Genomic DNA, 72,089 nt, shown 5'->3' with positions numbered 1-72,089 from the left:
GGCCTTTATCCATCTGCGCACCAGTGCTGTCACATTTTTTTCTTCAGTGCCCTTACTACGCTCATATGAGACCTGTTGTCGAAGGCACTTTCGATGTCTAGGAAGACGTAAAAAATTACCTCCTCACTTTCCTGCGAACTCTGTATCTCCAAGGTTAGCTGGTACAGAGCAGTATTGGTTGACCGGCCTGCTATATAACAGAGGCGGATGCAGGGAGAAATGAGAGAAATTCCAATTCATATTGAAGTCACTGTTGAAGAAATTGTCAAAAGATTCTCAAAACTTAGCCCACATTGTTTTGTTTTGTGAAATTTTTCTATTCAATACACGAAATGACTACAGTATTATACAACAGTAATAAAGTATGTCACCCGCACGTCTACGATTTATAATGTGTTTGTTTTCAATTTAGTAGAATTTGAAATTTTCCACGATGATGTCACTCTATATAAATACTACTATATTTAATATATTAATCTTCATGTTTCAAGTAAATGGTTATATCATTTTGCTTCTGATAGTATAAGTTCCTAGGTCGCTGGTCCTCTTCCACTGCCTTCTTGAAAATGGTGCTTCGGAAGACTCACCCAATTGCCGCTATTTTGTATAGAAATATCAATTTTAACATTTTGTATACTGTCAAATACATCTAAGCGTGAAAGAAAAAAGTTCGGATATATTTACACCTTACACCTTAAAATGAATGAACTTAACCCCTTATAATCGAGTTTAGTTCCATTTACGTGTCTAGTAATGATACATAGTTATAAGAAATCCTTGTCCAGTTGGAATTTGTTTGTCGTATAAAAATCCGAGAATGTTTCAGTTGTGTAAACCATATAAAATATTTGAGACTCGAGTACTAAAGAAAGCATTAGAATCTTAAACTCACTTGAAGTAACAACAATAATAATAACAAGTAAGGAAGGTCTAAGTTCGGGTGTCACCGAACATTTTATACTCTCGCATGATAAAGTGATAATCGAGATTTCATTATCCGTCATTTGCATATTTTTTTATTTTGCTATAAATTTAATTAGATTAGATCAATTTGTGTACTTTGAGTATTGAATTGTATTTTCATTTCCTAATGTATATATTATACAGAGAAGGCATCAGATGGAACTCAAAAGAGCATTGTATTGAAAGAAGGCGTGGTTGTGAACCGATTTCACCCATATTTCGTACATGTCATCAGGGTGTTAAGAAAATATTATATACCGAGTTTCATTCAAATCGGTCTAGTAGTCCCTGAGATATAGTTTTTGGTCCATAAGTGGGCGACGCCACGCCCATTTTCAATTTTTAAAAAAAGCCTGGGTGCAGCTTCCTTCTGCCATTTCTTCCGTAAAATTTAGTGTTTCTGACGTTTTTTGTTAGTCGGTTAACGCACTTTTAGTGATTTTCAACATAATCTTTGTATGGGGGGTGGGCGTGATTATTATCCGATTTCTTCCATTTTTGAACTGTATATGGAAATGCCTGATGGAAACGACTCTATAGAGTTTGGTTGACATAGCTATAGTAGTTTCCGAGATATATACAAAATACTTAGTAGGAGGCGGGGCCACGCCCACTTTTCCAAAAAAATTACGTCCAAATATGACCCTCCCTAATGCGATCCAAATTTCACTTTAATATCTTTATTAATGGCTTAGTTATGACACTTTATAGGTTTTCGGTTTTCGCCATTTTGTGGGCGTGGCAGTTGGCCGATTTTTCCCATCTTCGAACTTAACCTTCTTATGGTGCCAAGAAATACGTGTACCAAGTTTCATCATGATATCTCAATTTTTACTCAAGTTACAGCTTGCACGGACAGACGGACGGACGGACAGACGGACAGACAGACATCCGGATTTCAACTCTACTCGTCACCCTGATCACTTTGGTATATATAACCATACATATATCTGACCCTTTAAGTTTTAGGACTTATAAACAACCGTTATGTGAACAAAACTATTATACTCTCCTTAGCAACATTGTTGCGAGAGTATAAAAACTCGAAACCTATAAAATCAGCAAGGCAAAAAACATAACATCAATTGCCAAACAAGTGGCGCTACGCACTAACGCGCTCATATAGTAACCGCATGCTTGCATAGATACAAACATATGTACATACATACATATGTACAAACAAATGTACGCACTTAACCACATACATACATAACATTTAAAATGAGAAAGGAATTTTAGTTGCCTTATCAAAAAATATAAATGGGAAAAAAACAAAGCTTGTTATGAGCTAAGCGTACTACACACCTCAATAACTGAATTAACCGTGTTCATAACTAAACTGTTAATAACTGAATATCAATTGCGTGCAGCCGAACTAAACAACGAACGTCAGCGTCACAGTTGACGTCAACATCCGCCGTTGACGGCGCCTACAATGGCGTTAATGAAGACAGAACACCTCAAGAATGAATAACACTAATAATAAACTCAACTGAAAGAGGGAGAATAAAACAATTTTTATCTTAAATTGATTAGCAAATAAAATGCATACAGCGTTAAATAAACGGGCAAAATACAGTCAGAAAAACACGAACAACAAAATCAACTCAAATAAATAAAAATTCTATGGTGTATGAGTGTTATAAAGTAGGTAGTATGGTACTCGTATAAGATGTTAGGTTTATTATTCATGCGTATATGGGTATGCTTAACTAGATGTGACGTTAAAGTTATAAAACAAAGAATGGTTGGAGTGGAATGCGGTAGAATATTGTTGTAAAAAATTGGCGCACTAAGAGAGTAGAGAGCGTAGATCTTATGGCCGGAGAAACAATGTGGGTGGAGATAAAATAAAAACAAGAAGAAAAAATTTAACTTCGGTTGCACTGAAGCTAGAATAGCCGTCACAAATAAAAATGTTTCCGTATTATGACAGTTCAGTTTATATGGCAGCTATATGTATATTTGTTCAATCTGAACAATTTGTTTGGAGATTGTACCGTTGCCTTAAACAGTAACATGCAAACACAGGCGAATCGTTCGTTAGCTCAAGTCCTACCGAGGTCTGCGATGATTTTGAGGCCCAAGCCACCGCTCCATATTTAATAATCTGTCTTAGATTTGACCAGTCAGATCAACATGCTGCTTCCACCGCGAGTGGAACCAGCGTGAGACCAAGATATTTTAACATATTAGTCATCTCTATCTCTCTGCTCACGAGGGTTAGGTTCCTGAGGCCAGGTAGAGACCTGCGACTAGAAAACGGGACGATGGCCAGGTCTTGTTCCCTTTGTACGACATCGCAAAAAGTGTCCCCAAATTTCCCTCTGAGTTCGTCCACGACAAGGCTCTATAACAGGCGGTTAGTACTCCTCCCTGTGGGCATCCTCTAAAATTCTAAATTGATATCACCCTGCTCACAGTGGATCTCCATTGGCGTCTTAAAATGTTGTTGTTGTTGTAGCGGCAGAATTCTTTTGTGTTGATAGTCCTTGGCCGGATAAAAATCCGGGTTCATTCCGGTTACGTAAATCCGACTGTCGTGGGCTTAAAATCTTGTTGGACGCTAGTAGCCAAAGTTGTGTGAAAAAGGGTGAGGTGAAACATCCAGGCAATTTATCCTCCATTGTTTTACCTTTATAAGACTCGAGATTGAAACATCTCGATAATCTTACATTCGGCGAACCAGAAGACATAGCCAAAACTGATAAAAACCGACTCATCAAATTTATTACAGACTCAAAGCGCTTGGTCGAAATGTAAGGACCTTACTGCTATAAGGTGCAGAGGCATGGGCGATGACAACATCTGATAAGTCGACGTTAAGAGTTTTCGAGAAAAAAGTTCTGCGAAAGATTTACTGTTCTTTGCGCGTTAGCCACGGCGAATATGGCATCCGATAGAACGATGAGCTGTATGAGATATACGACGGCTACGCTGAATAGGTCGCGTCGTCCGAATGGACGGAAACACCCCAGTTTTGAAAGTATTGGACGCAGTACACGCCAGAGGAAGGAGAGAAAGACCTTCACTCCATTGGAAAGATCAAGTGGAGAAGAATCTGGTTTCGGTTGGAATCTCCAATTGGCGTCACATTGCGTAAAGAAGAAACGACTGGCGCGCGGTTGTTAACTCGGCTATAAAGAGTTGTAGGACAGATATTGAGAAGTTATAAAGAGGGAAAATACTTTGTTTATAAAAAATATATCTATATATAGCGGAGATTTAAACATTAGCCTAAGGGACAAAACCATTTTTATAATAATGCAACAAAAAAGATAAGCCATAACAATGATAATTGGGGCACTGTAACCGGACTTGTGCAAACTGCCGATATGGAAATTCCCGAGCACCTCATTACTGCACAGCAGTTTGTTGAATATATGTAGATCCTTAAATCTATGTAGAATTCGACCTCATCACCACAGTAACACTCAGCAGCATGTTGAAATTTATGACACTGCTGAGCTTAAATAATTATGAGCTTTTGTTGAAAATTAACTGGGAAATGAAGCTGTATAATTTACCATATGTATGTATGTATGTATGTATGATATTATGTCTCTCATTTTTCGATAGGTGACAGCTATATCTACTACCAAGTGGCCGTTCCCGCGATAGTCAGTTCTACCTTACAAGAACGGACCCCCATTTTTATCCGGCCAAGGACTGTCACACCGGCAGCATTCCCGCAAATTACTTCATAAATGTTTTTAACAACAACAAAAGTGTGCAAATTAAACAATTATATTAAATATTACGCCTGAAATATAAAAATAATTGCTCGGAGCTGTTAAAAAAGGAATTCCAGTATCAGACACGATTCTGATTACTTTGGCGGTCGGGTAAAAAACAGGAATTTCGGTATAAATGGGGTATACGGATAAGGGAGCTTATCCAGAGGAGGAATATGCAAAAATAATGTTGCTAACACTTCTGAAGACAGAATGACATCTTGCATATTTCCAAAAAAATAATTAGAAGAGCTATGACTAATGAGCTTTAGGTTAATTTTACGGAAATGCATATAAAAACTATACTAATATACTTTTTTCCTAAGAAAGTTAACGTTTAACGTTTTTAATATTGAGGAATTGGTTTCATTGACGTAAATCACTCATAGTTTAATATATGTATGCCCGGTATTAAATTTAATGCTCATAATTACAAGGTTTTATGTAATTACAGAGTTTTGACTTCTGAGTTAGTTGAATAATAATAACTTTTTATTATATGCACTTTAATCCATTCAATCCACACATGCGTTTGTACACATTAGTTTGTATTTACTTTCGTCAAGTGTCAATATTATGCACCGGCAGAATCAATACGTTTACGTCGACAAAGCACTGACGTTAAACTACAAAAGGGGCGTATAGGTATTTATCATCCAATTGGAATATACGTACATACATATTAACACATGCACTCACAAATATATATTTTTATCGCGCACCTTTCAATCAATTGTCAACACTTAAGCCACTTGCTTTCGCCAAATAAAGGCAAAGAATTTTTATATGATTTTACAATTTACGTGAAAATGTGTTTTATCAGCAGTGAAATAACAAGAAAAAATCATTTCTTCAAGCAAATCGCAACTTACACAACAGCTAATACATTTGTACATATGTATACACAGTAAAAATTATTTTTGAAACATTTACATGTTTGTTTAACACCCCCACAAAGATTTATTGTGTAGCATTTATGTACGAGAACACAAGAAACTATGGTTTAAAAATAAAAACTCACCTAATAAATGATGCACTGAGATGACAAACAAGCTCTTCGATGTCACGTTATATTGACGATACTTTTTCAAAAATTTCAGCGGCATTATCATCTACTAATTAGTATTGCTTTGCACGGGCACTTTGCTCTACGTTACTTCGCTGCGTCAAACGCGCAGTCACAGTCGCAGCTGGAGTTTGTTTATTGTCGCGTTGCTTTTACACACTGTAACGCAGTTGACGTTTTTCGTTTGCTATCGGTCGCCTTTCACGTTAGGCTACTAGGCACATTCAACCCACAATTGGACTTGTTGCGCTCTCGCACTCAGTCACCAACTAAGGTATAACGTTTCTGCCCGTTTGGAGCAGCATTAGCGCATACAATCACACGCACTTTTTTGTCGTTTCGTTAGCCATTTGCATATAAATTACACAATTTGTATTTTTTTCTTCGCTTGGTATTTCTATTGTCGTTGAATATGTAAAATTTAACGTGGATAGAACTTAATATTAATAGGTGTACACGTACACTTATTAGACGCCTCACAAGAACTCAAAAGCCACAATTATTAATGCTTGCTTAATGGGCTTATTAGACACAATATTACACTTTTTTGTTTTATTTAAAAGATACAAGCCAATTTAATAAGGTCGTATCTATAGCCGCATGCAATAAATTTAACGAAATCTTTACGCACTAATTAAAGCGGCTAACAAATATAAGCAACTAACTTATAAGAAACTTTCGCAAATTTTCCACGCTTTCGCAGTTGCCCGTCTGTTCTCGTTTAGATTTTTATCGACTTTCACGTATTTTTTCGTAACAATGTATATGCGATTTCGTTAATTGAAAAATAAATAGACACATATAATAAATGTTAACAAGAAACTTAAATTAAATTTAAGAAAAGAAGAAAGAATTTCGTTGCGTGTTGTGTCGATGACTGTAACTTTGATAATTTTGACAGTCCACAAATTTTTTAAACGAACGTTTGTCATATCTACTTTATCACAAAGTTGCTTTGACTCGGTATTTATATGTCCAATTGGATTGGTTGGCAAATCTAACTAGATAAACTGTTCCCAGTTGGAGGAGAAATTAAGCTGCACATCCATAGCGTGCGTAATGTCTAACGAAAAACGCTTCTGCATATCTGCGTACTTAACTAACATTTAAATTTAATTAATTATTTTTTATTATCTTTCCTATAAAAATTAAAGTTTAAACTGGAACGAAAGTTGCTCCAGTTATTTCATGGAAAATGACTCAATTAGGATATTTTATTGGAGATATCAATTTCGAATCTTTAATTAAATTTATACCTTGCTCATCATAATTATATAACATTGCATGTCAAAATAAAATAAATTTGTGTATTATTTTTAAATAATATAATAATGATCTAATTCTAATACAAATGTATTTATTTAATAATTTATAAACATACAATTGTTTATTGGTGTATGGGAAATAATACGAGTATTTGGCAACGCGTTCGCTCACAAATTGTTGCCAACCACGTCTAAAATGTTTACATTTGCAAATACGTTTTCCAATAAGAATCAACAAAAAAAAACAACAACGAATTAGACCAAGAAGCAAGTGCAAAATATAAAAATATAAAATGTACACAAAAAGAAACGACGAATAATCGAACGCCAAACCAAAAGGGGATCTTCAGAAACAAAAGCATTTGAATGCAAAGCGTTTTGTACATTCGCGGAGCAAAGTAGTAACTAATATTTCGTTGTATAAAACGCAGTAGGGCAAAATAAATACAAACTAGCCAGACATTCCAAATAGCAATAACAAAGCAGCAACGAACTAAGACGAAATAGAAATACGATAGAAGTGGGCGAAGAAGCAGTAGCTGCAGAACACTCAAATACAGAAAAAAATTTATCTGTGCAAAGCATAAACAAATAGAGAATTACTAAAAAGGTCAATTGCATTCAATTCGCCAATATAAAAATAACTGTGTTACAAAGTGAAAGTGTATAATAATAATAATTTTATAAAACTAACAAAAACAGCTCTATAACAGTAATTTTGTGGATTGTTACAGTTTTAAAGGAAGTGCCAGAAAAAGAATAATTATGGCTACCTCAGGATATCAACTAAATTTCAATCAGGATTTTACGTAAGTGCACGCATTATTCCAAAAATAAAAGTTGCATCAATTTTCTAATTCCAAATCAACATTAAAATGCGTCTAACGTATTTGGATATGAACAGTTGACGCTTGCTAACGAAACCTTGAAAATCGTAAATAATAAAAAAATTGCAAATAACAAGGTAAATAATAAGTTGTATAAAGAGCTTTAGAAATGAAATAGAAGGCTCGTAAGCTTCAGCAATGGTTCACTGAAAGTTACTGCTTTATGGAGCTCTGTGTTGAAAACAAAATGCAGTGGTTCATTCTTGTTATATACACGGGTATTTAAGCAAACAAGACTAAACATAAAAAACTCCATGGTTTAACCAATACTATTCTAAATTTCGATTGTTGTTGATTTGAAAGAACAAGTTTTCATTTGTTGTACTTTGTGTGGTTATTTTTTCTTTAAGTAATTGTTATTGTTATGCATCTTGTACGAGCAACAATTTCCAGCTCACAAGTGTTTACGTCAAAGAAGCACACAGCCAACTACACACCCTTATTTCAAAAGCATTTGCAAAATTGTATTGTTGTTGTTTCATAGCAGATGTCTTGCTTTGCTTGACTTATATGTAAAACAAAAACTATTGAGTCACCTTCGATCAAACAAATCGATGTAATTGTTGTACAGCTGATCACTAATTCCACCAGACATATGCATACATATGTACATATTTGTGCTGATGTGTTGACAACTTTTTAGGGTTTGACCTTGATAAAAATTATCTCCAGCGGAAGGCGTAATATTTTAAGGATTAATATTTAATAAAACAAAAATATAAAAAATTAATGAATAGGAAAATTGTAATTGTGAAATTGTGCGAATAAAATATACTGAAATCAGAAAAAACGTTAACGCACCGAAGCTATAATACCACTCATAAACAGAAAAACATTTTACACTAGAACTTGATTTACTCAGTCAGTTTGTATGGCAGCTACATACATACATATGTATGTATGGTATACTATAATGATCCGATCTAAAGAATCTGTCGTGAAATTGTACCCTTGCTTTGGAAAATAGTTCATGACAAATTTCGTGAAGATATGTTGTCAAATGAAGGAGTTTTCCATACGTCTCCGACGAATTCGTGGCAAACTTAATACAGCCTGTGCGGGGTATAAAAAGCAGACACGAAAAAAGTGCAGTAATTAAAGTTGATTTGAATGTTTGAGGGAACAAGAAAGATGACTAATTTTGCATCAAAAAGAACAAACATTTTGTGTTTCATATGAATATGTATATACAGGGTGGCGCAAAAGTCAGAAGATGCTATAAATTTTGCAATTGACCTCTAATGTCAGTTTTATTTTGACATTTGTGTAGTAAACACATGCGAAACACACGTAAATAAACAATGGTACGCTACACTGCGTGCCACAACCGATATGCTGAAGGATGCATTTCCCGGCGCCTAATCTCCCGTTTTGGCGATTGGCACTGCCCAGCAAGGTCGCCTGATTTGACCGCTCCAGACTTCTTTTTGTGGAGCTTTTTGAAGTCGAGGGATGTCAACAAGCCTCAGACTCTTGCAGCTCTTAAAGACAATATCCGTCAAGAATGTGAGGACCTATCGCCGGAAGTTCTGGCCAAAGTGATGGAAAATGCCATAAAAAGGGCTCAAATGACAATCAACTGTGGCGGCGGCCATTTACATGATATCATATTCTCGACTTGATGTAAAAAAATTTAAAAGACCAAATAAAAATAATCCACAAGCAGAATCAAAGTTTTTAATTTTTTAAAAAAGTTTTAAAAGTTTGTCAATTTCCAAAAAAACATCGGAAGGCAATTTTTGCGCCACCTATTATATTTGTTAATGTTAATAGGTTATTAACTAGGCAGTGTCATAAATAAAAAAAAAATCTAAAATTTGCCGTTCAGCTGACTGGCAAGCTATCACCTTTCTAAGGCGAATGCACTTCTGTAAATAGCATTGAAAAGTTCAAGGCTTGCTTTATCTTAAACATACCACAACCTGTTTTTATTATTATTTTTTGGTTAAATGCACACTTTTCTTGCTTTTTAGACTTCAGTATTTATCACTATTCTCCTTATCATTTGTTTGTTGTTAGATGACGGTGTTTGAAATTAGAAATTAGTATAAAATTGCACCCAAAAAATAGATATAATATAATTTTGGAAGATATTCGTCTCTATATGTACCGACAGGTGTTTTTTGGTTTCTATTACTAAAGTGGATATTAGATTAGATTAGATTCCCATTCATTCAACGAATGATTTTTAAAAATATATAAGTATTTTTTTCGCATGATCGTATGTTATTACTCACATTAATACGTGTTTTATTTCTTTACAAAAATTATGAATATACAGACATACATACATACTTACATATGTATAATAAATTGCACGTGATTACCAACGTGTTGTCTCCTGCGTTTTTCAAATCATTCAACAGTTTACACATACTTACATAGTGACACATCAATAGCAAATTATCGCCGCAGCAGTTCTAAAAACTATACATACTTATATCTATATAACTTTAATATCGGGAGCAACGTCCTTTTACCTGCCAATGATTAACTTTTGCGATTGTACAATCATAAATGTAATATGTTTAAATGTTTACGAACATACATATGTATGTACGTACATGGATTTAATTAAAGCATGCATATGCAATTTTTCACTCGCAGCGCACTTTCTACAATCTTGATTTATTGCATAGAGTATATTATTGAATGTTTATAAATACGATTTAATTTAATTGATAAAGCAGCTTATATGAGCACTTGTTGTCACTTGGCACAGGGTGTCACAGCCAAGATTTCGATTCTTCTAATTACATAAAAAAATTTTAATGTAAAATCGGTATTAATAATTGGAAATTTAATACTTAAAATTACTAAAAATTAGAAATTTAATTCATGAAATTATTAAAAATTGGAAATTTGATTTTTGATAAAATTTTATTTATAAAGTTGGGAATTAACATTTTTTTCAATACGGTATTTAGCATTATAGGTAATTGGAAGTTTGATTTTTTATAATATTTTTAGTTATAAACTTGTAAATTAACATTTTTTAATTTATCAATACGATATTTAGGATTAGGATAATTTGAATTAGATATTTGAAACATTTTTTTTATTACGATTTTCGACAACAACAAAATAAAAAATAATAAAAAAAAATTAATTCAATTACATATTTATACATTATTTGCAACTCTGGTCACAAGTAGGTCGATCTGAAAGCTCATCACTTCCGGAGTTTGAAAAAGTTGAATTTTTTGCAAAACTATAGCTAACTTATTTGTATCGGGTGATTTTTTAAGAGCTTGATAACTTTTTTTAAAAAAAAACGCATAAAATTTGCAAAATCTCATCGGTTCTTTATTTGAAACGTTAGATTGGTTCATGACATTTACTTTTTGAAGATAATTTCATTTAAATGTTGACCGCGGCTGCGATTTTCGGAAAGTCAATTTTGGGCAACTTTTTCGAGCATTTCGGCCGGAATTTGAAATTTCTTCGGAAATGTTGTCTTAAAGCTGGAATAGTTGCTGGCTTATTTCTGTAGACTTTAGACTTGACGTAGCCCCACAAAAAATAGTCTAAAATGATCTTGGTGGCCAACTGCCCATGCATCCCGAAAAATGCACTGTTTGGTGTGGTTTTTACGCTGGTGGAATCATTGGACCGTATTTTTTCAAAGATGCTGTTGGACGCAACGTTACGGTGAATGGCGATCGCTATCGTTCGATGCTAACAAACTTTTTGTTGCCAAAATGGAAGAACTACTTGAAATTTGACATGTGGTTTCAACAAGATACATGCCACACAGCTATTCTATGGCCATTTTGAGGAAAACTTCGGAGAACAATTCATCTCAAGAAATGGACCCGTAAGTTGGCCACCAAGATCATGCGATTTAACGCCTTTAGACTATTTTTTTGTGGGCTACGTCAATCTAAATTTCTACAGAAATGAAAGATAGCAACTATTTTTGGAAGACAACATTTTCGAAGAAACAACGGCCGAAATGCTAAAAAGTTGCCCAAAAAAAAAATGGAAAAATCAACATTTTGAAATTATCTTTAAATGTCACAAATTTTCAAATAAAGAACCGATGAGAGTTTGAAATTTTATGTTTTTTTTTGCAAAAAAGTTATAGCTTTAAAAATCACCCGATATTACGTTATTACTCACTTAAATATATAAATAAGTAAATTCAAAAATTAAATTAATGTAAATTAAAAGAATATTAAAAATACACATTTTTTCAAACTATTCTAATAACCTGAAACATACATACTTATGTACATATGTCTGTATGTACATATGTATGTATGTATGTATATATGTACATAATAAAATTAGGTTATTTCCATTTCTAATTAGAAAGTTTAGATTTTGTTTTTGAAGCTATTTTGGCCCTTCTCCGGGTCTTATAAATACGAAATTCATGTGGGACTATAAGGACAGCAACGAACATTTTTCAATCAAAATGACAGAAGATAAGGAATCCTTTATAGTCACTAAAACAAATGTTTAGATTATTAGCTATGAATTCATAAAGCAACAGGAAAAAACTTAATTAAATACTGGCTGCACCGAAGCTATAATACAATTCACAAATACATTTCTTATAGCATAAAAGGTAGAGAAACATACTACATACATATGTATGTACATATGTACGTATGAATGTATTTATCTTGATTCTGTTCAGACATCTACATACATACATACTTACATATTATATATGTATGTATGATCCGGTCTGAACAATTTCTTCAGAAATTGTACGGTTGCCTTTTAAAATAATCCACGCCAAATTTCATGAAGAAAATTTGGAGGAAATAAATATTTGTTTCATTGCTTTAGTAAGTCCATAAAATTTCATCAGAAATGGCGCCTACTTGTCTCATTGCTACTGACATTCAAATATAAATAATGCTAAAGAAACAGTTATAAAATTTGTGTGTGTGATTTCTTCTCACTGCACTCAATTGCATCACCTCCCTGCTTCACCTAAAGCTTTGAGCGTTTACCTGGTTATTCGTGGACAAGTCATCATTCCAGCTGTGTTTCGCTCTTTGTAGTTAAATTAATTGAGTGTCATATTTATAAATACATATGTACATATGTATGTATGTTCATGTGCATGTGTGTACATTCCCACTTCCATATGTTAGAAGAGACTTTGCAAACTTGGTAAATATTGCGAAATTAAATATTTGTCTGTATGTCTAGCTGTCTAACTCGTCTAACCACAGTACTATTTCATTAGCTCTTGCAATCAGCTGATTGCTCGAGAACAAAAACTCGTATTGCATTAGATAAAGAATGCATGTCTAAGCGTTCACACCTACATATGTATGTATGTATGTATCTACATACATATGTATGGTTGTTTGTGTTAAAATGTATTTATGTAAATATTGTTATTGCTTTTAAGATAATATTTGTTTATTTTTCGTTTTTATTTTGTTATTTCTTTTAATGACTGTATAATTTAATTTTCTTACTCAATCAGCTACTTTTATTTTCTCATTACTTTATTATACCCTGAAGAGAGTGAAGAGAGTATACTAAGTTTGCCACGAAGCTTGTAATACCCAGAAGGTTACGTCGAAGACCCTATATAGTGCGAAATAGCCTTCAGTTTGAGACATCGGTCTGGAATAGTCCTTAGTCCAGTCATTTAAGCTTAAATTAGGTAAGAATTTCGGAATTCGATATATATATGATATGTATTTACAGACATATAAATGGGTATATCGAATTCCGAGGTGAACTTACTATAATGACTGGACTACCTTGCCTAATCAATAAGATGCTCATTTGTCGGAATCGCCGATATCGGACCATTATATAATATACATAGCTGCCATACTAACTGACCGAATAAAATCAAGTTTTTATATGGAAAACTTTTTTATTTGACAAGATATCTTTACGAAATTTGGTGTATTGTTCAAAGTAACGGCACAATATCTGAAGAAATTGTTCAGATAGGATCACTATAGCATATTGTAGCCATATAAACTGACAGAACAAAATCAAGTTCTTATATGGAAAACTTTTTTGGCATGGATTATTGCCCGAGGCAACTGTATAATCTCCGAAGAAATTGTTTCGATCGGACCTAAATAGCATATACATACTTAGCTGCCACACAAACTGAACGTTCAAAACCAAAAGAATGATCTCTGGGTACCCTTTAATGCTGTAAGAAAGGTACCTGTAAAGGGTATTAGAGTTTTGGCACAGCCGAAGTTAACGTTTTTCTTGTTTCTTGGATATGTAAATAATGAAAAATATTAAGCAAAAAACAAGAAAAACGTTAACTTCGGCTGCGCCAAAACTTTATATACATACATATGTATGTATGTATATTTTATTATTTTATTTTGCTCAATTTTTCTGTTATACGTAAATATGTACATATATTTCTTATTGTTGTATTTTCCTTCTCTATGACACGCTCTTTTGACGTACTTTCTGATTATTTCAAGCATATTTGCTTTATTTTATCAGACTATTTACTATTTATTTGGTCTATTTACAAATTTGTTTCCCATACAATACTTTAGTGCAGCCTAATAACGAACTGCGAAATTGATTAAACAATCAAAATACACAAATGTATATGTATTTGTATGTACATATGTATGTATGTATATTTGCACATTTATATGTATGTATGTCATTGATTTTGCTGGTGACTTCATTGCTTCTAGCAATAAAAGGGAGAGATCCGCTTAATTAATGCGCCGAGTGCCAAGTATTATTCGACTCTCGGAAGAGTCGAGTTATTATTAAAGCCTAGCGGGCACTTCTTTTCCAACAAATTCTTTGATCAAGCATATAATTGGGATTAAAATTAGTTATAAAGAAAATACTGGATATGGAAAGCTCTCACAATATTTCACAAAATAAGCAATATAAAGTTTGAGTGCCACTGTTGTAAACTATTTATTTAAAACGTACTCTGTCTTTATTTATTTCATATTGATGGGAAAACATATTTTGTCTTTCTCTAATGTAATTGTCGTCGTAGTAAACAATACATTGCTGACTTACATTGAAAATGCGCTAAGTTCATCCTATATAATTTTGAGATTTTGATGTAAATTAAGAAAAAACGTTAATTTCGGTTACACCGAGGCTATAATACCCTTTACAGGTGCATTTCTTACAGCATAAAAGGGTATACATAAAGCATTATCTTAGTTCTGAATGCCCAGTTTGTATGGCAGCTATATGCTATAGTGGTCCGATCTCAACAATTTGTTCGGAAATTATACAGCTGCCTTGAGCAATAATCTATGCCAAATTTCGTGAAGATACCTGTCTAAATAAAAAAGTTTTCGATATAAGAACTTGATTTTCATCGTTCAGTTTATATGGCAGCTATACGCTATAGTGAGCTGATCTGAACAATTTGGTTGAAGATCGTAGCGTTGTCTTCGATAATATCCTATCTTAAATTCCGTGAGAATATCTCGACCAATAAAAAAACTTGCATACAAAAGCTTGATTTTGATAGATTTTTACAAAAATGTACTTACATATAACATTCACACTATGTTTATTTATGTGTATACATATTGTATACATATGTATGTATAAGTACATATATACATAAGTATATATGCCGAGATGTACATACTTAAGTATGTACATATGTATGTAAATGAAAACAAGTCATAAATAGGTTATTGCATGCACGACTTTCCAAGCACGCAATAAAAAAAACTATCACATTCATGAAAACATTCCATTGGAATTATCTCTAGAGTATTTTCAACTACAGTAGAGCATCTAAAATATGTACTAATAAAATTTTTCGAAAAGTAGAATTATGAATTTGTGCTAACAGCATACAACGAAAGCTATAATTATAAACCAATGGCAACTCTAATACTCTAAAAAATTGAAAATGTCAATTTGGTCGCGCGTACAGTAGACACCTTTAAAATAGTTGCGTAAATGCATGAGGTCATTAGAAAAAATGGAAAAAAATAAATAAACTGTTTTGCCAAAAACACCACTTGTTTACCTCTATTGTTTATTTCTTTGCATATGTTTTTATCGTCTGTTTCTACCAGAAGCGCTTTTTTGCGAATAACAAATCGTATGAAATAGTAAATATAAACAAAGCGCAAAGGCCACTTCAAATGCCACTATTATATACCCAATGGGCATATCAAAGCGACGAATATTAGTTGAGTCATGCTCGAGAAAAAAAAACATAAATAAATTAGTTGTTAATGGGCGTTGTAGTTAGCACTGGTTGAGGGCCAAGTGGTGAGTTCCGTAATTGTGGGGCCACGCGTAAGCATTTGTGGATTTGAACGGGGATATGCGCCATATCGTACATACATACATAGTATATGAAAAAGTTTATTGTGCGAAACTATAGAATTATATACTACGTAAATGCTCATTAGGGTGAACCCAAAAAGTTACGTTACTTTTTAATTTTTTTATAACTTGAATAGCGTGTATGAGTTAGTTTAAAACGGGAACTTGTCCCCTAGTTTCTAGTCTACACAAGAAACTGTTAATTTGTTGAAACCGCGGTTTTCGGACCACTATAAGATGCAGACTTCTTCTTATTCTTTACTGGCGTAGAACCGCTTACGCGGTTATAGCCGAGTTAACAAGAGCGCGCCAGTTGGTACTTCTTTTCGTAATTTGGCGCCAATTTGAGATCTCTTCAATAGAGTGGAGGTTTTTTTCCTCTGCTTCCCCCGGCGGGTACTGTGTCGAATACTTTCAGAGTTGGAATGTTTTCATCCATACAGCCTATATGACCTCGCCAGCATAGCCGCTAACTCTTAATTCGCTGGGCATGAAGTCGTGTAACTCGTACAGCTCATCGTTCCATCGAATGCGTTATTCGCCGTTGTCAATGCGCAAAGGACCATAAATCTTCCGTAGAACCTTTCTCTCGAAAACTCGGAACGTCGACTCATCAGATGTTGTCATCAGCCATGCTTCTACACCATATAGCAGGACGGAAATAATGAGGACTTTACTTCTCAATTGCTACTTAGTCCAAAGTAACGTCAAAAGGGGTGTCTCCGATCCGAAGCTGTTTGATCTTTTCATTGGTGATATTTTTTTACGTGGCGGACCCCAAATTCAGCGCACAAACCTGAGGAGGGTTGGTTTTTGGCTGCTCAGAGGATACTTGTTCTAAGACCGGAAATCATGAGTTGCTTGAGCCATATGTAAAAGAATCGTTTCTGGGCACTCGAGAGTGAATGGCTGGCTCTCAGAGAACTTTCCTTACTTGCGTGAACTTCTACTCATGGCTCCACCATCCATTGGGCAATACTTACAGATTTTTAGTTTTTAACCACGGTGAAGGCCGAAATCACTGCAGTAGTTTAGGAATTTATGTTTAGTAACTACGGAAATAGTACTGAAAAAAAATATGTTTGTTTTCAAAAATGACTAAATGTGAACCAATATATCCCTAAATTTTTAATTCAATAAATTTCGTAAAAAAAATGAAAAAGAAATCACTATTTTTTAGGCGATCACATTAGGTGAGCCACTTAACCTTAACAAATCCCTTATTTTTTTTTTCTTCATGACGTCACGGCCTATTATAAATATAAAAATTTCATAATGTTCACGTAAACAGCATAAAATTATTTTCTTCATTTCTTTAAGTAGCACCCTAATACACATGCATATAAATATACATACCTAAATCCGTATTTAGTATGGAAATTTTAACCAGTCTGCCAGCCATAATCTGTTTGCACTGCTAATATACTTTTTAAATATGCACAATTGTACAGCTGACGATTGGACTTGATCGAAACAGGGTCACGTGAGTTTAACGTGCCCGCGCATTTTTAACTCACACGTTAAACACGTTTGACTTTGCCAGTTATACAGGGTCAGTAGGTGTAAATTCTAAATACAATATTTAGCAGCTGGCTGTATATAAATACCTTTATACATACCTATATGTACATATGTATGTATGATAAGTATATGGAAAACAAAACTAATACAGGGTTATTTGACACATAATATTGCATATGAAATCGATAGACAGCTGTGCTTATGTGCATATGTACCGTGTTATCGCGTTCAAGTGCTGTGCTTTTTGGATGGTTTCAGCTTTTTTAAATACTCGTACGTTTTGAGCTGTGAAGCTATCATGCACAGCAGGAAGTAATATAATTATTTATTTTCCACTATATACGTATACATACATACTTGTACATATTTATATGTGGGTGTACTCAAATTTCAGTGCCCTTCATGTCTCAGCTTCTTTGTTGTGCCAGTTGTACACTCATGTGCAAAATAAATGCAGTACACAAAAATGTATTTAAATTTAAAATTAAAATAAATTATTGAATTAATGCTAAAAATTTAATTAACTCATAATTTAGTTTACAAATTAAGTTCTTCTATATACAGATGCAACTAATTAAAAAAGCTTTTTTTTTTTTAAAATGCTTTTACAAGGTGTGTTCCAAAGTTAACAGGATATGTACTGGTACGTTAGAATCTGCATTTTTTATCGATTGTCCAGTGAGAATTTCTTGACATTTCATTGATTGGAAGTGAAGTTATTGCGTTTTAAGTGTCAGTATGTTTGTGTTATCGGTGCGAAAATGAGCTTCGAACAAAGAGCCAACATTAAATTTTGTTTTAAAATTGGTAAAACTTTTACCGAAACGTTTCAATTGATGAAACAAGTTTATGGCGATGATTGCCTATCCCGTAGCAGAGTGCACGAGTGGTTTCAACGTTTTCAAAGTGGTCGTGCGGACATAAATGACGATCACATGTGGGCCAATCAAAATCTGTGATCACCGGAAATTCCATCGAAACTGTGCGTGAATTCATCAAAAATCAGCCGAAATCATCATTAAAATTCATGGAAATGGAATTAAACATTTCCAAAATATCGATTTATCACATTTTGATCGAACATTTGGGCTTACGAAAGGTGTGTGCACGGTTTGTTCCGCACAAATTGACTGTCGACCGAAAATTGCTCACAATCCAACATTCGAAGGACGATTATTTGGCCAAAAATCTGATTTTAACCATTATCCACTCCCCGTATTCACCTAATATGGCACCGTGCGACTTTTTCCTTTTCGGAAAAATGCATTTGCCGATGAAAGGAAAGCGTTATGCAGACGTGTAGGCCATTCAAAAGGCTTGCACCGGCATACTGGCGGCCATACCGGCCAACGTGCTAAAACACTCGTTCGATATGCTTTTGGACCGTGCAAAAAGCTGTATTGAAGCAGAAGGAGACTATTTTAAATAAAATAAATTGATTTTGCCGAAAAAACGATTTGTTCTGTTTTTTTAAGTCCTGTTTACTTTGGAAATCACCTTGTAATTCGGTTTTAAAGTTAATATTTGGCTGCAAACCCAATACTGGCAATCACAGCTTGACATCTACGAGGCATTGACTCCACTAAACTTTTGCATATGTTCTTTGGATATGATTCCATTCTTGTTTGACCTTTTCGTATAATTCCTGAAAATTTCCAATTTTATGGGAACGAACTCTTTTCTTCAAATGTGTCCAAAGATTTTCGATTGAGTTCAAGTCCGGGCTGCAACCAGACCAGTCTTATAGAGTCTTCATGTTTTCCTGAAACCATTACTTTGTACCACGCGTAGTATGTTTCGGGTCGTTATCCTGCTGGTAAATCCACTTTACGGGTATATGTACATATTGTCAACAGCATATTGTAACATTTCGTTGTCCATGATTGACATGTACTTCAACTGGTCCATGCGCCCATCGATTTTACAAATAGGTCCAATACATCGCAACGACTTGGCACCTTAAATCATTATACAGCCGCCACCATGTTTTAAAGTTGGTCTAGTGTATTTGGGGTCCAACTGCATCGAGACCTGCGGACATAAGTTTTCCCCATCTAAAGAAACCCTATTTATCTTGCTTTCATCAGAAACTTAAACACTTTTCCACTCTTTTGCTGTCCAATGGCAATTTGAAGTTGATCCCACAATTAGTTTCGGTATGTGAGCTTATTTGTAAGAATTTTTTAATGTAATTTGAAATCGGCTAAACTTTAAAAGCACATTACTCGAAACGCTATTTTCTCAGTCGGTGAGAAAAAACGTTTGAACCGTCCGACTTGAAATTTCCACATGACCTTCTTAAATATATTTGTCAGATATTTATCGAAGGAATAAAACTTTGTACAATATTATAATTTTGATTTTTTAAACTACTCCGAAGTGAAATTTTATAAAAAAAATAAGTTTTTTGGCATACCGACATTTTGTAAAAAATCAATCTAGTCCTGAAATCATCTGTATTAATCCATAGAAAACAATACTTTTTTGTTTGGTTTTTATTTGAGATAATTTTAAGCAGAAAAATCTTCCAAAGTACCAAACACCCCCTTCGGATATCGGCTACGGGATCAAGGGAAAGTTTCAAAAACAATCGCCAAATAATAAAGAACATAAAATTCTTTAAATCTACAGTTTTTTTTATTTTTTTATTAAAAAAGAATGTCTCTTCAAAAAAAAAAACACAAAAAAAATTTTTCTAGTCAGTGGATAACCACTTATTTCATTACCAACGTTATAACCTTTTCGCACAGAAGTTAATTGATCAATTAACCTTTGCTCGAAGCGCTAATTTAGATCGATTTACAAGATAGTACTCTTATTTTACTACATTAATTCTTAATTGAATTAAAATCGAGTTGTAAATGGTATACAACTCTGCGGGTTGTTGTCCATACCGTAAATTTGGCTGAATTTAACTCTGCCGGTTTTTGTCCAGGTTGTAAATTTGGTTGTGGTCATTGATAAAATAGCAATGAACTGTTGAATTTTAATCATCAGAAAAAGTACAAAATAAAGAACACAAGCAAATATAACAGCTGATCATTAATCGAGCCTTTCGTTGATCGAATAGCCGGCTGTACGAAAGGCAAAAAAAATTTATCAATTTTGGTCTAAATGTAATAAATTAATTTGGTTGTGCGTAAAGGCTATTATATTGAAGCTATTTAGGGCCTTTTTCTCAATATCTGGCTAAAATCTAAAACTTACCGATCCAAATGAGGTTAAATCTCCGAAAAAACTGCCCGTGACCATATAAAATTCGGGTCAATTCCGGTAACGTAAAACCGGCAGTCGAGGAAATTGCCCAATGTCTGGTTAGCAGCCATCTGTTAGTTAAATTCTGTTTAAAAAAGGTTCCTTACAGAAAAAAGAACTTTTGGTTAAGTTAACCAAAACTTAACTGACAGTTGCCTGCTTACCAGACTTTGAGAAAACGGCACTTATTAGGCTATACAACTTGTAATGGTATAACAGGTACATATGTATGCATGTAAGTATGTGAAACCATTTTTGAGAGTAGAAATCCTATTATTTTACAAAAAAATCTATTTGTTACTTTTATTATTATACTTTAAATAAATATTTGTATAGCCTATATTTTCCTATATTATTGGAGTTACGATGTTCGAAATTGATTAAATTTATTTTTATTCTTACAAGAAATTTATCACTATTACAAAATTATGTTGATGTCCTATTTTGGTTTTGCCCTTAACTGTATCAACTCCATATTCTTATGCAAATAATTCACTGCGCTCGTTCTACTTTATTGTTTGTTTACAATTTCGCTCACGTTTTGTTCACAATTTGATATAGGTGATGTACATCCATAAGTATATGTATACAGACGTAGTATACTTATACATATGTATGTATATGGACATGCATGCTAAGCATGAGTATAGATATGTACATATGTACATATATGTATATGTAGTTACATATGTATTCTAAGAAACGCGCCTTCAATGTTATTGCAATGAATTATTTTATTCTAAATTGGTTTAGCTAATTACTTGCATTCACGCTATGAGTATTTAATTATGTCTACCTTTGTAGTATAGACAAATATATGCATGTACTTGTATGTAATATACATACATATGTATAAAAAAATTGTTAATATACATACATACATACATACTTATGTTAGTATTTCTGTATGCACAGCGTCATATTGATACATAAATAAGTATGTATGTGTGTATGTACATACATATGTACATTTGTCAAAGGAAGTTATTTATATAAATATATATACATACTTACGAATATAAGCAAATAATCATATAGTATAATTAGGTCAATCAATTTTAGATTAGCAGCGAAACATACTATGTACATACATACATACTTATGTATGTATGTATATAAAAGTATATCCATAAGTAAACTCAAATATTTTTAAATTTATCACAGTTTACTTTGGAACGAACCATGTCTATATTCGCTCATGAAAATTATCTCATATACAGTAGCTCACAAAAGTATACGGCCTAGTAAAAAATTCCATTGTAAAATGTGATGCATTTCGAGGTTCCCTACTTTTTTAAAGAAAAAACACAGCAACTTCCAATTTAATGGGGAATGTTTGTTATCATTCGAAAGAACATTCTTTGGCATTTATTTTTTGCAGATCTTTTAAATGTTGGTCGCGATTACATTATTCCTTGTGTTCAATTTCCGATGACTTATTCGAGCACTTCAACTGGCAACTGGCGAATGACACGCGTGAGTTTTTCCAAGGCCTAAATCGAACCGGAACTGATTTTAGACTTTACAAACTGGTTTTTTTATGATATGGCAGCTCTTGAATATCTTCAGGTTACTCATCGTCCCAAATGCAGCAATTTTGCTTGTTTACAGACCCATTGAACCAGAAATTGGCTTCATCGCTGAACAAAATTTGGCTCGAAAACGTCAGATCTTCTTAAAACTTTTCAAGAGCCCATAGAGGAAGCAATATCGTTTGGGAAGATTGAGCGGCTTCAATTCTTGCACAAGCTGCATTTTGTTAATTTAAGATCTCGACCTTAAATGTGCCAAGTCGTTCCATACGTCAGTCAAGATAGCTTGACACGACTCAAGCGTGATCAGTCAAATAAGGCTATTGAAAATAGCATCTCTACTTGGATAATCTGTTATTTGCAATAGATGGCTTTAGTATGGTGAAATTTTCCATTAAAAAAACTTAACTTCATCTGCACCCTTGCTATGATAGCCTTCACAGGTGCATTTTTAGTTATAGCATAATGTACCATAAAGAATCTTTATATTGAATTTAATAAATCAATTTGTATGGCTATGTTCTGTAGGTGGCCGATTTGAACAATATGTTCGGAGATTGTAGTGTGGACTTCGAAAATAATCTAATTTGGAGAAGATATCTGTCAAATAAAAAAGTTTTTCGTACAAGAAATTAATTTTGATTTGTCATAGATCCGACAAATACATACGTAGTTTCTTAGGGAGAAGAGAATGTATGCCAAAAAGGACAGACAGACGGTTGGCTAAATCGACTCAGCTCTTTAAGCCAATTAGTTATAGAGTTTACGACGTTTCCTTACAACTTACAAACTTCGTGACTCACGTTATGTACCTTGTTCAGGACGTAATAACAAAATCTGGGAAAATATGGTATTTAAATAAATCTACATATATTTATGTAAAGACCTTTTAATATTTCAGCATAGTATTCGTTTTTATATTTAAACACTAGGCACTATATTAAATAATTGCTTCGAAAAAATTTAGAACTTGTTTGCATCCACTTCTCTTGAAAAACTGTGAGTAAACTTCAGCGATACCTTATAAGTACATACTAATTTCCTCATCTAGAAAACCCATATGATTGTCTATGGGGCTTATGTTATAGTATGCTTGGGTTTATGCTATAGTAGTCGGAACTTTGGTAAAGCTTTGGCAGTATTGAAAACAATTCAAATTCTCTTGTTGAATAGTTTTTTTTTTACTTAATTCACAAAACTTTTTTTTCAAGCAAGAATGCGCCCTTTAGAATTAGGTCATGACCAGAAGTTATACATACATATGTATGTATACAGCTGTGGAAAAGCAATGGGTTAAACTACAAAATCTCTTTAATTCTTGTGAAACAAATAGCGTTTTTTATGAAACAATTGGAATATGTACATACTTATATTTTTCTACCTTTCTACCTGGGTGCCATACCTCACCATAGCACTGTAGGCAAATTCACACGTCCAAACATACAGCCATACACACGCCTTTGTTCCGCTCGGCTGTTGTGCGTCAGCCACCACTAAATTTAATGAAGCGTTAGTAAAATGCTTGTGTGTAGTTCGCTTTGTGGTTGATTTTCTCATAGGTTTTGTTGTTGTTTGATTTATTCATATAGAACCTCTTTCGTTTATAAACGTTTCGTATATTTTCTTGCTTTCAGAACACTTGCCTTAGTTCTCAACCACTTTATCACCAGTTCATGTTAAGAATTTAGCGTTTGGTGTGTTGAGGTTAAGACTATACTTCACAGGATCATTTCTGTAGTCAGTCTTCATTTACTTTCTTTGCAAATCGAAAGTATTAGCACCCACGATGAGGAGGTATATCGTTTTATCCGACAGCGTGAGGTTTATGAACTTCATCACTAATTTTGTCATATGACATATTTGAGATGATGTTTCTTCGATGATCGCTCGGTTTTAACGGATAAAACGACTTCTGAGTGGTCTAAACAAATTTTAAATTAATAAATTCAAGAGTGTAAAAGAAATATATGAAAGCATATGTATGTACATACTACTTATACAAGAATTATAGAAATCTCGTATCATTCTTGCTACTTATACATACATACTTATGTATATTGATTTGGTGTGGTATTAGTGGTAATTTGGTTTTCTTATAGAAATGTAAACTGACCTGCAAAATATCGAAATACGACGATTCCAGTTATTGTTAGTAATATGTAAGGATACATTAATAACAAGAAAAGCAAAGAATTTTTTCAAAGTCTAGATTTCTTATTATAAGTAATATACAAATTATAAATTACATTTAACAAATTTTTATTTTCTGTAAAAATTTCTTAAAGCCCTTCATTATGTTTTGTCAGTGTTTTCATCGATAATACGGCACTTATTTCTACAATATTGTAAATTTTTTGCATCTTTACTCTTCCGGAGATGATTTCATTAAGCCCAATATCTCTCAAAGGCAATATGGATTACGCTTTTCTTGGAACAATATTGACATCATTGCTTTCATACCAAAGCTGTTTCAGAAGGTTTAATCAGGCCAGAACATTTACCCTCATGCGCGAATAAATGGCAAAAGACGTTTTTGAAGGCACTCGCTAATATAAATTTTTGAATTGATTGTCCCTGTGTTACAAAAAAACTGCTTCTAATTTACCGCAATTACTTAAACCATATATGTATATTGATTTGGTGTGGTATTAGTGGTAATTTGGTTTTCTTATAGAAATGTAAACTGAGCTGCAAAATATCGAAATACGACGACAGTCTATTGTTAGTAATATGTAGTTTACGATAGTTAATATAAATAATTAATTATACCCTGAACGGGTATATTAAGTTTTCACGAAGTTTGTAACACCCAGAAGGAAGCGTCAGAAACCCTATAAGTGATCGGTATGTTGAGCTGAGTCGATTAAACTATGTCCGTCTGTTTGTCTGTCTGTATATACTTATACGAACTAGTTAGTCCCTCAGTTTTTAATGTCTCGTTTTGAAATTTTGCAAACGTCTCTTCTTCCTTAACGCATCATAAAATAATACATTTTTACACTTCTTTAGAAGAAATTTGTTGGGTTACATACAAAAATTAGTTTACGAAATAATAATTCTTAACGCCATGTTTTCGGTTCGTTATAATCATAGCTTATGAAACTATATGAAACCCCTATAAATGTGGTATGTGATATTTTGTTGCCAATTGTGTGTTGGTGAGATCTTTAACTACCTACATACATATGTACATATTATAATAATGTATATGAATTCATCTAGAAAACCCAATAAAATGGTATCTGACGTGCGCGATAAGGAATTTTCGACTATAATCCCGCCTACTTGCCATATAACCCATTTTTAAATTCCAACTGAGATTTCCACTTTCCGGTATGGAAATCAAGCACCAATGAATGTATCGGGATAAAATTTTGTCGAATAATGCGCTTGAAGTAGGCCACCTTATGACCAATCCAAATCGGACCGAATATGTTTATAAAAGTTCCAATAATAACACCGGTCAACATGATTTTTGTGTCTGACATCTACATGTTAAATTTTAGTTTCTCCTATGACAAAAATAAGGAAAAATTTTTTTTTCCGGTTAAAGTTTGCTTTCGTAGAAATTAGAGCAATTTTTCGATGATTTTTTATATTTTGTCTACAAATTCACTATAGATTATAATTAGAAAACTTTTTTTTAGATACAAGAGTCGTTTTTATTCAAGATGTGTGATAAACAATAATATATACATACATAAATTTAAAATAACAAGAAATTACTCTCTAAAAGTGAATATTTTTTCTATTTGTTTTATGCTCATATGAGCTCTCTCGTATTAAACCCCAAATATACTTATCGATGTAGATCAGCCCAAAGCAAACTTAAAGAACTAAAGATTAATATTTAAGTGTTTTTCAATGTCTAGAATCAGAATTCAAGCATGAGAACAGAAACCCCCAAAAAAATATTTTTTTTTGTTGACCGGTGTAATTAATGAAACCCAGGGAACATTTCATTAGTATGTGACATCTTAATAGTATGTATGACAAAATAGATAAAATTGGGTCGGTACGACCCCAACTACCATGTACCACATACATACATATGTATGTATAATGATTTTCGTTTCGTGATTTTATGTCGGTAATGATATACAAATTTAGTCTAGTACTTTGTTGGGAACCCCTTTTGCAAAATCACTTCCCTGCACCGTTTGCTCATTGCACGTACAAATGGCTACATTGGTCCTACTCATCCTTTAGTATTTGCCACAATGTAACCTTCTACGACGGTTTTCTTCCCGCCAGTCCTTATCCACCCTGGAGCAGTGCTTTGGGTCGTTATCCAGCTAAAAAATCCAAGCTAGTGTTAAATCATCGGCGTAATTTCCATTTAAATGTTCTGCTACATGCTGCCAGTAATTTTGCCCTCAACTTGTACAAGTGGTCCTACCTGTCCTGAAGTGAAGCATCCCCAAACCATGACTGTAATCCACCATGTTTCACAGTTTTTTTTATATTGTGGGCTTGATTATTGTAGTGGTGATCGCCTGACATAGAGTCTACCATCATTCCCAAAGACATTAAACTTGGATTAACCACTCCATACCACTAGATCCCAGAACTTTGAATCCTTTTGCTGATGCTCTCTCCCAAATGAAGGCTATGATGTTCTTTTTTATACGTTCGGTTTGCGTCATGAAATTCGCCTATTTACGGAGTTTACCTGTAATCTACGGCGGACTGTTTTTTTCCTTGACGTCACAAAGGGATCCACCTTGTTCATCCATACTATTTGTCTATCGTCGTTAGGTGTTGTCTTTCTCGGTTGTTTACGGGGCAAATTTTGAAAGATTTTATATTATTTAATATATTGCAAGGCATTCTTAACCCTTCCTCTAGAATAACACAAGTATACCGTTATTTTCGCAATATTTTTATACTGATGTAAGGTTTTGCTCATATTGGTATTTTAAGGATTATTTTTTTACTACTAGCCTAAAATGAATAAAACAAAATTTATCATTTTAAAAATTGCCCCGGAAATTTTGACACAGTTTGTACGTAATTTTTTCGAATTTTCAAAAACTTGAGAGATGATCGCCATATACACAAAGCGGAGATGTGATATGACGTACTTATGTACATACATATGTATGTATGTAAATTCTACTTAAGTCTTGCAATGCTATAGCTCAAATAACATGGATGAAATGCGCAAGTTAGTGCAAATTAGCGCTGTCGTCTGTCAAGACCACACGGTACTATGTATGCTCGTTGGGTCGCCGGTTCGAAACCTGGGACATATGTATTATTATTTTTTTTTTCATTCTACTTTTTCAAACTTTCTAATTATTATTATTTTTTTTAATTATAAAATAAAGGAACTTGTTTAGAATATAAAAATGTACATATTGACACATTAATATTTTAATTTAAACATACATACATATATCAACACATACACATTATAGTGAATTGCTTATAAGTACTCTGTCGCTATTAAATAACTGCAAACATACATTCATGCTTGTGCATGTTTCCAACTTTATCCACTTTTTAACCTCAAACGTGCAAATTATATTTGCAAATGAAGCACTTGAATGAACACCACGTAAACGTTTTATTAATCAGCTGTAGCAAACAAAATGCGAAAAATTCTTACACACATTCACACACACAGGTATTTTATATATGGTATTCTCTCTTTAAATTGTTGTTGCTTGTTTGTTGCCAAGTGCCAGAAATAAACCAAAGCAGTCACCAAATAACCAACCACCTAACTTACGCTACCTGCTCACCGCTTGCCTGTCGCTTTGCTTATCTACTTTTTATTCCATGCAAGGCATGGTTGTGTCACGCACAACGTACTGACTTGCAATTCTCATATGGTTAATAAATATGTGCAATGAAGTAGTTTTTTGTTGGCGTTTTTAAGTTAGCTTTGCGCAGAGGCGATATCGTAACCAATGAGGTTCTACCGAGGTGCGATTATTGCTAGTTGAAAACTTTAACCAATACCCCGCCGTGGAGGACGTGAAATACCGTCCGCCAAGGCAATTTTTGGAAGTCCGAGAGGGCTTATTAATGAATAAATTTCACATATTGTTATATTCAAAAGTAGGTTAAGTTGATTGGTTTTTGAGTTTTCTGTTTTATAATTTATTTTTTATATTCTTAAATTTTTTAAAATATTTTGTATTTCATTTTTTGTTTTAATTTTATTTGTTATTATTTCTTTTATTATGTTTTTAAATAATTTTTTTGAATTATCATTTTTTTTAATTCTTATTTATTTATTTTTTTAATTTTTTCAATTATTATTTTTATTTAAATAATTTAAAATTAATTTTATTTATTTAATTTTTTTCTTAATTTTTTATTTGTTATTTTTAATTGTAAAATTAATTTACTCAATTTTTAAACATGCTTTTAAGAAGAAGCAAGTTTTTTCGTTTCTATTTTTCTGTTGTTTTGTTCTATTTTTTATATACACGTGCATTTGTGTGCATTTAAATTTAAGTTTATTTTTATAATTTTTATTATATTTAGAGGTAATATTACTTAATTTTTGAATAATTTTTTTTTGTATTTTGTAGATTTGTTTTTATTTTTTTCAATCTAATTATATTGTATTTTTTTAATGTGTTTAAATTATATTTTTTGTAGCAATATTAGTTAATTTTCATACATATTTATAATACAGAATCAAATTTTTTATTAATTGTTTATTTCATTTTTTTATAATTTTGTATTTATTTTAGAATTTTTTAATTGTTTAAATTTAATTTTATCTATTTATTACTTAATTAAACAATTTTTTTTAATTTTTTTCTTTCTGTTTTTAATTTTGTCTAATTTTTTTTAAGTTATTTTTATATTTTTTTTTATATTTTTTATTTTTTCATTTTATTTTATATTTTATTAATTGTTTATTATTATTTTTTGCTCCAACAATAAAAAACTACTATAAAACTTAAAAGCAAAGCCACTGGCGCCAAATATTTTATAAACATGCATATAGTAGTGTACATACATACATACATATGTATGTATGTACATAAGTACATATGCATATAATGAATAACAGCATAAACGTCCACACTTATCGACAATCTCTCATCAACGTCTTGTAAAAATTTTAATGTGCGTACGTTCGATTGATTTGTATGCATATAAGCATATACATACATACATTAATACATATGTACATTAGAAAGGGGAAGGAAGTTACAATTTGTCAATAAATAATAACAGCATTGAAAGTGTTAAAACCAAGTACCTAAATATATTTTAAACAACACAAAGAGCTTATGAAAATATAAAAAGTATATACATACATACAAACATACATTGTGAAAAATAGTGTTGCAATTTTATGAAATAGCAAAGAAATGAAACTTTAACAAAGAAAAAAATGAAAAGTATTATTTAAAAAATATATTAAAAATAAAATAAAAAGTGAACTAAAATGTTGTATGCAAAAGAAAATACATAGTTTTTCAAATAATATATACTAAAAATAAAAACTCTGTTCTAAATATAATGTGTTAATATATATATCTACAAATAAATAATATTATAAAATACATATGTACATACATATGTATATAATAAAAAATCAGTTATGAATGAAAAAGTTAGTATTATAAAAAAAATGAAGTATATATAATACATACATATAAAAAATTAAAAATATATTTAAATAAAAAATGAAAATATGTAGTGATATAACAAAAAATCACGTAAAATGTATAACATATTCCCAACAAAAAAGTTGTTTTTTTTTGTTTTGTAAATTTCAATATATTTAGAATCTGTTTAAACATAAAAAAACAATAACTGAATTTCATGAAACAAAAAATGTGAAAATAAAAATATACAACTGTGCAGCAAAAACATAACTAAACATAAAAATCCCTAAACAAGTATGAATATATACATTTATAGCTATTATTAAAAGGAAACAGTGCAAATAATTCATTTTAAAAAAGGAAAGCAGAAAAACAAATATTTAATTTTTTTTTTTCTGATAAACGTCCTTTTTCTCAGTAAAATGTGATATTCCTTACGTAATTTTTTAATTTACGTTTTTTCTGATAAAACTTATTCTATTTTTATAAAAATTATTGCAAGTTAAAAACAAATATTTTTTTCGCAGCTATTTATTGCATTGATATTTATTAAATTTAAAACAATAAAAAAATAAAATTTATTAATTTGATATTTATTAAATTTAAAACAATAAAAAAATTAATTTTTTACAAAAATGTAAATTTTGAAGAAAATTACATTTCATTATGACATAAAATGTAGTTTTCTTTCAAAATCTTAAATATTTTGTCAAATTTAAAAAAAAAAATTTAATGCAACTTTTTAAAATTCCAAATATTTAACATTAAACACAATAAAAAAATTGTAATTAACTATATTCTCTTATTAAAGCAATTTGCAAATTCGTAGCAAAACAGAAACGGTAAAAAGTAAAATATTTCTTTTTAATTTTCAATATTTTTTCCCTTCATCAAAATATTTGCAAATACTTACATTAAAAAAATTTATTTATATTTTTTTTTATTTTTGGTTTTAATTTTTTTTATTTCTTTTTTTATATTGTAACAACTATTGATAAATCTATTTGTAAATTTCTATAATAATGAAAACACTAAAATTTTCAATTAAAATTTCTTTTAATATTTGTTTATGTTGTTTTTTTTTAATTTTCAATAAAATTTTTTATTAGTATTATTTTTAACAAAAATTTTAGCTCTTATAAAAATATTTGCAAAAAATAATTAATATTTTTTTAATTTAATTTAATTTCCAATATTTTTTATTTTATTTTATTTTTATTTTTTTTATTAAATGTAACAACTATTAATAAAAAATTTTGAAATTTTGTATAAGAATAAAAATGAATAAACTAAAGTTTTCTATTCAAATTTATTTAAATATTTTTTATTGCTTTTTGTTTTGTTTCTATTTAATACAACAACTTCTATTGAATCAATTTGCAAATTCGTATGTATTTCAATAAAATGTAAAAAGTTTTGTTTAAAAAATTTTATTAATTTTTTTTATATAATTTTCAATAATTTTTAGTTTTAATTAAATATAACAAGTCTTAAGTCTTGCAAATTAGTGTAACAATAAAAATTACACAAATATATTTTTTATATAAAAAAGTGAATTTTTTAATAGTTTTTTTTTAGTGTTTTAATTTTTTATTTAATATAACAGCTCTTAATAAATCAATTCGCAAATTCCTACAATTATATACAATAAAAATATTTTTTTTTAAATTTCCAATTAAATTTTTTTTTATTTTTATGTTTTTGTTTTTTAATTAAAACTAACAACTTTAAACAAATCATTTTGCCAATTCGTACCATAATTACAACTTTTTTTCTAATTTTTCATTAAGTTCATTTAATATTTTTTATAAATTATTTCTTTTTTTATATTTTTTTTTAAAATAATTATTATTTTTATATTTTTTTGTAATATTTTTTTAATAAAGTTTACTTTTAACTTATGTATCTACACAAGTTGTTTTTGTAGTTACATTTTGTATGTAGAAATTTACCACTCCATGTAAAAATAGAAATTATAAAATTAAATTATTAATTTTAAAACTTGTTTTGGATTTACCAAAAACATAATATAATAATTTAAATAATAAAAAGTTACATCAGCACAAAAAATTGAAAATATTTATTACAACAATATTAATAATAATAAATAATAATTATGTAACTTTAATAAAAAAATGTGTTTAAAATAACAAAATAAATCCAAAGGCGTTGAAATCTATTAATAATTCAAATAATAAAAAAAAAACAAATTTGTGCATACAATAAATTTAAAAATAAAATTATAACAAACAATTTTTTTTAATAATAAAAATGATGAAATTTTTTTTAACTAATTGAACATTCCTTATTGGCGCAGCAATGTAATCAGCGAAAATAAATATGTTATTAGTTTTTAATTTATCAAGCCGATGCTTTTGCGTTTTGAAAAAATATGTACATAAATATGAAGTGATTTTTTCATAAAAATTATATATGGTAAATACATATGTATGTATGTACATATACATTTATGTACATTATTATTATTTTGGAAATACATACATATATAAAGTATTTTTGTCAGCGCAGTCAAACACTGCTAATTCATATTAAAGAAAAATTTACGTCTTTGAATCGACATTGAACCATTTTTATAAAAATTAATTTTTATTCAATTTAAATTTAAAATTAATTAATTATAATTTATAAATTAAATTTTTTTTCGAAAGTTTTGTCCTAGTCTAGTTTTTGAAATTCTGAGAAATATTTTACTTCTAATGCATATTGCTTTTGTAATTAAAAAAAATATATTTCGAAAGTTTTGTGATTTGAAATTTTGGTAAATATTGTACTTTTGATGAATATTTTTCTTTTTGCTGACAAATTAAAAAAAAATTTAAACTTTCGAAATATTTGGAAATTTAAATAAAAAAAAATTTCTTTTAATGAGCATTGCTTGTTCTTTGGCTGACATATCATAAAAATTAATTAAAATATTTTTTTCGAAAGTTTTTTTTTGAAAAGTTTCAGAAAAGATCTGAAAAATATTTTACTTTTAATGAATATTGGCCTTTGCCTTGGCTGACATACCATAAAAATTGATTCAAAAGAAGTTTATTTCGAAAGTATTGGGCATGATATTAGGTGATGATTAGAAATTCTGAAAAATATTTCAATCGAAACAAACCAAGTTTCAAAAAAATTTGTTGTGCAATAAAATAATAATAAAATTTAACTCAAATTCACAAATATGAACCCACATTTTTTCGATAAAAATACAATTCAATAAAAGCAATAGTTCCGAATATATTTTTAATTAAAACAACAACTAATTGGTAGATTTGAGCAGATAGCGACCGCAGTGAAACGAATAATTTTTTTTTACTGTTGGTTCGTGAAAATGTTGAAATTTTAGCACAATAGATTTTTTGCAATTAAAGAAAATAATTTAATTAAAGAGAATAATTATAAATTGTAATAATTATATTTAAAAAATAATTATATAATTAAAATATTTAAATTACAACCCTGCTGCTCTTAACTATATTCACCTGCGTCCTTATTTAAAGCATAAAAAACAATAATTCAAATTATATAATAATTAATTCAATAAATATGTATACGTACAAGCAACTATTTTCATAAGCTTAAATGTTGTGAACTTCAAAAAAAATTGTAATATATAAATAAAATGTGCAAAGAAAATGAAAAATGATAAAAAAAAACTACAAAAAGAATATAAAATAAATAAAAACATTAAAAATCTCATGAAAACAAACCAAAAAAATTAATAAAAACTGCAAAAAGTTCAAAAATAAAACAACCAAAAATATGTTTTTTATTCGTTTACAATATTTATGTATTTGTTATTAATTACATACATATACATACATATAAAGGGTATTTATTCATTTTCGATTAATATTTTCCCTAAAAACTACAACTAGTCAACCCCAGTTAAAAACGATAATATCGAAAAAAATGGAAATTCGACCACACTTCAACGTAAACTTTTTTTAACTTATTGAGTTGATATCGATAAAACCGAGTCTTAAAACTACAACCGTAATGTTGGCTTTCTTTTTCAATCATAGGTCATTGTACGGTCAGTAGAGGTCATTGTACTCTTCTAGCATCGATTTTTTTAAATTTCGTCCACGAAGAAGGCTGAAAAATCCGCAATAATAGAGGAAAATATATTTATCCAATAATGGTTCGGAAAGTACTAATTACAATTCCCGCGTATCTAGACGCAAACATCTCATTTCGAAAGCGAACCAAAGGAAGCGTTAAGTTTATTCGAATGAGTACTTAAGTAAGCCAAGGAACTTTTGCGACGCTGTACTCATCTGAGGAGAGAGTAAGTTCAAGATATTTAAATCTGATGGTCTGGAGAAAGCCCAACACTAAACTACAATAAGGAAACCTTGCTGGTGCTGCGAAACATGGAGGAATTAATTGTGTGGAGTTGTATGTCCGGTGCAGGCAACGGTGCGCTGGAATTTATAGCCGGCATTATGGACAGGAAATATTATATGGAAATCCTGAAGGAGGAATGAAAAACAAGTGCCGAAATATTGAAAGTTTAAGGGTAATTCACATTTCAACACGAAGCATACTGCTTATGAAGGTCCATTCGTGACTGGTTCGACTGAAAACTGGCGAATGTCACGCGTGATGTTTGGCTTCAAGTCCTGCATCGAAGCGGGATTGTCCGCATAGACTATGAAATTGCCTGCTCACCGAAGTGTTCTCTCAATAAATCCATTGATTGATGCGATGTGTAGGAAGTGGCGCCGTTTTTTTGAAACCAAATGTCGCCGAGATCACTAGATATTAACACGACACTTATTAAAAAACTAATCACATAAAGTAAAGTCAGCCGGATGTTCGAAAATCCTGATATTAATATATGGGGGGGGGATATAAAGATCATGGACTTAGTGGGTCAAAATATTCGGAAATAATAATAGAAATTGAGTGGGGAGCATACATCGATATCTAGGGACAATTACAGCAACAAAATTAGTAGTAATTGTAATTACTTTTGATTTATATCAATAATCAATCAATTAGTGTTGTACGTAAACTTTTTTGATATACTTAAATTATGCCCATTTTAAACTTTAGCATAAATTCGTTTTTGTGTAAAAAAAAATATTTTGATATGATAAATTTAAGGTTAAATATACGTCCTTTGACATGGATAGAAAAAAAACTACAAAATTTATTCATTTTAAAACAAATAAATGTGTCATAATTTAATAGAACTAGGTATTATTGGTTCACTATACAAATAACCCTCTATTATCTATGTATCTCGATTAGTTTCAGGTTATACTCATGCGTAAGAAAGAGTATATAAAAAATACAACAAACTAAGCACACATATTAAGTTCTACAGACTTGAATGTATTCATAATCGGTTCGCAACCATAGAGTACGAACCCTTCAAAAATTTATTTTAGACTCATTAGAGTGCTCCTCTCCACGGAAATCTTTAGTAAAAGGCGAAAGATTTATTCGACAACTGAAGAGAAGCCAGAGTAACTTAATGTACGCATACATTTGCTATTAGTATACACGTGCACATGAAGCGGTTGTGAAGTACAGCACAAAATGATATTCAACGAAAGACGTCAACTGCCTGCTAGTTGTGCTATCAAACCTACCCAACAAATACACAGTACGTATGTATGAATGTGTGTACTTAACGCGTTGTTTTTGTTTGCTGAGCATTGCCAACGCATAGCGGAATGCCCGAAACAACAATTGTTCAGTGCTCGCAGCTGGCACAGTGTAGTGAGTAAGCGATAGCATAAAAGAATGGAAAGTTAATATTGTTAGCAATATTGTTGATTGACTGAAAAGTTTGTAGCATTTTAGGAAAATTTTATAATACAGTGGCTCACACTCAACACATCGTACTGCATTTCCAATGGATATAAAACTAAAAGTAGTGCGTTTTGGGTTTTATATTAATCCATAGTCTCCTGTGTATAAAAAAAAAACATACATATGTAAATTTTCAACTGAATTCACCAACAACAACAAAAAAGTAATACTTTTTGTTATGCATAGAGATGCATATTAATTTTTTTTAAATTATTATTCACGGGTGAATCAAAAATTAATATGTTTGGTTCGGATGGATTGCTTTTCGTATGGTGGAAGCCAAACAGAGAAAATTATAAAATGAGAGTGGCCCAGCGACATCCGCAAAATCTACAAAACTTAAAAAAATGTGTACTCGAAGAATGAGAAAGAACCGATCTAAAATATTGTAAAACTCTGGTGGAAAGCATAATACGCCGTCTATAAGCTGTCAATGACGCTAACGGAAAAAATACCCGTTTTAAATTACTGTTTATGGTATTAATAAGCATATTACAATGTAAATACATACATACATAAGTACATACATACATATGTAAGTAGGTGTCCGGTTTTCAGTGTGAGCACATAAAAAGTATTAATAAAGATTAAATGTTTCCTTTTTGGCGTTGAAACAAAAATTTAAATTTAATTTAAATTTGGAAACTCTTAGTTTCTAGACTCCAATGTAGTATATACTGCTAACTGAATGACAAATTAAATTTTTAATTAAAAACAAAAAAAAACTAGATTATATGATGATAGGCGCCGTTGCACGTTCGAGGACCTGGGGCCTTCGGCATCCAATAAATATAAAAAAAATAAGTTGAAGTATAAATTAGACATACGAAAAGCCTTTTTCGACTATCATTTACTTACTTTGTACGTTAATGAAAAAGAGAGCATTTTCTGTTCAGTTTTGTTTTACTTTTATTGTCTTCTGCTTCACTGGTTTAATACTACTATCACAGCCACAAGTAAAAGTGTTGCTTAATTGTCACAATTCCGCCCATTATCACTAAACTTCCCGAATCTACCTAAATTCCAATCCATTATATCGGGTGATTTTTTAAGAGCTTGATAACTTTTTTAAAAAAAAAACGCATAAAATTTGCAAAATCTCATCGGTTCTTTATTTGAAACGTTAGATTGGTTCATGACATTTACTTTTTGAAGATAATTTCATTTAAATGTTGACCGCGGCTGCGTCTTAGGTGGTCCATTCGGAAAGTCCAATTTTGGGCAACTTTTTCGAGCATTTCGGCCGGAATAGCCCGAATTTCTTCGGAAATGTTGTCTTCCAAAGCTGGAATACTTGCTGGCCACCTAAGACGCAGCCACCTAAGACGCAGCCGCGGTCAACATTTAAATGAAATTATCTTCAAAAAGTAAATGTCATGAACCAATCTAACGTTTCAAATAAAGAACCGATGAGATTTTGCAAATTTTATGCGTTTTTTTTAAAAAAAAAGTTATCAAGCTCTTAAAAAATCACCCGATATTTATTACAAAATGTCGGGACGGCGCGAACGCCATTCCCGGCTACCAAAAATTACACGCACGAGTTATTCGCATTAGGAATAATCGCGAAGGTCAACTCAGCCGTAGTGCAATGGCCAAGCCTCGCTCCGGAGGAACCGCCTTCATGATCACGGTAACCTCTACGCCAGGTAAGTATGCTTTTCTTCGCTCACAAGCAGTTTCTTGTACTACAACTTGTTAAAAGTAGATGAGAATTACACAGCAGCAAGATATTAAAAGAATAGTCGAACGAAAGTTTTAGTGGTTGATTTGAAATATCTTGCATTGCTTGCTGTGCTAAACGATGTTGAACGTATGCGCTTGTTGATTTTACTGGTAGGTGTGCATGAATGTTAAAGAATACTGGTGTACTCATTCGAGTGGTCGACATGAGAGTAAGTGCGACTGTGTATGTAGGTCAGCACGAAACTAAATACACCCAGTTGGAACTCCTTTATTTTAAATTTTGTGAATATTTTTTATTCTTTGTTCAAACAAGTACTTTTGTACGTGCTCATTTATTTTACTATAAAAATCAATACTATGTATGTATGTATATTAAGCCCTAAAAGCATTCATTATATTGTCTTTAAGTAACACATAACATATGTATGTATTAACATAAAGCATTCATAATGCCAATAAGTTTTGTGTAAGCCACATTTCCCTACCTATACTACACGTAACTGCCGTCCCTAAATTAAAGCGGCAACGGCAAATTATTGTAAAAAATTGCTCATGTCCATAGAATTTGAATAAGAGCGGTGACAACGCTGAGCATTGAAAAATGTTGGCTGCAAAAAACAAAATTGTAATTTTTCTGAAAAACAGGCAAGTGTTTATACAAATAGATGCATGTACATATGTACATACGTATTTTTCATATCCTTTTGCACTAATTTTAGAATTGTGAAAAAAATTATAGAATTGCTGCACATCAACCTTTGGCTCTTTGACAAAAGGGACAAAAATACAAAGATGTTAAATATAAAGAGGCGGTTTCGTAGGAAATCGCCAAGCTAATACATAAATCTATCGGCTAAGTTAGACTTGAACCAATATTTTGTTGCAGCGAAGATACGCACCCGCCTGTGAGCAGGAAAAAAATCACTTTAACAAACACAAGGGAGGTTCGAAGTCGAGAAGCTACAATCATAACAGACAGTTAATGATTTTCTACTCGGCTTGCAGTCATAGCAACTCGGTATAAGGGAACTGTGATATGGCATTTCAAAATCCTTACGTTTTCGGAAAAGTGTATTGTGTAAAAGATTAAAGCCCACTGTCAACAAACTGATTGGGCCTTATCAGTTTGGCTTTAGAATTGTCAAATCAACAACTAACCAGATATTCACCATGCGCCAAAACTTGGAAAATACCCATGAAAAGAGAATCGACACACACCGCATATTCGTCAATTTTAAAGCTGCTGTTGACAGCACATAAAGGAGCTACATAAGTACCTTTATTTCGCTTTGTCTGAATCTGCTATTCCCGCAAAACTATACGGCTGTGTAAACTGACGTTGAAAAATACCAAAAGCACCGTCAGGATCGGGAACGACCTCTCCAAGCCGTTCGATACCAAACGAGGTTTCAGACAAGGCGACTCGATTCGAGCTGTAGAGCTGAATAGAGAATATGCAATATTTTACAAGAGTGTTAAACTGTTGGCGTACGACAATGAAATCGATATTATTGGCCATAACTAGCGCGTCGTTAGTTCTGCTTTCTCCAGGTAGGACGAAGAAGCGAAGCAAATGGTTCTGGTAGTGAATGAGGGCAAAACAAAATATCTCTTGACATCAAAACAACAGTCGTCGCTTACCCGACTTGGCTCCCAAGTCACTGTTGACAGTCATAACTTTGATTAAATAATTTCGTCTATCTTGGAACCAGCATTAACACCAACAACAACGTTAGCCTCGATTTCAACGTAGAATAACTCTTGCCCACAGGTGCTACTTCGGCAAAGTAGGCAATTGAGTAAGCTGAGAATGCATGGACGATGACAACATCTTATGAGTCGTCGTTACGAGTTTTCGAGAGAAAGGTTCTGCGGAAGATTTATGATCCTTTGCGCATTGGCCACGGCGAATACCGCAGTCGATGAAACGATGAGCTGTACGAGATATACGACGACATTGATATAGTTTTGCGAATTAAGAGACAGCGGCTACGCTGGCTAGGTCATGTCGTCCGAATGGATGAAAACATTCCAGCTCTGAGAGTATTCGACGCAGTACCCGCCAGGGGAAGCAGAAGAAGACCTCCGCTCCGTTGAAAAGACCAGGTGGAGAAGGATCTCATTTGTCCCTAAACATACCGAAGAAATGTTGAGGATTGTGGTTATTCATATTATCTCTTTATTGCTATTACAACCTCATATCATCATTATATTTCTGAAGAAATTAAATATTCACAAAGTTCATTTCTAAAATTAAGAGCTGATTGGCTCGATGTATTAGCAGATAGTAAATCACGTTTGTTTAAAATCGCCATATTACAATTGTCTGTTTCCTCTGGAGTAGAAGAGTTCATCTTACCGAACCTCCGGAAATTATGAAGCACTATTGTTACTAATACGAGCTGAAAGTACAGAGACGAAATTTTATTTTCTATTATTTGATGAAATTGTTAATATTACTACTTTTTTGGTATTTTACGGCGAAAAAGAAATGGATGTCGTCAAAACTCACCAACGAGAAGTACATATGTATGCAAAATTAGTAAAAATTATGCAACATAGTGGGATACTTGTACAAGATATGTTTTCATAATGCGCCAACGTCGACAAAAGTAGAGATATAATTGCTATCTCAAGCTTCAAATAAAATTTGTAAAAGCAACAAAATTTTGAACTGCTCTTGAGTAAACCGAGTGGATTTCATAAATATGTAGTTTCAGTTTCTTTTACGCTTGAATAAAATCCATGCTTTTTACGAGCGTGGTTTCCACTGCGCTGTCTACTTGCAATCACCTTCAAAATTAGTATTTCATAATTTTTAAATTTTTGTTCACAAATAAGAATTTTCTTTGCACAATAAATTACAAAATCGCACATCAAATGAACAGTTTTGACATTTGACGTAAAGTTGCCGCTTTTGGCTGCACTATCTACAAGTGTCACAATTATTAATGCTCATACCGCTCGCATATGATGCCAGTATGTTGTTCAGCCTTTCGAGACTGTGTGAGTAAAACGCTTGCTATTTTTTCTTCCGTTCTTATAGATGCCCCGCATGCCCCTAATGCATTCCACCTCATCCTGATACGTCTGTCAGCCCGGATGATTCCGGAAATTTTTTTATGCATCGCTTTTAGCGACTTACTACGTATTTGCTGTACTGGTTCGATAGCTAGTTGGATGGCACTTTTGGCAATCTCATCAGCTATTTCGTTTTCCGTAAGTTGTTTGTAGCCTGTAATCTAGTACAGCATGCAGCGGCTTTTCGGCAGTCACTACATCTACTGCCTTTCTGTTTCTAAGGACTTTCCCTGATGTAATACGAGGTGAGGTTATGGCTTTTATTGCCGCTTGGCTATCATACGTACATACAGCTGTTGACAGCTAATTAGAAACGCTACTTATTTTGAAGTAAATGATTTTATTTTCCAATAAATCACGAATTTTTAATGTCCTTTTAACTCATTTAAAAGAAAACTTTTGTTAAACCGAAACTCTAACGGCGGCTGACAAGGTTTAAAGACCGACGCATACTCTTGTAAAACTCCCAAAGGTGATTGTGTGACCGATGCCCAGAGCATACTTAAATTATGGAGGGAATATGTCTCCAGCCTGCTGAATGGCAGTGAACGTACAACGCCAGGAGAAGGCGAACCCGATTCTCCAATCGATGATGATGGAGCCGACGTTCCATTGCCTGACCAGGAAGAAGTTCGAATAGCAATTACACGTCTGAAGAACAACAAAGCAGCGGGTTCCGATGGATTGTCGGCCGAGCTATTCAAACACGGCGGCGAAGAACTGATAAGGAGCATGCATCAGCTTCTTTGTAAAATATGGTCGGATGAAACATGCCCAACGATTGGAATTTAAGTGTGCTCTACCCAGTCCGCAAAAAGGGAGACCTCACAATCTGCGCCAACTACCGTTATACATCACGTATAAGGTTCTATCGAGCGTATTGTGTGAAAGATTAAAGCCCACCGTCAACAAACCGATTGGATCTTATCAGTGAGACTTTAGACCAGGCAAATTAACAACCGACCAGATATTCAACATACGCCAAATTTTGGAAAAGACCCGTGAAAGGAGAATCGACACACACCATCTCTTCGTCGATTTCAAAGCTACTTTCAACAGCACGAAAAGGAGCTGCCTTTATGTAGCGATGTCTGAATATGGTATCCCCGCAAAACTAATACGGCTGTGTAAACTGACGTTAAGCAACACCAAAAGCTCCGTCAGGATCGGGAAGGACCTCTCCTAGCCGTTCGATACCAAACGAGGTTTCAGACAAGGCGACTCCTTATCGTGTGACTTCTTCAATCTGCTGCTGGAGAAAATAATTCGAGCTGCAGAACTGAATCGAGCAGGTACAATCTTTTATAAGAGTGTACAGCTACTGGCGTATGCCGATGATATTGATATCATCCGCCTCAACACCCGCGCCGTTAGTTCTGCTTTCTCCAGACTGGACAAGGAAGCAAAGCAAATGGGTCTGGCAGTGAACGAGGGCAAGACGAAATATCTCCTGTCATCAAACGAACAGTCGTCGCACTCGCGACTTGGTTCTCATGTCACTGTTGACAGTCATAACTTCGAAGTTGTAGATAATTTCGTCTATCTTGGAACCAGTGTAAACACCACCAACAATGTCAGCCTGGAAATCCAATGCAGGATAACTCTTGCCAACAGGTGCTACTTCGGACTGAGTAGGCAATTGAGAAGTAAAGTCCTCTCCCGACGAACAAAAACTAAGCTCTATAAGTCACTCATCATCTTCGTCCAGCTATATGGTGAAGAGGCTTGGACGATGGCAACAACTGATGAGTCGACGTTGCGAGTTTTCGAGAGAAAAGTTCAGCGAAAGATTTATGGTCCTTTGCGCGTTGGCCACGGCGACTATCGCACTCGATGGAACGATGAGCTGTATGAGATATATGACGACATTGGCATAGTTTAGCGAGTTAAAAGACAGCGGCTACGCTGGCTAGGTCATGTTGTCCGAATGGACGAAAACACTTCAGCTCTGAAAGTATTCGACGCAGTACCCGCCGGGTGAAGCAGAGGAAGAGGAAGACCTCCACTGCGTTGGAAGGAAGCAGGTGGAGAAGGACCATGTCAGTTAGAAACGAAAATATTTTATCAGCAAAAATTTATATTATTACAAAAATTTGCTTCCTTTCAGTTAGTATTTTGCTGTTTAACTCTTTTTTTCTGCTTCATATTCAATTGCGAATTCTCTTTCGGGAGATGATAGAATAATTTTGCGGTCTATTTCTATTGAATTTTCATCAAAAAGTGTTTTCTATGCTTTGGGTTATCTTTTTCTTTGCGTGCAACATTGTATTTCATCTTGAAATAATTTTAAAATTCTATATATGCTTAAGGACATTGAAAACATTTTTTTTGAACATTTGACCTGGTTCGCATGGCGTCGTTTCCTTTGATTTTTTGAATAGATCTTTAGTTCGCAATTTCTTTGTACGCCGGGAGATGATAGTAATTTTGCGGTCTATTTCAGACTGACGAAAGTCAAAAATTTTTGTAACTGCGTCCAGACTGACGGCAGCTGCTGCTTTCCCACGTTAAAAAACTTGAATAATACTTTTTAATATATTTTAAACCACAACTTTAAAACACATCCTTGCCAGAAATATTATCATAATAAACAAAATGTTTGAACTTTGAAGGTTCATCTTTGAAAAATCAATATATGTATTTTTTTACTGGGATAATACAGAGTACATATGTATATTTACACATATACATATATGTATGTACATACTTATACACTGTATAATTGGAGTAAACAATTAGTAGGTCTTATACATTTCTGGAAAAGGATAGAGGTAGATATGTACTGCTATATGAAGCATATACATAAATATCGAATTGAAAGGGAACTGAAAATTTGCTTCAAACCTCCGCACTGCCAAAGCTTGCATGACCATTTCGTGCCACTTTGCCATTTGGAGTGCGCTCGACCAGCTGCATGCCCGGTTGATGATCATCCAGTTGTTGGTGATGATTATGATCGTGATTTTTGTGATGGTGGTGATGATGGTGATGATGATGATTGTGATGATGAAGCGGTTGTGCAATTGGTATTTCATAAATTTCCGGCTGTTGTGCTTCAACCTCGTCACGATCACTTCGATCATCTGAGGTTAGTGTTGTCTGTTGGGCCACTTCTCGAACCATTTGTGTATGCTTATCAGCTGCATGATGATGGTTAGGCTGAGAATTATGTTTTAATGCCGGCGGTGGCTCCAAGTGTACATTGGCGACAGATGGTTCGGATGGAGCAGATTTTAGTGAAAACATAGAGCTAATTTTACGCAGTTTATCGTGTACCGACAAATCATTCTTCTCCAGATCGTGTGTGACATTTATGATGCTCTTGGTGCTTTGCGAAATTGAGCGAGCATAAGATTTCGATGATCGTTTCGAACGTTTCGTTGATCTGGAAGATGAGGAGGACGAAGACTTACTAGATTTGGACGACTTTGAAGACGAAGAGGAGGATGATGAAGAACCACCACTGCTAGAAGCTGTGTGTACCGGCTTTGTTTGTATCCAAAAGCGTAGCGCAAACATGAGTTCAGCCTTGAAGGCTTCTGAGAGTGAAATCTGTGCGTAAATATGAAAGACGTTATTAATTACTAAAAAAAAAAATAAAGAAAAAGCAAATACCTTCTCTTCTATAGCTACCGCTTTAATATTCCACAAAAACTCGCATATACCAATTAGCATTCCAGTGAGCAGTCCAATGCCTAAAACAAGAAAAACGCCGCCTACATTCTCCAAATCCAATTCAGGAGTATCCCCGCCGCTACTCACTGCTTGCGAGCAGGAACCACCACCATGCATCTCTTTCCACCACTTACGCTTCAACTCCGCGAGCGTACCAGACTCGCCTAGCTTCAAAACGGCACCGCTAATCTGTTTGCGGTAGGGAGAGTCTGAGAGAGAAAGAAGAATAAATGCATAAAATTTTAAAACTAAAAAACATTTTTGGATTCACTTACTAAACGGCATAGCAATGCCATAAGTTTTATAATCCAACCAGCCACCGACTTGCATCAGATCGCAATTACGTTCGACTATATACTCCAATGTGGTGGACTCCATGAGAAAAGCGTAAAGTCCTTTGCCCTTAAGTACGCGATCAACGCCCTCATCATTGTTTTTGGTAAATACCGATGGACGCGCCGTTTCCATGGCAGTCCACATGCGTTGATATGTGGTGAAATTTGAGTCCTGTTTGAAAAAAGAAGAAAGTGAAAGCTTTAGCTAGATATGCAAGCATGTCAAAAAATAAATTAAAAAGAAAGCTTAAGTGAAACGAGCAATAATTATAAAAAATGTAAAAGCTTAAGATAAATATAAAAATTTTTAAACTTGTGCAATAATGGTAAAAAGTAAAGTGAAAGCTTTAACTAAAATGAAAACTTCAAAGCTCGTGCAAACATCTTAAAAAGCCTTAGCTAAATAAGAAAACTTTAAAGCTTGTGCAATAATGTTAAAAAGTATAGTCAAAGCTTTAGATAAATACTTATAAAAGTTTTAAAGCTTGTGCCATAATGAGAAAAAATAAAGTGAAAGCTTTATCTAATATAAAAACTTTAAAGTTCGTGCAGAAATTGTAAAAAGTAAAGTGAAAGCTTTAGCAAATATTAAAGCATTGAATCTTGCAAAATAAAGCCAAAAATAAATTGTAAGCTTTGGCCAAATATGAAAGTTTGAAAGCTCGTGCAAAAATTAGAAAAAAATAAAGTGAAAGCTTTAGATATGTAACTATAAAGGTTTTAAAGATTGTGCAATAATGAAAGCTTTAGCTAAATATGAAAACCTTAAGGCTAGTGCAAAATTAATAAAAAAGTAAAGTGAACGCTCTAACTTCTCTAACTATAACTAAAGCTTAAGTGAAACGTGTCTGGCTCTAAATATATAAGCTTGAAAGCTCGAGAAAAAAGTTAAAAAGTAAAGTGAATGTTAGATGCATATAAAAGTTTTAAAGCTTGTGCAATAATGACAGAAATAAAATGAAAGCTTTGGCTAAATATGAAAAATTTAAAGCTCATGCAAAAATGACAAAAAGTAAAGTGAAAGCTTAAAAGCTTGTGCAATAGTGACAAAAAGGAAATCAAAGCTTTAGCTAAGGACAACTTTAAAGCTCTTGCAAAAATATTAAAAAGTAAAGTTGAAGCTTTAGCTAAATATAAAAGTTTTAAAGCTCGTGCAAAATTAATCAAAAGGAAAGCTCTAACTTGAAATATGTAAGCTTCAAGATTCGCGTAAATTAAAAATTAATCGAAAGCTTGAAAGCTTTAGCTAAATATTTAAGCCTTAAAGTAGCGCTCACTTACGCGAAAAAAACCCATTGTGCTGCCGCCTAGTAAAGCGCCATATTTGATTTTACTTTGGGCCGCCAAATCTTCAGCGCTCTTAATTGAACTTTCCATCTAAAAAGAAAATAATATGTGACTTCAGCTTAACTTAAAACAATTAGTATTGCCAATTCATTACCCTAGACATTGTCAGAAAGGCGGCTAAGTTGGCCGTATAAGAGTTCAACATCATCAAGGCAAAGAACCACCACATGCCGGTAACGAGACGCGTCGAAGCAGCTCTGTGAAAAAATACAGTTATGTTTAAAGGTTTTAAGCTTAATCAACGATTAAAATGACATTACAGAGAAAGCACAACATTTATAAAAAAAACAGTTAATATTTTCAGTTGGGTTTAATGTGTGTTTACTACTTAGAATATCATAGTTTTTAGAAGCTCATTGAGTACAGCTGTCTTTTGTTAGCAGGTAATATATGTATTTATAACAATGAAAATTGGCACTTACTGAGGTAATATATCGCAACCTTGCCCCATAATGGAACCGACTGCTAACCAAGTCGTATTGGACATGCACCAAGGATTCTCTACTTCTTCGGGTTCCTTACACGGATGTGGGTTTTCCCAGTCTGCTGGTGCCATGCGCGAGAGACCGAAAAGCAGTAGCGAAACACCCAAATATGCAGTAGCCATATATATCCATACATCTAAAGAAAATGGCGAAAGGAAAGAGAAAAGATCCGGTGGTGGCTGTTCGGGCTTCGCATAGAGTATGCTGATGCCCAATGTCATAAAAGGTGGCGTGAAGTCAACAGCTTGGCGACGTGCGGAAGTCATGGTGAGATCGCAAATACCGAGATCGGCGTTCTGTAGGAGTTCAATGTTAAAAAAAATAAGTAAGTCTAAGGCGCTCTCTCGAAGCGAAATTACTTACACCGTCTAGCAGCTGCTTGACAAGACCATCCCATGATTGCGTTAATTTGTTAAAGCTGCCATATTTGCCATCGGGCGCCAAAACGAATTCATATTTGAAGTTCAACAATCTTGCTATGGCATCTATCAAGTCCATTGAATAGCCTTCATAACGTGCATTGCCTTGTAGTATTTCACCGTCTTTTGGCTCTCTGAAATCGTTTAATACCGGCTTATTGTAATAATTCGACTACTGAAAACTTTAACACTTACCTATTCAATAAGAAAGGCGCACCAATACGCGAAGTGATTATCATTGTTTTATTAGCAAGTTTCTCACCCACACGCTTTTCACTGGCATCCTCTTTTTCGAGTGAATCAACACCATTCACCGGATCCCAAGTGGCCAAATCTAGAAAACCGCTGGTAGTTAATTCCATAAAGCGTAGAGTGAAAAAGTTACGCTCGCCATGCTCGTTGAAATCTACACGACCTGTTGCGGCTTCTACCGAGCGCTGTGGGAAAAAGTAGAAAACATTTTTAAATTAGTAAAACTACATATGTATGTATACTCCTATTCGATTTTTTATGTTTTATAAATATATATTTTAAATAGCTGGTAACCCTGCTCAAAAAATGTTAAACTTCAGCTTGTTCAAAGCGTTTCTTTTTATATTTTATTTTAGGTTTAACTTATTTAATAAATTTTAAGCAATTTGAAATTTTAAATAGGTGGCAACCCTCCCCTAGAAATGTTCATGATTAAAATTTCCCAAACTTGTTTAGTTTTATATCCGTATTGTAATAATTCGAAACTTTTTTATTCTACTTTAATATATTTTTTAAACAGGTGGCAACACTTCTAAAAATATTTTTTATCTTAAACTTTCTCGAATTTTATTTTTTATGTTAATAAATTTGTAATTTTAATTAAATTTAATTTTTCAATTTTAGGCAATTAAACTTTTTGAATAGGTGGCAACCCACTTAAAAATATGTTTATGCAAAAATTTCTCAAACTTATTTAGTTCGATATCCATATTGTAATAATACGATTCTTTTTTATTTTACTTTATTAAATTTTTTAAACAGGTGGTAACACTTCTCAAAAATGGTTTATTTTAAACTTCCTCGAATGAAATTTTTTCTTAATTAAATTATTAATTTAAATTTGATTTATTTTTGCAATTTTAGGCAAGTAAATTTTTTACTTAGGTGGCAACCCTCCTCAAAAATGTTCAAGCATACAATTTCTTAAACGTTTTAGTTAGGTATCTTTATTATAATACTATTACCTTAGATTATTTTGTATTTTACTTTATGGTATTTTTTAAACAGGTGGTAATACTTCTCAAAACTTTCTTTACTTTAAACTTCCACGAATCTATTTCTTTTATGTTAATAAATAAAAATAATAAAATTTAAATTAAGAAATTTAATTTAATTTTTAATTCTGTGAAATTAAATATTTTAAATAAATGGCAACCCTCATCAAAAGTATATGCATTCATACATATTCTTAAAAGACGTCGAAACATTATTCCCGAAACTCGGCCGGATTTCATATACCAAGCGACGAAACGAAGCTACAGAGTCACCCCCCGCTAGTTACGGAAGACCAACTATTGGCAATAGCAAAGAAAAGCAAAAGCACTAATGCGCCTGGATTGGATGGCATACCAAATACAGCTCTGAAGGAAGCCATAAGCTCAAAACCTCGAGGAAGAGGTATTCCCAGACTCTTGTAAAGTACAGCGTTTGGTTCTGCTCCCAAAGCCAGAGAAACCACCTGAAGAATTTTCATCGTACCGACCTCTGTGTATGCTCGACGCAATGGGTAAAGTGTACGAAAATATAATAAGAAACCGCTTGGAGTTAGCAATCCAGAAAGCCGGCGGATTGTCAGAGAGGCAATACGGCTTTATAAAAAAGAGATCTACTATTGACGCACTACGAGAAGTCGTCGATACTGCGAAATGTGCAGTAAGTGGCAAAAGATGAAATGGTGGCAAAAAAAAGTACTGCGCACTGATTACCCGGGATGCCAAGAATGCGTTCAACTTGACAAAATGGGCAGACATAATCAAAGCTCTGGATGAAATACGGGCCCCTGAATTCCTCATAAACATAATAACGAGTTATTTTAAAAACAGAAGGCTTATTTTTGATACGGACGAAGGCACCAAGAGCAACTCTATCTCGAGTGGAGTATCCCAAGGCTCAGTGTTAGGCCTACTATTATGGAACCTTATGTATGACGGGGTGCTAAGAAGACAGCAACCAACAGACGTGAAACTGGAAGCTTATGCAGATGATCTCATGGTGGTAGCAGTGGCGAAACAATTATCTGACCTGAGAAATAAATGTAATGAGTGCTCAATTGGTCTACGCCAAGGGTTCTCTTCTGTGAGTTTGAAACTGGCGGAGGAAAAAATAGAAGTTTTATTCATAAGCACTAGGAAGATAGAAGAACGAATAGAGCTCACCATAGGGGAGTGCGAGATTACTTCGCAGCCGCAACTTAAGTATCTGGGAGTAATATTGGATTCCAAATTAAAATTTAAAGAACACCTGGAGTATTCTTCAGCGAAGGCAAACAAAATTTATAATGCCCTATCGAGAATGATGACCAATAGGGGCTGTTTGCGTTCCAGCCGGCGATTCTTAATGGATACAGACAATGGATATGCTATGCTAAACAAATAAATGCAGTGCATAGGCTTTCTGCAATTCGGGTAATAAGTGCTTTCCGGATTATATCAACCGACGCTGCTGAAGTAATAGCCAGCATGCCGCCCATTGACATCCAGGAAGATGAACTCGAGCGTTTGTATCAGTGATCAACGCCTAACAGTATTGGCAAGGACAGAGGAGAGTAACAAGAGCACTAAAATGTGGCAGGAGCGGTGGAATTTCTCATCCAAAGGGCGCTGGACCCATCGACTTATACCTAAAATCCGCTCGTAGATAGACAGACGACATGGGTACCTAGATTTCCATCTGACCCAAATACTTAATGGACATGGATGCTTTAGAAGCTACCTCTTCAGATTCCACAATGACATTAGTCCGAACTGTCCGACGTGTACATAATATATAGAAGACTCTGAACCAGTGCCGGATTAGCCACGTAGCAAGAGTAGCAAATGCTACGGGCCCCGCGAATCGGGGGGCCCGCGCTTCAACTGACCGTAATTAAAAAAATATCAATTTACATATGTAGATCGTAAAATATCCTTCCATTCTTTAAACGCGAAGCGCTTAGGCTATGCTTCACTTCCACCTTCCACCTGAAAACCTAAAACTCGATTTCGTCACGTTAAATCGTAAAAATAAGTCGGCATTTTACGAACTTCTTAACTTTAATGTTTTAATGTTTAATTATAAATATTATAATCGATATATTTAGACTAGTAGCTATACTAGGTACATTTCTACCCTTCAAGCGTCCAGATTTTTATTTTTTAATTAAATATAAATATTTTCATAAAATAAAATAAATAGAAAATCGTTATCGAATATCACTAGATTTTTTATGCTTCATGGCCGTCAAAAGAAATTAAGTATAATTTTAAAAGTTTTACAATATTTTTATTGAAAGTAATTGTTTAGCGATATTCTTGTGACCTTCCATATTATTAAAAAAAAACATTATTTTATATCATAAAACACAGTAATTAAAATGTTCTATCTAGTTATATCTTTTTCCAAGAAGATGCTGACCTCTTAACAGGGCAAAAAGGCTATACATTTTTTTCCCCTTCTACCTATCGATGGGGTCGTCTTACGAACGAAAGATTCTACTTCAAAAGTTCCGTTTTTAAAACGGTTTTCGGCCACTAGGTGGTCAGCCCGAGCTGATGCTACGAAGGTACTTTTATGTGGTTTTATCACTATTAAGCAAGTATTGGAAGACATTTTCAATAACATGGATCAAAAAGCGGAGTGATCAAGACCTGAATACAGGATACGCCCTTTATGAATCATTATGTGGCTACGTCCAAGCAATGCGATCCACTTTTTCAGATATTGAGGTAAGAGCCAAAGATCTGACCTACTGTGAAGAATACCAGCAACAGACATCACGACGAATCAAGCGAAATACAAAGTACGACCATTTCAGCGGCTCTACTACACTGGACGGCTTTGTTGAATATCAAACACCTGGACAACGTTTCGAATTTGAGGTGTTTATTGTCAATATTGATAACGTACGCATATCTAAAAATTACTAGTGTTTTTTAAGTATTTCGACAGCTAAAATATCTTACAACAGAAGAGATTTTGGAAAAATCCTCTAATATGATCAATGCTTAAGAAGATGATTTGGAGAACAGCCTAGGCGGCGGATTAGTGCAGTTCGCAGAGCTGCTGAAAACAGATGTGGCTACTGTTATTGACAGCAAGAAACAGGAGCATCTGGAACAGCAATATTATAAACTTTTATTAAATTATTCTTAAGAATCGTGTTTCCCAAACTTGTTTTGCGAATTTACTTTTCTCTCATGATCACTAACTGCAGTGGCGAACGTTTCTTTTTCAACATTAAAACGTGTTAAAAATGAATTAAGGAACACGATGGGCAAAGAACGTCTTAATCGTTTCACTTTGTTGCATATTGAGCATGACTTGCTTAAAGAAGTCGATATTGAAAGTATTATATCTAAATTTGCGCATAATAAATCGAGAAAACTTTATTTGTAACAATTTTGTTTTATTTAATACCCTAAAGTTGAGAACCTATAGCAAACCAGGGGCCCCTTAATAGAATTTGCTACAGGCCCCGCGCTAGCTTAATCCGACACTGCTCTGAACATGTATTATTTTTTTGCCCTCGATTTTCGAATACAAGGGAAAAGTTAAAAACCACACTCGGTGGTAGTTTTACGGTCGATAACACAGTACAACAGCTAATCTGGGGGGTGAGAAATTCCAAGTCAGGGTTATGGTACTAGGTCAGTATGTGTCAGTTTTTTTTTATGTGACCTTTTAAATATTTTCTTATGTTATAGTGAACGAAAATTGGGTACCAAATATAGTGTGTAAAAGCTGCTACAACCGTCTAATGGATTGGAAAAATAGATAATAGTGGTTCGCGAGTTATGTTAAACTATTTTTTTGCCAAAATGTTACAGCTAAGCGAAAAAACATCAAGATAAGGAAAAAATTTAAAAGGTCATAAAAAAAACTGACACATACGAACGCCAAACCCTTTGAGGGTTTTACTATACTGACTTGGAATTTCTCACCCCCCAGACAATAATCCCAAAAATGTTCCACAGTGTAATTTAACGTCATTCATGTGTCAGTCGACTGATAAATGTAAAGCTGTCAGCGAAGCGTCAGTATTCATAATGACCAAACTGAGATCTTTTCAACAGACTAGGCGTCCGTCAGTCCGCGCAATAGAGGAGACTTAACTGTCTTGTCGCTCCCACAAAGTAATACTTAGCCGATGGTTACGTGGGAGAGCCTTGAGTTGGCAGTAGGTTAGGTTTAGTGGATTAAAGTTCCGCACTCCGGCTTTCGATGCTTACCCTTACTATAAAAAAAAATTCTTTAGTTTGGCATCCTTATTGTAATAATTCAATGCTCGTAGTATGTACATATGTTTTCCCTAATTATTTTTTTATACATGTGGCAACTCTTGGTAAAATATTTTAAAATTAGCGTCCTTTAAATGGGTAATTTAATGTCTTATTTTAATGTTTAATTTATTTTTGCACTCCTAAGAATTAATATTTTTGAATAGGTGGCAACATTACAAAAATATTTCGAATTTTAAGGTTCCTTAAATGAGTTCAGTTTATTGAGCTAATTTTTCCTATGAATTATTTTATGAAAAATTGTAAACAGGTGGTAACCTTTATAATTCTTTTTTAAACCATTCAAGTATTATACCAAACTATCAACATTTGTTTTATCAAATGCTTTCATTTAATGTTTCATTTATTTTATCAATCTTAAGAAGTTAATATTTTTGATCAGGTGGCAACCTTACAAAAATATTTCGAATTTTTAATTTATTTAACTGGTGTCAGCTTGTTGCGCTCATTTTTCTTATAAATTATTTTATTAAAAAATTGTAAACAGGTCGTAAACTTTAAAATTCTCTTTAACCCGCCGTTTAAATTTAAAGCAGGTGGCAACTTAAAATTTTTTTTTTTTGTTTTAAGCCATGGCATTATACTGAACAATTCGAAAACAAACTCTTCAGGTATCGCTCTGTACACTGCTTTGTTGCGTTACCTAATTTCGTTGCAGTCGATTGATTTTTATGTACTGTAATATAAGGGTCTGATACCATTGTATTGAAAGGAAGAATTTATATCAGAATCGTCACCATAACAGTGATTAAGAAGTGTTCTCATGGATATATACATATGTTTCCAACTTTGAGGTTAAAAAACGAAAGACAGCACAAAGTGTCTAAAATAGTTTACTTTAAAACATAAAATACCTACCGCTTTTAAGAACTCAATAATACGTCTGCCATGCGTCCAAGCACGATTTTTGCGACATTCCAACTTCGGTGGGTTGAGTTCTTCGACAATACCAAGCTCTCCGAGACCTTTCACAAACATCGAAACGGCATCGTTAGCCAGAATCATATTTGTCTATGGAAAATATAGAGAGTATTTAACTTATATTTTGTAGTTATAAGACACTGTAAGTACTACCTTCACTTGTGACGGATCGGCGCGATAATAACGACCTTCGCGCTTTTCATGTTCCTCCCAATCATGTGCCACGTTCTTAACTTGATAATCGGTGGGGTCCATCAGACGTATGGTAGTAATATTAGCATTCACTGAAAGCAATTCCTGAAAATCCAATGTGTGTGTGTCGAGCACGGTGATAAATACGCTCTGTAAATGGAGGATTACAAAAATCTTAAGCTTAACGGATATCATGAAATCAACAGCGAACTTACTTGATATTCCCCTAACATTCTCAGTTCGTTCGCTTGCTTTAAAATCTTCATAATATTATCTGTCGAACAGTGCAGCACAATACAGCTATCTGTGGACAATTTAATATTCTTCAGAAATGGACGAAAGTCAGGACCTTCGGTCAGCTGACGTACAGTTGTTGGATTGTTGCTGGGTTCGCCCACTTGCAACACGTCCTGTAATTGCTGAAGCTCTACAAAATAAATTGTTTATGATTGAAATTTTTAATAATTGGTGTGATTGTTACTTTAGCTTACCTCTTTCTGTCTCGTAAACGATCGTGTAGCTGCGCCAACTAAAGCTCTGTAATATTTCAGCTAAGCCACGTGATAGTAATATATTGTTCGGGTGTACATTGAGTGTCATCGATGAGTGCTGGCGATCGGATAGGGCTTCATTGGGGGTCCAGTCGAAAACAATATGCGGTATATCGAGTGTATTGCAGATGGAATTCACTACATCTGAGGGAAGAGGAGTATTATTTGTTTACTTTTTATAGGTTAGTTGAAATCCGGATTAAGCAGAGGAGGAGGAAGAGGAAGAAGAAGAGGAAGAGCTTCACTCCGTTAGAAATACCAGGTAGAGAAGGACCTGGCTACACAAACCTGAATCTCAAATCGCCCTGTTGTAAACTCAACTATAACTGCGTTTACGCCAATAAAGAAGACGCACGCTTTGAATAATTTGTCTCACCCCTGCCAATGCAATATCCATATAATTGAAAGATGACCCTTACATTTTTTCAAAATGTTTAGCCGAGCTTTCTATCATATTTGTGATGGTCTAGAAGTTTAAAATTCGTATCGAATGTGCTTCGAATTTGATGAAATTATCGAAGTCGTTTTGAGGCGCAATGGTCAATCTAGGTTTTATGAGAAAATATTAATTATACTCCCGAGATTGATGTTTTTGTTTTGGACGTTAGTAGGAAACCCGAGTTGGAGCTTAGGTTCTGGGGAATAATAATCGTAAATCTAAACATTACACCACAACAAGTGTAATCCCATTTATCAACAATAACCCTGAGATACAAATACGTGAAAATTGGTGATTAATCACCCAAAAGCTTGTCTATACTTTTTGTTTTGAAAACATCGATAAGTCCGAGCTCCGGATAAAAATTAACAAACGTCAAAAAAATTGTATAAACATATCTCAAACCGGTTATAATTATAGCATGTATCCTCAACAATTTTTTTTTTTCGAAACTGTCACTTTCTCCACAAATTCGAAATTATTTGGAAGGTCTTCTGGCACTACAACAACAAAATACTTTTACAACTACATAAATAGCAAAGACTTGGATATACTACTGTGGGCATAAAATAGTAAGACTTTTTAATTTAAGCTTGCGCAAAAACCCGTCAAGGACGGCCATTATCATCAAGTGATGACCAACACTTCAATACAATAAAAGAATTGGTGCTTGAGAATCGACGGTTAACTGTCAGAGATCTTACTGGCATCGTTGGAATATCGGAAGGATCACTGAAAACCATTTTGAATCATTGGGCCTAAGGAAAGGGAAGCACAATTGGTGCGAAAATCACACAATTTTTCCGAAACACAAACATTATCGAGGTGTGGTGCACTCCGCATTTCTTCCGATAGGTCAAACTCTCAACAAAGAACACTATTTCACTGTTATGCGTTGTTTACGCGAAGTTATTCGTAAAAAGAGGCGGGAATTATGGGCCGACAACTCTTGGTTTGATAATGATCCGCCGCATACGGCATTGATTCTCCTTGATATTTTCGCTAATTTTTCTATTACTATCGTAGAGGTACTTTTATCAATAGCCTTTTTTTGACAGATCACGCTTGAGTCGCGTCAAGCTGTCATGTTATTTTTGTTCAGTATTGTTTGATATTTCATCGTGGAAAGACTTTCGCCAGAATAACGTTTAAAAATCATTCAACTTTTTTACGAAAATTCAAGTTATGTAAAGGATTGGTTTTCGCGCGCTTCGCTCAACTTATGGTAAACCTACAGAGCGTTCTATTCGCAATACTGTTATTTATATTGAGACCAAGAATTCACTATTGGATAATATCCGACCGAATAGACCGTATCCAGCACGCAATGAAGTAAGTATAGCAGCCGTAACTGAAAGTGTACACGAAGACCGTGGAGAATCAATTCGGCGCTATTCGCAGCAGTTCGGACTGACGTATGGAACGACTTGGGACACTTTACGTCGAGATCTTAAATAGAAAGTGTACAAAATGCAGCTGGTGGAAGAACTGAACCTTTGTCATTCGCCAGTTAATAGTCGAAATGCTCGAACAAGTCATCGAAAATTTGACTCAACGGATGAACCACCTGAGACGTAGCCGCGACCAATATTTGAAAAAGATAATCTTCAAAAAATAAATGCGAAATAAAGTTCTTTAGAATGATAATAAATATTCCCCATTAAAATTGAAGCTTCTGTGTTTTTTCTTTAAAAAAGTAAGGAACCCCGAAATGAATAACATACTATAAATATCAGGCCCAGATATCAGAACTCCACTGCAGCAGCATCAATATTTAACTTTTTTCACTTTAATAAAAAATAGCAATTTCAATTCAATGTGGTCATAACATTCGCCACCAGTGTGCAGCACGTGCTTAGAACGCCGGTAAATTGTAGGTAAGTAGGTTAACAAATTTCAAGGGGAGTTATAAATAAGAACGCGAATGCATAATTGCAGGCACGTGTATGTATGTATGTTTGTAAATATACATATATACTATAAATACATGGCCAGAGGCATTTATTTACAAACAATCACTTGCTGAAGGAGAAGAGATGAACTTGCTCAAGTGCAACAAATTTCATATGTGTATGTGTGTATGCAGTTATGTGCAAGTGTGTGTTTTTGTAAATATAGTAAATGTGTGTGTGTGATAATGCACAAATATATAAATATATATATGTATATATTGAATATGTGTTTATGGACATAGCTTTGCATAGCTTAATGCGCTGCTTTTCTCTTTCGTAGCGCTTACATACATACCTGTGCCGCCTGCTGTGTTTGGCCCGAAAATAGCAATAACGCCTTGCGCAATCAATTTGCAGACTGTTTTGCAGAAAAGCGAAAATTTTCATGGACAACAACGCAAATTAATAACAATTCTTATAAGTAATTAAAGTTAATTGACTGACCTGTTTTCTCCACCATGAAGCTATCATCGGTATCGGCATACTCCACAATGGGCTCCAGCTCGAAGCTGCGCTCGAAGACATTGGCGCGTTCGATGGCGGTGCGGAAAGCGATTTCGGTTTCATCATTTTTGTTGGCGAAAATTATGCCTTTTTTCGATAAATATATGTATTACAATTATAAGCCAAGGTAACAGGCATAATTTTGCGTGGTCCACTTACCGACATTAAATTTCGGCCGCTCCTCAGCTGCGTAGGCGCTAGCGCAGAGTAGCGTGTATATGATATGCAATAATAAGGATTTCATTGTAATAAATTTTTTCTAATAAATTTTTAGCACATTTTCAATTATTTTGCAAAAAATTTTGTTTAATAATATCACAAATCCTTTGTCTCACTACGTGCTGCGCACTACGCGCTGTTGCAAATTCACGTACAACCGTTGCATTAAAAGCTGCCAGCTGAAATGCAGCACTTAGAAATTTTTCGCCCATTAATGCTAAAATTATATTTAGACATTTTCGACATTAAGACAAATCGACTGCTGCATTGAAAGCCTTAGCTAATGTTAGAATTTCGCATACGCCAACGGTCCGTAATAGTGGATCGGCGTATGATAAAAGCATATAAAAGTGTGTGAAACGGTGTCGTTGTCCTCATTTTGCTCAGAGATTAACACAATTTTTTTCGGCGCACACTCTCAAGTGTATTATTGCTGCATTTCGCTCACTTCATTTGCATTTATTTGCTTAAATAATGAATTTGACCATGCCGCCGTCAAAGAAAAATACATAAAAGTACCCTTTACAATGTTTCTTCTCTGTTTTGCTCAGTGCTTTCTAAACAAATCGTAAAATGTGCGCCATGCACAATACAAATAAATCGTTAAATACATACGTACAAGCACACATATATACATATGTTAGATTATGTTTAAATCCTATTAAGTAAAAAACGCTGGCAAGCGGCCAAAATGAAGCGATATTTTTTTACAAAGACTTATGCAGAATATTTGTTTATAAAAAACACTAAAAAATCATAAGAATAGCCCAATTGTCAAAAATCAACTGACCATCAAGTTAGTTTAGGTTAGGCTAGTTTCGTAGGCTCGTGAGCCACGCATAGATCAGTTTTGTGGTAGTACTTGTAGATGGTGTGCCGTTACGTTGTTTATGAGAAGTAGTCGCGACGTTATCGACATTATCGATACCACATATCTCTACCTCAAAAGCGAGGCAAAGTCCATGAAAGCATAGTAAGAAACCGCTTGGAGTTAGCAATGCAGAATGCTGGCGGATTATCAGAAAGACAATACGAGTTTATGAAAAAGAGGTCGACCATTGACGTACCATTGACGTACCTATATAATGTCGTTGACACTGCGAAATGCGCAGTAAGTGGCAAGCGATGAAAAAGCGGAACAAGAAATAATGTGCCGCGAACACCCTGGATATGATGAATGCCCTCAACTCAGCAAAGTCGAGAAACATAATCAAGGTTTTGTAGGACAAACGCGCTCCTCAATATCTTATGGAAATTATGAGTTATTTTGAAAACGAATTATTATTTGATACTGATGAAGGCACTCTATTTCGAGTGGTCTACCGCAAGGCTCTGTTCTAGGTCCCCTTATATAGAACCTAATGTATGATGGGTGCTAAGGAGACACCAACCAAAAATAATAAATTGCATACGCAGGCGACCTTATTGTAGTAGCAGTGACTAAACACCTAGCTGTTACTGGACATCCATACCTTGGTCGACAGACGACATGGGGACCTGGATTTCCACCTAACCCAAATACTAAGTGGACGTGGGTACTTTAGTAGTTATATGTATAGTTTCCAGCACGCCATTAGTTCGAATTGTCCGACGTGTTCAGAGTGCTTTGAAGACTCTGAGCAAGTATTCTTTTACGGCCCTCGTGTTTTAAGTACATGGGATAAACTTAAAACTACACTCGGCGGTAGTTTTACGGTGGAAGCGAAGCGACAGCCTCAATCATGACAAAAGTGAAACATTTAGAGCATATGTATTAGGCGTCCGTCAGTCTGCGCCATAGAGGAAACTTAAATGTCTCCCACTCGCAGTAATACATACTTAAGGGGGTATTCTGGTCTAGAAGCATCAATTTCAGGTAATTTTTAAAGTGTCGTAAAAAAGGCAATTAATATTTTTATTATCCATTTTTCTACTAGTTATTTGTTAATTTTAGAAGAGTACAGAAAAAAATTAAAAACTAAAAAAAAGTAAAAAATTTCAAAAATTATGAGCTGACGAAGTGGAGGGTCTTTAAAAATTTCCACATGACCATACCCATGATTTCAACCCTCCTAGTTATCTGAAACCAAAAAAAAAGAAAGATTTTTAATCTAAAATAATGTCGCAATGGCCGGAACTACGGAAAAGTGGGAAACATTTTTTTCACAAAATGGCGACTGCCTGAAAAAAAGTTTTTTTGGATCACTTTTTTTGACTATTTCGAATTTTTTAAAAATAATAAAAATAAAAATTAGGGGATGGGGCTAGTTCCAACCATAGACAAATCTATAAAGAAGATTCTATAAAAATTTCAAGTAAATCGATCCAGCAGAACCTGAGAAATCGTGGGTATCGTTCCGAAAAAGTCAGTTTTGAGAAAAACGCGTTTAAAGTTTAGGAGACAATTCTAGTGAACACGGACGCTACGTCACAAAATTGGCCGTATCTCCGAAAATAAGTCGAATTTTGAAAAATTCTTCCAAGGTCATATTTTTGAAAGTCTAAACTTTCAAGATATGCAAAAACAAAACATCGAGTGTTTCAAAATCCTAGACAAGAATACCCCCTTAATTAGGTGGTTCCGTGGGAGAGTCGGGAATGCGGAGTAAGTTAGGTTCAGCGGATCGGATTGAAGTTCAGCACTCCGGCTTTTGATGATTCCCTCTACTTAAAAAAATACCCCATACCTCTACCATTGTCTTATACTGTGTGGTCTCAAAATATATGAAGCGTTGCCTTGGTAGTACCAGAAACCAGATGCTCCATTGTTTTCCTGATTTCTTGCTCCTGACATTTCCTGCAGTCATATCCGTATATCAGCGCCATTCTGCAGGCGTGTACCGTCACTAAACTGCGTTCACTTAGTATTCCAATTATGTTTCTAAAGTCCCTTCTATCGAGTGCCAATGAAAACGTTGTATATTTCCGATCCATCATAATACATATGGCTTTTGCAGTTTTGCATCCCGATAGATCGTTCATCGAGTTTTCACATTCCTTGCTACGGTCTTGTACAAATCGACGTAACTGTACTAACTCTGTCTTTCACTTTCGAGCCATCCATTTTCGTAAGTCTGTCCACCATACTAATGCACCGTAGAGTAGAATTGATTTTATAACCGATGTGTAGTACTTGCATGTCTACATGCATATATGCAAGTCAGTGCAAGATGGCCTTTCTTAGACCTTTTACACAATGTGTTTCCAGCACAGTTTGCTCTCCAAGGCTACCAAAAAGGTACTTTGTGGGGTTCTTCAGAGAGCGATATCGAATGGAGCCTCCATAGAGGGATTTTGTATTTTGTTGTGAACATAAGCAGAATCTTTTTCTCCGGACTCAACCCCAGACCCGCTTGCCATGCTCAATTCTGGAGCGCACTGAGAGTAGTGACAATGGAGGAATTAATGATGATTTTCAGGTTAGATCAGCTGATCCTTGTACCAAAGGAAGCTCAGGGTCTATTGTGGACAGCTGTTAACGCTGGTGTTTTCCTAGATTCGGAACACTAGATCATAAGGGTCTGGTCAACGAAATGCCTTAAGTCTACCACAGATTTGCTAAGGTGACTAATATCACTGAAGGTGTATCTATCGAACAGTTTCAATCTCAGTTTGGTAAAAGCTGGTCAGTTGAGAAGTAATTGTTTAGATAATTCAACCTCTCTTCCACTACAGCTTTGGCAATTTGCATTCGACAAAATACATATGTATGAAACCTCCCTGCAAGTTAATACCACCAGTTCACATTACATGAACATATTCTTTATCTGTCCATGACACTTACGACCCATATGGTCCATGTAACATTATGTGTACTTTGCTAATACTGTCCGCCTTAGGTGGTCCAAAAATGTAACCCATAGATTGTAAGATATGTCCTACATATGTCCTATCTCAAGTGGATTGTAGATATACTTCCTAGAATGTAAGATTAATATTTGTATCTAGGCTTAAGCAATATATTGTATTTAAGAAAATGTAATAAAGAAAACGAGGCAGTGGACCACAGGCAGTTGACCACAGGGAGTTGCCATCGGCAGTTCACCACGGGCAGTTGCCCGTAGTTGCTCACAAAACTCAAACTGAGTTTTTAATTTGCATGTGGCTTATTGGACATTGTCCAGTCAGAAGACCTAACACAGCGACCAGGGCTTGCCAAGCTCACGGGAGGAACGTAGATCCAACGCTAGAGCGCAAGAGTGCCGATTTGTTCTCAAACTGATGAATTTGGGTTTAGAGTGCTTTTTTTAGCAAACTCATCCTCTTTGCAGTTTCCGGTATCTCCACTGAGATCCGCTACCCAAACCAGTCGGATAACAAAGAAGCTTGGCAATACTGACAAAGAGCTCAAACTCCCTGACTAGTTTTCAGCGCATTGTTGAGCTCCAGACTAGTGCTGCTGCTTTGTTATCGAAGTGAATGCCCGCCTCTCCGAAAGAAGCTGCACTCCAGAGTACATACATCTCCCGTACATGTACTGCTACCTACTGATGGTAGCCATCACCGCTTGAAAATCAGCACAGTGGTCAGAGAGATTCCGTGATGCAGTGGCCAAGTTAGCAGTGATGCAATCGAAATAATCGAATCACCATTGTTGATTATGCTCTTAGTATACTACATTTTTAATAAACTTTGTTTTATAAACTTTAGGAACATCAAAAGATCCCTCTTAGATAACTTTATGTTTCATTCAAAGACTCACCATATCTCTATCCGATATTTCGACAGTCAGTTTTAACCAGTAAAAATACCTATTACTATAGAAGGCCGCACAAGCAGTTTCTTTTGGGTCAGAATTCGCATGTATTGAGAATTATCCACAATAAACTCATTTACTTGAAACATGAAGATCATTATTGATCAATCTATCTTGAAGCATGTTCGTCCTCAGCCACGTTTTCACGGGTCGAAGTGTCGAAAAAGAGTGTTCAGAGCTCGATTTCGTCACATAAAGTGGGCAGAATATGCGAATAAATCTATGAATTATGGGGTCTACATCGCAGTTCTTCAATGTTTCCTATGCAGTAGTCGGTAACTTGTTGTCTCATCATCCCCGTACTGCTGTATGGTGCAGAGGTATGGACGATGACAACATCTGATGAGTTCGAGTTACGGGTTTTCGAGAGAAATCTTCTGCGGAAGATTTGTAGTCCTTTGCGCATTGGCAACGGCGAATACCGCATTCGATGGAAAGACGAGCTGTCCGAGATATACTAGGCCAAGTCGTCCGAATGGATGAAACTATTCCAGATTGTAAACTCTGCTATAACCGCGTAAGCGGTGTCTACGCTATATAAAGAAAAAGGCCATGTTTGACTAATTGATTGTATTTATTTTTCGATTTTCTGGCATAGGTTTTCGATGGACATCTCAGGCCGATGAGGGAATACACAAGAAAATCCAAGTCAAAATATTCTTACAACAGCAAAAACAGTAAACGCGCGAGAACAGTTATTAAATACATACCTACCATCCTAACATCCAAAAAATACACATCGTAGGAAATATATACTAAACAACTATATCTTCTTTCGAATTATGTGATCGTAGAATATGACATGTCCATATTTTTCCGAGAAATGCATTTCGCGTGTGCAATTATTTGTATACATTTCCCGCAAAATATCGACACAGATCTTCTTGTGATCACCGCGATGCATAAATATCAGACCGTTCTCGACATCATGCAGAACCACATAGTTTTCGGAATGATTGTAATGTACCGTACCCTTGTGCCAATCGTAAAAACTGAGATCCGTCGGTTTCGGACGCAATAGTACACGTTCCTGGAATACGCCCAACCAATCGGTGCAACCTTCGACCATTAAATTTGCCTGCTTAAGACTGTGTTCGAAATCGATATAACCCGAAATCTCGAAACCGGACTTTAGCCGATGTTTTACAAATATGATGGTCTGAAAGAGAAAAATAAGCTTTGCGTTAAAAATTTAAATAATATGACAAGGTACTGCTACCGATATGATCTTCTGCGTATTCGGCTGTTCACGTCGTGCCAGCTCAATCAGCACGGGGTCTATGGAATTCATATTCTCACTGAATAACATTGCCGATTTTTTCGTCGGCCATAATGACTCCTGTACAGCCGCCTTGCGTTTCTCATACTGTTCGGGTGTGTAGATTTCGGACGCCGAACGATAGCCAAGTTCGACGAGCATACGACAGAAGCGTATGTTGCGTAGAAAGTGTATATCATGGCGTGTGATGAATGTGTCCAAATAGTCCTCATAGGTAGGACAGTCCAGTAGAAACATATCCTGTTGTACGGAACTCATTTTGACGATGCTGTTTTTGTGACGGCTCTTGCTTGTAGCTTGTTCAAATTTTTCTTCTGATTTTGTTTATTTTGCGAATATTTTTTTTTTATTGAGTATTACGTAATTTTTGTTGTCTTATCTTGTTTGACTCATAGTTTTTAGTTAAATTATCTAGTTATATATAAATAATAAATATATTTGTATATTTGTAGAACTTTCGCACGTTACTTTTTGTTTTGAAGTATTTTTTAATAAAAATATTTAAATTTTTTTATATTTTAGAAATTTTTTTAATTTTTTATTCACACCAAAATTCGGTGTCTATTGTACTGCTGACATTGTATGAAAAAGTATACTAACTGTTTTGGATAAATTAGGTACGAGTATAGTACTTTTCATATAAGTCAAGTGCTGGAAAACAAGCCGAAGTAAAGTATCGATAACCGATAAAATATTAAGTGTTGATTGGGACTAGAATTGTGCAGATTTTGCTTAAGAGGATATAATTTTGAGAAGAAACAAACAGGTTTGGAAATCCTTCGAGGAATTGGCGATGACTGTATGGAGCCATAAGCACTGGTTTTGATAGGATATAATGTTATGCACAATCCGTTGTCAGGTCAGATGAAAAACTCCTATAGTTGGATATCAACTATCGGCAAAGCGCCTTGAACCTATCACAAATCTGTTTAGGTGTTTTATTTATATTTTCTCTATTTTACTGGATGTCTGAAAGTATGAGATCCGATGTGTTTTTCCTTAATCTGGCAAAAGGAACATTCGAGAAAGAAGTGTTGATATGATTCTATCTCATCTTCTTCTAAACAGCTGATCAAGCTAGTATTAGGTGAAATGTTCAATCTTGCCGTAGGAATCCCGATCGGACAGTGCCTAGTTAGAACTATTACAACCATTGAAATGTGGACTTTGCTGAGAGCGAGAGTTCATTAGACCCCTTAAGATTCACCCTGGGCCAGAAGAACATTGCGACTGCCCAGTTGTTGTTAGTTGATCAAAGCTTGCTGGGCAGGTATGAGTCCCAACAATCCAGTAGTGAACCACAAGAAGCCAATGGAGCTCATGCATGTTCCCATTCCGCAGTTATTGAGACTGAAATACCCGTCTTAGCAAGCTCATTAGCCTTACACATTCCTGCAAAACCGCCGTGGCCAGGCACCCAAACCAGTTTTATTATGTAGCAACTCGATGCTAGAGTAAATATACTAGTCTTGAGCGCACAGTCAGAGAGCTTAAGATGATTCTATGATGATTAAAATAACCGCTTTAAACCATATTAAGGGTGTTTTTAGACATGTGATTTTCGAGACGGAATAAAACGCATATTATGTAATGTTATGCCCTCAACTTTAGTTTTATTATAAAGTTTAAAATTACCGTCATGGTTGGCTTGAATAAATTGCACGATCTTGGAAGCCATATCACATTCTCACGACGCGAGATAATGCGATCATCAAAACTTTTCTTCAATAAATTTATTGTTTCGTTGGCTGTATGACATGTAGCGCTATTTTATTGGATCCAAAGGTCGTCCACATCTACTTCTTCTTCTTCTTAATTGGCGTAGACACCGCTTACGCGATTATAGCCGAGTTAACAACAGCGCGCCAGTCGTTTCTTCTTTTCGCTACCTGGCGCCAATTGGATATTCCAAGCGAAGTCAGGTCCTTCTCCACTTGGTCCTTCCAACGGAGTGGAGGTCTTCGTCTTCCTCTGCTTCTCCCGGCGGGTACCGCGCCGAATACTTTCAGAGCTGGAGTGTTTTCATCCATCCGGACAACATGACCTAGCCAGCGTAGCCGCTGTCTTTTAATTCGCTGAACTAAGTATGTCAATGTCGTCGTATATCTCGTACAGCTCATCGTTCCATCGATTGCGATATTCGCCGTGGCCAATGCGCAAAAGACCATAAATCTTTCGCAGAATTTTTCTCTCGAAAACTCGTAACGTTGACTCATCGGTTGTTGTCATCGCCCAAGCCTCTGCACCATACAGCAGGACGGGAATTATGAGCGACTTATAGAGTTTAGCTTTTGTTCGTCGAGAGAGGACTTTACTTTTCAATTGCCTACTCATCCTGCGTTGGATTTCCAGGCTGACATTGTTGGTGGTGTTAATGCTGGTTCCTAAATAGACGAAATTATCTACAACTTCAAAGTTATGACTGTCAACAGTGACGTGAGAGCCAAGTCGCGAGTGCGACGACTGTTTCTTTGATGACAGGAGATATTTCGTCTTGCCCTCGTTCACTGCCAGACCCATTTTCTATGCTTCCTTGTCCAGCCAGGAGAAAGCAGAAGTAACGGCGCGGGTGTTGAGGCCGATGATATCAATATCACACTGTACACTCTTATAGAAGATGGTACCTTCTCTTTTTAGTTCTGCAACTCGAACTATTTTCTCCAGAAGCAGATTGAAGAAGTCGCACGATAGGGAGTCGCCTTGTCTGAAACCTCGTTTGGTATCGAACGGCTCGGAGAGGTCCTTCCCGATCCTGAAGGAGCTTTTGGTGTTACTCAACGTCAGTTTGCACAGCCGTATTAGTTTTGCGGGGGTACCAAATTCAGACATCGCGGCATAAAGGCAGCTCCGTTTCGTGCTGTCGAAAGCAGCTTTGAAATCGACGAAGAAGTGGTGTGTGTCGATTCTTCTTTCACGGGTCTTTTCCAAAATTTGGCGCATGGTGAATATCTGGTCGGTTGTTGATTTTCCAGGTCTGAAGCCACACTGATTAGATCCAATCAGTTTGTTGACGGTGGGCTTTAATCTTTCACACAATATGCTCGATAGAACCTTATATGCGATGTTGAGGAGGCTAATCCCACGGTAGTTGGCGCAGATTGTGGGGTATCCTTTTTTATGGATTGGGCGTAGCACACTTAATTTCCAATCATTGGGCATGCTTTCGTCCGACCATATTTTACAAAGAAGCTCATGCATGCACCTTATCAGTAGCTCGGCCGGCAATCCGTCGGCCCCTGCCGCTTTGTTGTTATTCAGGCGGGCAATTGCTATTCGAACTTCTTAATGGTCGGGCAATGGAACGTCTGCTCCATCGTCATCGATTGGGGAATCGGGTTCGCCTTCTCCTGGCGTTGTGCGTTCACTGCCATTCAGCAGGCTGGAGAAGTGTTCCCTCCATAATTTAAGTATGCTCTGGGCATCGGTCACTAGATCACCTTTGGGGGTTCAACAAGAGTATGCTCCGGTCTTGAAACCTTCTGTAAGTCGCCGCATTTTTTCGTAGAATTTTCGAGCATTACCCCTCGGCCAGCTTATCAAGCTCTTCGTACTCATGCATTTCAGCCTCTTTCTTTTTTTGTCCACATCAACATTCCATAATTTAGGCACGAAAAAGTCACTAATCATGGCTCTGTATGTAATATGGTCCAATGACTCTTTTTGAGGATGACACGGCGTCTTAACAATGGCTTGTGAACAAACTACTAAACTACTACGCTACAAATGCAACAATTTGGTTTATTAACGTATCCTATGAAACAAAAGTCAGCTTTATCATTGAAGCTTTGATCAACTAACAATCATTGAACAAGATATTCTTGTGCAAATGGGGATCGCTGGCCATCTCCTTTTGGGCCCATTTACCGACCGTGCGACGCCCTTGATGGTCGTTCCGCTTGTAATGTGCCATGGCGGATGAACTCATTCGAGTCTTCTTCGATACTCTGCTCCATGCTCTGAAGATGCTAGAAGAAACGAAATCTTTGATAGTAACTTGGAACTTGATTTTCCGAATATTCTACAGAAAGCGACTATCAAGTATTTTGGCAAAGCCGAATGAAAAATTTTATTGACGTTAATGGTTTTCTTGATTTTCATTAAAGCTCAAATATTCACTACTGGATTGAAGTCTCGTGATTGTGATGACCAATTTGAAGTAACAATATGGTTTTCTTATCTCCATTGAGAACAAAGTCTATCCATATGTTTCGGATTTTTGCAGTGTCTAATCATGGTTAGTTTACCGCAAAACAACTGACTTTATACAAGTTTAGATATCATTTTAACCCCTCCCTCTTCAACTGCATCTTTGAAAACTTGCATCACTGGGGGTTTTCTCTGTTCATATACTGACGGGGAGTAGTCTCTGGAAAAGAAGCACAGTGAGTTTTTTCACAGATGGATCGAATCTAGAAGGGGAGGTTGGGGCACCACTGTTTCTCCGAGAAGTGGTGGCTAAAATGGTGGCGGTAGAAGTACTGCTGCAAAGTCATCTGCTTTCAGGGAGTTAAACATTTACTCCGGCAGCAGGGCGGCAATAAAGTGCGATCAAGCTAGTCAAAGAGAACAGAAATTCATCACCATTCATAAACCTTGACTAATAGATCGACACGTCGATTTCAAAGCCGCCTTTGACAGAACTGATAGGAGTTACCATGTCTAAATTTTTTACTCCTGCGAAACTCATATGGCTATGAAGAATGACTTTGAGCCAAACGATATTTTAAACGTTTTTTCCCAATCTAATGCTGGAGAAAGTGATATGTGCTGCTCTAAATATACAATGATACTGGAGTTTGCATATGATTGTACTCCTTAACAACAGCGCAGCCTTTGTAAGCCATTCCAAGAAGCTAAAGAGGTTGGTCTATGGCAAGACAAAGAACCTGGAGGCCACATTCAATAATTGTTCGCATTTGGGGATCTATGTATGTTACTGTTGGCAGCAATAAATTTAAAAAAGTTAATGACTTTGTAAATCTCGGAACCAGCATAAATTCTACCATTAATCTTAGCCTAAAGATCAAGCGCAGAATAGTTCTTAACAACAGGTGCTACTTTGGAATGGGTAGAGAATTAATCAATCTCTTGCTGAACAAATAATGGGTTGTCAAATAAGGCTTGCGGTATTTTCGCTAGTTGGCGCTGAAAGCGCGTAGTTCTAGTTTTATTCGTCGCATCGGGTCACGCTATACCTTCTTGGAAAGCTCATTTCACGCGCTAACACATGTTTGATTGATTGTCGTTTCTTTTAAGTCGTTTGTGAGCTATAGCGTCGCAAACATGGAGCAAAATAAAGAGAAAATACGGCATATTTTACAGTACTACTACAATAAAGGCAAAAATGCATCTCAAGCCGCCAATAAAATTTGTGCAGTTTATGGACCCGATACAGTTTCCATTTCCACCGCACAACGATGGTTTCAACGTTTTCGTTCTGGTGTAGAGGTGGTCGAAGATGCGCCACGCTCCGGAAGGCCTGTCGTCGAAAATTGCGATAAAATCGCTGAATTGGTCGAAAGAGACCGGCATAGTAGCAGCCGTAGCATCGGTCAAGAGATGGGCATGAGTCATCAAACCGTTATAAACCATTTGAAGAACCTTGGAGTCACTAAGAAGCTCGATGTATGGGTGCCACACCCATTGACGCAAAAAAACATCTTTGACCGTATCGACGCATGCGAATCGCTTCTGAATCGCAACAAAATCGACCCGTTTTTTAAGCGCAAATGGTCGTGGTCGAAAAGCGGTGAAGCGGCCCAGACGGTGGCCAAGCCTGGATTGACGGCCAGAAAGTTTCTTCTGTGTGTTTGGTGGGATTGGCAGGGAATAATCCTCTATGAGCTGCTCCCCTATGGCCAAACGCTCAATTCGGACCTGTACTGCCAACAACTGGATCGCTTGAAGGCAGCACTCATGCAGAAGAGGCCATCTTTGATCAACAGAGGCCGAATTGTCTTCCATCAGGACAACGCCAGGCCACACACATCTTTAGTGACGCGCCAGAAGCTCCGGGAGCTCGGTTGGGAGGTTCTTTTGCATCCACCAAGTGATTACCACCTGTTTCTGTCCATGGCGAACGCGCTTGGTAGTCTGAAGTTGGCCACAAGAGAGTCCTGTGAAAATTGGCTCTCCGAGTTTTTTGCCAATAGGGAAGCGAGCTTCTATGAGAGGGGCATTATGAAGTTGGCATCTCGTTGGGAACGCGTCATCGAACAAAACGGCGCATATTTGACTTGAATCGCATTATTGTAACCAATTTTATGAACAATTGAAAATTCAATAAAAATACCGCAAGACTTTTTTGACAACCTAATATTACACTACATAAGTCTTACATTATTCCCGTCCTATAATACGGCGCAAAAAAAAAGGACGATGACAACCCGAGATGAGAAAGCACTTGGAGCGTTCGAGAGAACTGTTCTTCGCAAGATTTTTGGAACCGTCCGCGTGAGCGATTTGTATCGAAAAAGATGGAACAATGAACCGCATTAGCTAGACGGCGACATGGATCTATGTAGTTAAGCGCATAAAATTCAATGAATGAATGCTTGAAAGATAATGCTCCAGCGAAAAGCTGCTTCGATTCGATATCCATGGGTGAAAAATGGAAGTTAGGCCGAAAATAAAAAAAAATATTTGAGAATCGATTTAAAATTTTAGAAAATATCGAAATATGAAAACCGTTTTATTTTTTTTAATTTTTACACTCGGTGTGCGCCTTAATTTGAGAGCGCACGATCACACGTCACGAACTTGAATTAGAGAGGTGACATAAAAGTTTTGAGTGGTACGAGCTACAAATTGCTGCCGGGAAGTAAACAAATCGCAAATCGACGCTGAATGTACATACCAATATACATATTCCCGTTGCTACGACATCAAAGTGGAATTTCGCCTTGTTTGTTGTTAGTATTTTTCATTACACGAAAGCGCGACAGATCAAACGACAATAAACGACAGTCACAACAACACTACTAGCTGGAAACGAGCGCTGATGATCGCGTTCATGTGGGGGGCGTGTATGTCACATACTCTGTAAGTGTGTGTGTGTATGTTTGGAGGCCAAAACCGTGCGCGGATCGGTGGTGGTGCGCGTTGCGGCTTTTCCAAAATATCAACATTGTCCGGTATGAATTTAAGTGCATTCATATTTACTTGTTGTTGTTTGTATTTTTGTGTTTCTACACACACACACACACACACGCAGACACACACACAAACATAACAAATATAAACAAATATTTATTGCTACGAAGCAAAGCGACAAGCTCGTGAAAAAAACCATACCGACAGTCAACAACAACAAACACGTCGTGCGGCATTTTGACAGCAACAACAGCAATAATGACAAACAGCAAAGCCATTGTGAAAGCGTACAGCGCTAATGGCAGGAAGCACACATTTTTTAATGAATAGAATACATATATATACTTTTGTTTTATAAAGAAAATGCTTATTTTTAATAATTACTATTTTCTTGTTGCGCTCTCAGCCTGAAATTTCGAAGAGACAGCAGCGTAGCAGTCGCCGCGGCGGCATTGGCCGCAAAGTGGGAGATCTGAAGTTATGAAATACTTACTGTGCCGTTATGTGTGTGTGTATGCGCTTAACATATTTATGTATGTATGTATGTGTGTATGTGCACATTTCCTTGTCGTCGCCATGCTCAGTGTGCGCTAAATTTCTTCCACGACTGGATGCTGGCTGGTACAAATTCAAAAATATTTCGAGTGTGTTTTCGTATGGAGGCGGTGACGGTCGCGACCGCGTTAGCAATAAGTAATGTGAAGTGAAGTGAAAAAGTCGCCCAAAAATAAATGGAATACCGAAAAATAAATAAATAAATATTTTATAAAATTGCAATTAATTTATTTTACGTAATATTTTTGTGAAAAAAATTAGTGGAAGTGTTAAAAAAAACATGTGTTCGAAGTAAATACAAAATATTCATAAAAGTGCTTATGTAAATTGCTTGCATACTTTATGAATGTCTAACTAAATAACGGTTAATGGTAAAACGTCATTAAACGCTTAAGAAAAATGCGTTTTAGCAACATTTTCGTGCCGTTGTTATTGCTGATCGCCGTTAAGCTAACGCATGAATACACCAATAATGGCGATATTGAAGTGAAAGTTGGTAATGAAGCTGAGCGAAGACTGATTTACAATGAATATCTTTTTAAAAATGTTTTTTTAATATTGCGCTTGGATTGTAAAATTATGTAAATTAGTCAAAATTCTGGAAATTATACAGATCAATCATAAAAAAAAGTTTCACGGTTAGCAAGTAACAGGTCAATTGAAAAGTCCCCGCCCTACCATAATAAAGGGCATTTTTTTGGCAAAACGTATCCGAAAATTGTAAATGAAACGCATATCTTGCATATTTATTTTGTCGCCTTCAAAGTAATCCCACCGGATGTAATACATTTATACCAACTATTCTTCCAGTCCTCGAAACACTTTTAATAAGCAATTCTTTAGATGACCTTCAGCTCCTTCAGCGAATTTGGTTTTATCTCTTCGATCAACTGATAAAGGTTTCCAAGGAGCGGTGATCTAAGTTTTTCGAACAAGAAAAAGTCACATGAAGCCAAATCTGGTGAACACGGTGGTTGATCGATGGTATTCATTGCGTTTTTGGCTTTAAATTTGATTACAATCGTACTCTTTTTGAAAAAATACCAGTTTCATACCCACAAAATATCCACCAAAAGCATTCGAATGGACTCGCTAGAGATGTCGAGCTCTCTTGCCATCTCTCTAACACTTGCCTGACGATTTACAAGCATCATCTCCTTCACTTTTTTA

General features: G+C 34.7%; 4 protein-coding genes, 2 long non-coding RNA genes and 4 other non-coding genes across 11 annotated transcripts in view; 4 read left to right on the top strand and 6 right to left on the bottom strand.

The window, feature by feature from the left end:
* Positions 1–6,647, bottom strand: part of LOC126753208 (tyrosine-protein phosphatase non-receptor type 14) — a 23,442-nt gene extending 16,795 nt beyond the window's left edge. Inside the window, exon 1 of the mRNA XM_050464456.1 lies at positions 5,719–6,647. Within this exon, the coding sequence (XP_050320413.1) occupies positions 5,719–5,809 (91 nt within the window). The 5' untranslated portion in view covers positions 5,810–6,647. The remainder of the gene's footprint in view (positions 1–5,718) is intronic.
* Positions 6,648–24,216: 17,569 nt separating this feature from the next.
* Positions 24,217–24,430, top strand: LOC126754308 (small nucleolar RNA U3). The gene has a single exon (XR_007666288.1). It is a non-coding gene; the product is annotated as a small nucleolar RNA U3 (small nucleolar RNA).
* LOC126753221 (uncharacterized) lies at positions 24,236–25,254 on the top strand. Its single transcript, XR_007666104.1, has 2 exons — positions 24,236–24,588; positions 25,162–25,254. It is a non-coding gene; the product is annotated as an uncharacterized LOC126753221 (long non-coding RNA).
* A 3,141-nt stretch (positions 25,255–28,395) lies between these two features.
* On the top strand, positions 28,396–28,536 carry LOC126754303 (U4 spliceosomal RNA). The gene has a single exon (XR_007666283.1). It is a non-coding gene; the product is annotated as a U4 spliceosomal RNA (small nuclear RNA).
* Positions 28,537–35,466: 6,930 nt separating this feature from the next.
* Positions 35,467–35,579, bottom strand: LOC126754304 (U5 spliceosomal RNA). The gene has a single exon (XR_007666284.1). It is a non-coding gene; the product is annotated as a U5 spliceosomal RNA (small nuclear RNA).
* A 1,838-nt stretch (positions 35,580–37,417) lies between these two features.
* Positions 37,418–37,581, bottom strand: LOC126754289 (U1 spliceosomal RNA). Its single transcript, XR_007666280.1, has one exon. It is a non-coding gene; the product is annotated as a U1 spliceosomal RNA (small nuclear RNA).
* A 2,185-nt stretch (positions 37,582–39,766) lies between these two features.
* LOC126753219 (uncharacterized) lies at positions 39,767–40,474 on the bottom strand. The gene is made up of 2 exons (XR_007666102.1): positions 40,123–40,474; positions 39,767–40,012 (listed from the first exon to the last, which is right to left on the bottom strand). It is a non-coding gene; the product is annotated as an uncharacterized LOC126753219 (long non-coding RNA).
* Positions 40,475–43,289: 2,815 nt separating this feature from the next.
* LOC126753209 (glutamate receptor ionotropic, kainate 2) lies at positions 43,290–57,427 on the bottom strand. 2 transcript variants are annotated; one of them, XR_007666101.1, is made up of 16 exons: positions 57,199–57,427; positions 56,980–57,126; positions 56,831–56,893; positions 54,085–54,288; positions 53,809–54,020; positions 53,555–53,743; positions 53,339–53,491; positions 47,148–47,389; positions 46,897–47,086; positions 46,471–46,829; positions 46,143–46,245; positions 45,983–46,078; positions 44,642–44,873; positions 44,454–44,575; positions 44,307–44,386; positions 44,153–44,243 (listed from the first exon to the last, which is right to left on the bottom strand). XR_007666101.1 is itself a non-coding variant. In XM_050464457.1 (15 exons), the coding sequence occupies exons 1-15, from the start codon at positions 57,281–57,283 to the stop codon at positions 43,530–43,532; spliced, it is 3,258 nt and encodes a 1,085-aa protein (XP_050320414.1). In that variant the 5' UTR covers positions 57,284–57,427; the 3' UTR covers positions 43,290–43,529. The 2 variants fall into 2 exon arrangements, 1 of the variants encoding a protein (XP_050320414.1); XM_050464457.1 differs by having other exon boundaries at positions 43,290–44,243; positions 44,307–44,575.
* A 5,160-nt stretch (positions 57,428–62,587) lies between these two features.
* LOC126753216 (cilia- and flagella-associated protein 299) lies at positions 62,588–63,740 on the bottom strand. The gene is made up of 2 exons (XM_050464467.1): positions 63,213–63,740; positions 62,588–63,152 (listed from the first exon to the last, which is right to left on the bottom strand). The coding sequence occupies exons 1-2, from the start codon at positions 63,528–63,530 to the stop codon at positions 62,757–62,759; spliced, it is 714 nt and encodes a 237-aa protein (XP_050320424.1). The 5' UTR covers positions 63,531–63,740; the 3' UTR covers positions 62,588–62,756.
* Positions 63,741–71,193: 7,453 nt separating this feature from the next.
* Positions 71,194–72,089, top strand: part of LOC126753210 (glutamate receptor ionotropic, kainate 2) — a 15,706-nt gene continuing 14,810 nt past the window's right edge. The window contains exon 1 of the mRNA XM_050464458.1: positions 71,194–71,415. Within this exon, the coding sequence (XP_050320415.1) occupies positions 71,319–71,415 (97 nt within the window). The 5' untranslated portion in view covers positions 71,194–71,318. The remainder of the gene's footprint in view (positions 71,416–72,089) is intronic.

Source organism: Bactrocera neohumeralis, chromosome 3 (assembly GCF_024586455.1).
Source record: "Bactrocera neohumeralis isolate Rockhampton chromosome 3, APGP_CSIRO_Bneo_wtdbg2-racon-allhic-juicebox.fasta_v2, whole genome shotgun sequence".
NCBI classification, from domain to species: Eukaryota; Metazoa; Arthropoda; class Insecta; order Diptera; family Tephritidae; genus Bactrocera; species Bactrocera neohumeralis.
This window is presented reverse-complemented; position numbering and strand designations above follow the sequence as displayed.

What these genes read in the sequence shown, in the direction of transcription:
- LOC126753216 (XM_050464467.1), bottom strand. Translation starts at nt 63,530, where the DNA reads ATGAGTTCCGTACAACAGGATATGTTTCTACTGGACTGTCCTACCTAT. An exon ending in ATACGCAGAAGATCATATCG is followed by an intron (nt 63,153 to 63,212) that starts GTAGCAGTACCT and finishes TTTCTCTTTCAG; the next exon opens with ACCATCATATTTGTAAAACA.
- LOC126753209 (XM_050464457.1), bottom strand. Translation starts at nt 57,283, where the DNA reads ATGAAATCCTTATTATTGCATATCATATACACGCTACTCTGCGCTAGC. An exon ending in CGTTTACGAGACAGAAAGAG is followed by an intron (nt 54,021 to 54,084) that starts GTAAGCTAAAGT and finishes TTTATTTTGTAG; the next exon opens with AGCTTCAGCAATTACAGGAC. An exon ending in TTATTGAGTTCTTAAAAGCG is followed by an intron (nt 47,390 to 53,338) that starts GTAGGTATTTTA and finishes TTTTTCCCACAG; the next exon opens with CGCTCGGTAGAAGCCGCAAC.